Here is a 71,500-nt window from a genome sequence, read left to right as displayed (position 1 = left end):
AAGATTTACACCCCCTCCAGCAGTGTATCAGAGCATTAGGGTCCCCATCTTTCCATTCCTTCACCAATAGTTGAGAGCATCAAAGTTTAGCATTTTTTAGAAATCTACAACTAAAAAATGGTATATTGCTGTTGGTTAGAGCCTCTAACTTGGAGATAGTGGGAAGAGCTCTCTGCTGTCTGGCCCGGTCCTGCGAGCTGTGGATGAACCAACACCTAGGAGGGAAGGGTGAGTCCCCCAGCTGTGCCCTTTCTGCTGTGTCCACAGTCAGCTCCTGTGAGCCAGTCACTCATGAGAGGTGTGAGTGACTGGGCTGAAGACACATCGCCTTCGGGGCTCAAGCTAATTAGAGTGGTGTTTCTATTCCTTTCAGCCAAACGGTTGAACTCCTAATGGACACGTGTAAATGACCATTGTCTCTGTCATCCTTGTCCCTGAGTTCACAAAGTTTACACTGATTCTGTAGTCTCTCTCACTGCCACTGCTCCTCTTTCCTTTTTTCCGCTTTCCTTCTTTTCCTTCTGCCTTGCTTCTCTCTGGCCCAGGCACCCTATTCAGAGCTCCAGATCGCACAGAGGTCCTTTTGAGGAGGGCAGGGCAGAGCAGTGAGAAAGGCCCCCCCAAGAAAGTAGCATTTGCCTGCCTCCCGAATAAGAGTCTTCACGGAGATAACAGACACACTGAGGGCCCAGTTTCTCTACGTGGCCACGTCAGAGGTGGCCAAGGTCAACCTTACAGACAGATCAGCCTTTAAAGAAAAAGAAAAAAGGAAGAGACAGAGCAAGAGTGAAAAGACACAGAAGGAGCGGCTCTCCCTTTTTGTTTTTAATGATCATACCCCCAGCACTGAGTGAAAGCTCATTTTGTCAAAAAGGAAAATCCACATAGCAGTTGCAGCGTCTTAGAGACAGACACAACATAAACACATAAACACAGGCTGTCACCGTCCTTCTGATGGCAGGGTGTGTTTGTTTCATTTTATTAACAAAAGAGTGAGAACAAGGTGCTAAATGACATCCAATCCAAAATAAAAGAGGAGCAGCTCAACCTTGACTCTGAGTGGGAAAAACACTGGAGCGGGCCTGCCCCTGGCGGGTCTAACCCTGAGAGCAGGGCTGTCAGTGTGTCGCTGGCTGACAGGACCTGTGCCGCGAGTGAGTTCTGAGGACAACTCCTTCCAGGTGTAAGCTCATGTCACCCAGGAATAATTCTGAGAATTAGAAATGGGATAGGGCCCGGCTGGCGTGGCTCAGTGGATGAGCATTGATCTATGAACCAGGGGGTCATGGTTCCATTCCAGGTCAGGGCACATTCCCGGTTGAGGGTTTGACCCCCAATGTGGGGCATGCAGGAGGCAGCCAATCAATGATTCTCCCTCATCACTGATGTTTCTCTCTCTCCCTCTTCCTTCCTCTCTGAAATCAATAAAAGTATTAAGTAAAGGAAGAAAGAAAGAAAGAAAGAAAGAAAGAAAGAAAGGAAGGAAGGAAGGAAGGAAGGAAGGAAGGAAGGAAGGAAGGAAGAAAGAAAGAAAGAAAGAAAGAAAGAAAGAAAGAAAGAAAGAAAGAAAGAAAGAAAGAAAGAAAGAAAAGAAAGAGATGGGGACTGCATCCCCATGTCAGAAAGAGAATGTCCTTCAAGGCCAAACAGTGAGAGAAGAAGGAGACAAAAGCCTTCCGTCCCAAGATTGAATGTCTGTGAAAAAATTGCTGTAGAAAGTCTGGCCAGGCTAGGAGTTTGGGGTGCAAGGAGGAAGGAGGGAGGTGCGCCCCCAGGTTGGCTGCAGGGACACAGGGAGACTCGGCAGAAGGGTCATGTACAGGAAAGATTCACAGAGTGAGAGGCTGGGAGAGGAGCGATCTGGCCTCTCCCCCTGACCCAGGAAATCCTCAGTAAAATTAATGCCCTCCACCCACCCACCTTCACCCCAGCCTCCACTCCATGTTTGATGGGAAAGGTTTTGTTTTGTTGTTGTTTTTCTGGAAGCTGGTAAAGGGGCTGAAGTTTACATTATATTTGCTGGGATCAAAACAGTCCACTCGCAAGCAAGAGAGGGCAAGCTGGGAGGCATCTGTGTGTGCACATTTGTTCTATCCCGTGGTATCCCCCGTGTCTAGAATGGTGTCTGGCATATAATGGACATTCAGAAAATATGTGTGGAATAAATATACACAACTCTTCACATATATGATTTTGGCCACACACACTGCTGTGTTGTCCCCATTCAAAGTCTGGTTCAACATTCAACAGACTCTGCTGTGACCGGTCCAGATCCCCACTCACCACACCCAGCACCCCAGAAGTCTTGCTTCCCCAGAATCTACCCAAGATCTCCACTGCCCGCTCCAAGTCTGGGCAGGGGAGGAGATAAGATGTGTCCTGAGGAAGCTCTTCAAGTACCACTGGTGAGAACGGCCAGCCTATCTTTTGGCCTATATCCAGGGCAGGACAATGGACTCCTCTACCTAGTTCTTAAAGCAAAGCCTCAGGTCTGCCCCCTACTGTGTAAATGTGGGAATTTCATCCAGAGCATCATACCCCAGGCTCCTTGGAGTTGCAGAATTTTTATCACTTTCCTCTATGCTGGTGTTAGGATATATGAGTCTGGGCAAAGACTTAACCTCTCTCAACCCCAATTTACTCCTCCATAAAGGAGAGGGCAGCTGAAAATACCCTCCCTGTTCATCTGGCAAAGAAATGGTGAGGGTCAAATGAGGTCAGACATGAAACAGTGCCTTGAACTCTGTAAACCCAGGACAGGTGTGGCACTGCTTCATTCTAACAGTAGGTCTCTGAAAACACACACACAAACACACACACACACATCCACACACACACACATCCACACACACACATCCACACACACACATACACACACACACATACACACACATCCACACACACACATCCACACATACACACACACACACACATCCACACACACACATCCACACACATCCACACACACACACATCCACACACACACACACACACACACACACACACACACACACCCTTCGGTCCCTAGTCCCAGGGCAGAGCTTACATTTTCCTTTTCCTCTCGTCCTTAGCCTGAGCCCCTCAGTGCAAGCTGTCAGCTGGCTGAGGGCTACCGGCTCCTGGGCCACCACCAGGCCTGGATGTGACACCCTGGCCAATGCAGGAGAGCCCTGGTCGCCTCATTGGTTAGGCCTCATGACCGGAGACAGCAGGCTGTCTACCCAGATGGGGAGCCATTGGCACGGGGAAGGCCACAGTAGCTTGGGCCTGAGCCAGAAGCGGCCAGGCCATCAGAAACAGGGCTGTCTCCCCAGAGACCCACGGGAGGCCCCGGGGCAGGCTGAAGGATCAGAGGCTGGGTCTTACCATGGCCTCAGACACAGGAAAACCCCAAGGCCCTGGGATGCAGGGCCAGCGAGGCGCTCCCCAATAGGTTGCAACATTTAGCAAATAAAAATACAGACAGATACCCAGTTAGACTTGAATTTCCAGATAATCATCCAATACTTTTTAAATACAAGTATGTCTTATGGAATGTTTGGAATATGCTCCTACTAAAAATTATTTCCTATTGACCTGAAATTCGCATTTAACTGGCTATTCCATCCTTTATCTGGAAACCATACCCCTCCACTGCCCTCCCAGGGCTAAAGGGCTCAGGGGGCCCCCGTCCCTCCCAGAGCCTGCAGGCACAGCCGCTGGAGGTTCCAGGACTCTCCTAAGAGACCACTTCCTGGCTGCCTGCCCAGGCTGTGGCTTCAGTTCCTGGTTGGTGACCCATGCCACCAGCACTGGGCGAACGGAGAGGAACCACAACACAGGGGAGAACCAGAGGTCCCCTCAGGTCATTTCCCCCCCGAGCCTCTGTGTCTCCTTTGCAGGGCCTGGGCACACGGCTGGGGTCACGCTGGGCGGCGCTTTAACGTTGTGGCAGGCCCCTCCTCTCATGCCACACCTGCCTTCGCTCAGCTCTTAAGTGTGGGTGTGCCTAGTGTCTCTCCCGCTTCCCTGAGCCATCTCACCCACTGCCTGGCTCCAGGCACCACCTATAGGAAGCTCTGCCCCTTCCAGTGGAATACTCGAGGCTGACACATCCCAGGAGCCATTGCACAGGCAGACCATCCACTCTCATCTGCACCGCGGAGACAGCTTCCCGCTTGCCCTGCCACACCACACCCAGGCCCCCGCTGAAACCCTCAGTGGGTTCCACTGGTCTTGGGATGGAGTCCAAACACCTTGTCTGCCTTCTGCCCCCACGCAGCCACATTTCTTGTCATGTCACCGCCAGCTCAGCCCCTTCCCCCAGCCCACTGCCCAACCAACAGCTCTGTCCCGCCCAGCCCTCAGTGCCTCTCATCCGTCCCTTGACTGGTTCCCTCGCTTCTTTGACCTCCCTCGACCTTCCCTATAGGATGGTGATAGTCTGCTCTGCCAGGCCTCCTAAGGTCTCAGAGAGAACCAACCGAGAAAAGGGATGGAAAACGAATTTGCAAACTGGAAAGTTTTGTGAGAAGTGAAGAACAGAAGGAAAGGCGGTTCAGGAGTTTCATAAGCCTCCTTATAAGCTGACCTCAGATGCCCACAGGAAGCAGAGGGAACAACCAAGCGAAGGAACCAAGGAAATTATAGCAGTTTGGGCAGGGAGTGTGGGAGGGTGGGAAGGGCCTGGGTGGGGGCCTTTAGAGCAGCCCTGCCCTCCGCCTGAGGTCTGGGACTGCAGGGAGCCTCTGGGGAGGCAGGGGTGGTGATGGGGGGTGGGGGAGGGTGCAAGATAGAATCGCTTTGGCCTCTTCCTTCCAGCTCAGCAGGGTGAGTCATCCAGAGGTGCTGGCCCAAATTTCTCCCTCCTCCACTGGAGGCTGAGCTGAAATAATCCCGAAGATGTACCCAGAGCACGGAGATGCAACACAGAGTGAGTCATGGAGCTGAGTCAGAGCCCACTCAGCCCTTCTCAGAGTTCTGACGAAGGCTGCGCCAGCAGAGTGGCATTCTTCCAGCCTTGCCCCTGCACACACACACACACACACACACACACACACACACACGTCTTCAGATAATAAATCACAACATGATTCCCCTGACCGGTATCTAGCCTCACTTATTTCACATGCAAAGCATAGCCTGAGCTAATGATGACAAAGCAGGTTCTAGTCTGACCTGTCCACGTTCAGTGTGAAGACCGAAGCTTGGCTTTAGGTCTGTAACAGAAAGAATCAGGTGCTTGTATCAGAGAACATACAATATCAGAACGGGGATGACTTAGAAGTCATCTACTTCTAGTCTGACTGCTTCAATTATAGGGGTGAAAACTCAATCCAGAGCGGGGAAAGGAAGCAGAGTCCTTTGCTAATTGCAATCTATGTTGCAGTATTTAAACCACATTACAGGAAGAATGAAAAAGAAAAAACACAATGATCCCAACACTAACATAACCATTGATATAACTTTACTACCATTTCTTTACAGTTTCTTCTTATGCAATTGTAATTATACGTGCATATGGCTTTGTATATTACTTTTTTTCATTCGATTTTACCTTCTAAGCATTTCCATCATGTTACCAGGGTCTTCATAACCATTATTTTTAATGACAGTATAGTCGTCCAGCCCTGAAATGGTCATAATTTTTGCATGACTTATTTAACCATTCCCTCATTAAAGGACATTTCAGGTATGCCCCAATTTTTACTATTATAACACTAAATACTACTTTTTCATTTACTTATTTCCTTGGGTTAGACAGACTCCCATAAGTGGAGTGGCTCAAAGGTAAAAAGTAGGAACATTTTTAAGTCTCTCGATACCTGTTAACAAATAGCTTCCTTTAAGATTGTACTAATTGAACTGTTGGCAGCAATACAAGGGCTACGGCATTCTTACCTTTCATTATATACCATGGCTCAAAATAATAACTTGAAAAATAAATAAATAAATAATAACTTGTCTATTTCAACAAGTGACCAAAATATAAATGTTTATTCCTTCTGACCACCCACCCATTCCCCTGTGAGAATCAAGGACATAACCATCAAGTATGTACTGACACAGGCAAAGATGTTCCCAAAGATGATACCGTGATACCAAGGATCTTAAAATGCAGAAGTGTGTTCAAGTCCATGGAGAGGGGCATTATGGGAGAGGACTTAAATACTTTTACTTTACACCCTTCTATATCGTTTTAATTCTTCATAGTAAGCGTGTGTTACCTTTATATAACTAGCAAAATGAAGATCTTTCCATATCGAGGGAAAAACTTGCAGAAACCAGCACCCCCTTTCCATTTGCAGTTAGGGTGCTGGTTCGGTCCCTGAGAACCCCAGCTCTAAGCCTCCCATGACCTTGAGTTTTCTATCAAAGGGCGACGCTACTACTAATGTCATAGGGTTATTGTCACTTAAATGAATTCATCCCTGTAAAATGCTTAGCACAAAGTCTTGTGATTCGTAACGATTGAAAATATTAACTCTATTATTATTTTATTCTGATAATTCTTTTAGTCCCTTACTCGCAGCCTTGGCCACTATTTCTTGTTGTTGTTAATCCTCACCCTAGGATATTTCCCCATTGATTTTTGGGGAGAGGGGAAGAGAAAGGGAAAGACAGGGAGAAACCAAAGGCCTCGGGGAAGGTGGGAGGGTGGGAGGGGAGGGGAGGCAGCTTGTGGGGAGCTGGAGGGAGGAGGGCAGGAGGTGCGGGCCGGAAGGGGGGCCGGCAGGGCCGGGCCGGGCCGGAACCGCAGCCCCTCCCGCCCGGGGTGGACTGAGACCCTCCTCCCCAGCAGCGCCGCCGGCTTCCCGGCCTCTCCCGGCCGCTGCCTCCCCGCCTCTGACGCGCTTGTCAGGCCGCCGCTGGGGAGGACTCCGCAGGAGCCTCAAATGCCACCTACTCCCGGCCTCTCTCCCAGGCGAGGCTTCTATTTCAGGCACCACATTATTTCCTGCTGTGATTTTTTCAGCCTTCTAATTCGGGCTCTGAGGTAAGCCGTGACATCCGCTGCCTCCCCCTCCCGCGGGGCCCAGCGCTGCTCTGGGGGCTTCAGGGACCCATCAGCCACAGCCCCCCCTCCCACCCCCTCAGGTTTTCAGGAGGAGGGACCCTGCGCCCTGTGCAGGGTGAGAGTCTAGCTACAATATATTTCTAGGCAGATTTAGAAAAAGTGGCAGGGACCACTGTGTCCACATCCACTGAGGGAACTGCTTGCAAATCAGTGGTTTTCCCCTGTTGTTAGACAAGGCCCCTCTGAGAGGCTGATGAAAGATCTGCACCCGGAAAGCACCCATGTGCACCCCTTCCCCCCTAAGTGCACACAGAGAGACAGCAATCCTGCTTATAATGTCAGGGCTGTGCTTGGGACCCCAGAGGGAGAGGACCCCGTGTTAAAAGCCCAGCGCAAAGGCCCCTGGAATCCCACAGATGCGCCTCCTCCAGCCAGTTTCCTCTCCATCAGATGCAGTGCTCCCCTCCCCTCCCCTCCCCTGGGATCAGCCTCCTTCTATCTAATCCATGCGTCTTTGTCTGTGCAAGGATTTCACCCCCAAGTGGGTAAAATGGTAAGCGCTTACTTGGTGTAGTTGGGCGTGCCCCTGAGTCCTGCGTGACTGACTTGGTTGGGGAGGACGGAGACTCCAATTCAACACTTAGCAGCTGCAGCTCCTTGACCTCCGGAGCCTCCGTTTCACTTGCACAATGGCACTCGGTTAGGAAGCTGGGATGCAGCTTCCCTCCCGGACTAGAGCAGCCGGCCCCAGCTGAGGCACCTTTCGCAGGTGTTTCTGTGTCAAGGGAAAGGACCAGCTCATTTCTTGTGAATCACTCACACCTGGTCTGTTCCCCCTCAGAGTGGGCAGCACTCAATAGTTCTTTGTTTTTAATCCAGATAGGTAAAATAGGGCATAGTCCAAAATAAGAAAGCGGTGTCAGGTGACAAATCTCTAGAATGATAAGTCAAGCCCCCCCCCCCCCCCCAACACACACACACACACACACACACACACACACATACACATACACATACACATACACAGAGCAGCTAACGCGGGAATCAAGCCTTGGAAAGCTGGCTGATGTTGACTCAGGATCTGCCTCCCTCCCCCCCCCCCCACACACACACACCAGATGGAGGATTAAAAGGGGATCCTCCATCTCTTCCTCTGTTGACCCCTCCCTCTGTTGACCCCCCCTAACACCTACAGATACGCCTCCCACCTTCCATGTCTCTAGGGCCCTGTGCTTATTATCTTAGTTCTTTCTCCTTCCCTGTGAGATGCCTCTAGAGTGCAGTATGCATGCTCAGTGTGATGGCCCCACGCTCTTGACTCTGGGACCTAATTTCTGATGCTCTCTGACACTGTCAGGGGCTCTTCTCAAGCTCTTCTGAGCTTCTCCAGGGACACCCAGTTTGGTTCTCTTCGTCCCTGACTGTGCTTTCCCTGCGCTCGGCTCCTCTGCCTCCTCCGCGCCTTGTTAAGGATGGCCATTACGCAGGGTTCATCACGGTGCCTTCAGTTCGCTGACCTCTGCTCTTGGGAGAGGGAGCTCACGGACTGGATAGTTTCGCTAGCCCCTCTAGGCTACCAGCTCTGACCTCTCGCGTTCCAGCCCCAATTTCAGCTGTCCACTGGGCAACCGTAAGCCCTTTGTCATCTCAAACCACACATCTTCCCCCAAGCCAGCTTTCCCTTTTCTGTTTGGGGCTTGGCCATTTCCCTGGTCACCAGGCACAAAGGTTCCGTCAACGTTGACTCTTCCCTCTCCTCTCTGTCCACCTCCGTGCAGACTCCAAATCCTGTCCAGTCCCCCTCTGGGATCTCTCTCTGGCATCCACCTCTTCCTTCCTTTCTCGCCTCCAGTCACCTGACCCTAGCTCTCAGTTCTGATGGCCACAGTAGCTTCCTGGCTGGTGTTTCTGCCTCTGGTCTCTCCATTATTTACTACAGGTTAACTTCTGGGTCAAGACCCATCTCCATCATAACTTTCTCAACCACCTGAACTGCGTTAACTCACCTCACCTGGTCCATTCACGTTGCCAGTGCATCTTATCTTGCCAAGTGGTATCTCTCCTGTTGCTGTTTAGCTTTTCACGTTTTTCACCTGACTGGGAGCTCCGAGAGCCCTTTCTACGTCCTGGATCTGAGCTGACCCAGGGCCAGCCGGGATCCATCCCTGGTGCTGCACCCTGGCACTTCACACAAGTGCTTCTGATTCCTCACTGTCTCCTGGCTCACGTCAGCCCTCTTTTTAAAAAAAAATATATTTTATTGATTTTTTACAGAGAGGAAGGGAGAGAGACAGAGAGTCAGAAACATCGATGAGAGAGAAACATCGATCAGCTGCCTTCTGCACACCCCCCACTGGGGATGTGCCCACAACCAAGGCACATGCCCTTGACCGGAATCGAACCTGGGACCTCTCAGTCCGCAGGCCGACGTTCTATCCACAGAGCCAAACCGGTTTCGGCACTTCAGCCCTCTTTTTTATTAACCAAGGAGTGTGCCCTTCACCAGAAAGCAGAGTCCCAGTCCCAATGCCTAGAGGGACCAGCAGGTGGTGAAATGGGTGAGGAGGGCCGGCTGTGCCATGCCCGGAGTGGTGGGGTGTGGCATCTAGATCCCACGTCCCCAGTCCACAGGGGTTGCTGCAACTCAGCCCTCTTTCATTGCCATTAGGCCTCGTGTGGCCAGGTTATCCAGTTGTTGTTTTTTTCAAAAAACACACCAAATTTGGATTTTTACAGGAAACTTCCCAATTTTTAAAAACATGGTGCAGACCAAACAAAACACCACTGCAAGCTAAATTCAGCAGGTAGCCCTGGACACAAAGGTTCCCTGCCTTGTAAGTATTTGTGATGTAGCACAGAGCACTTCGGACTAGGAGTTTCTCACCTTGGTTATGTCAGTCAGGAGCTGTGTAACCTTGGGTAAGTTGCATCCCCTCTCTGGGCCTCAGTTTCCTCATCTGTACAATGAAGGATCCTATTAAATGATCCCCAACGCCTTTCAACTTGGTAATTCTGTGGCTCTATGACTTATCCTAAGTGGTGGGGGAAATCCTATTTAATTGCATCGTCTGATTATTGAGATTTACCATAAATACACACTGAACATAGATTACCACATTTCAAAGAACTAGAACACAATAAGGCATTGGTTAACTGAAACTCTCCAGGGTTAATTGGAAAATCCCCTTTTAATCAAGCTTATTGTTGAAAGACTTTCTAAAATACCGGAGTTCAATTTCCTGCCTTTCTAGGCACAGGAGATGCGGCGATGCCGGGCGGGCGAGGGGAACGGATGAGTCAATGTCTGGGGATGGTCCCGCCACCTGGGCTGAAAGGGCAGCCGCAAAGGCCCCGAGGTCCACCGTCCGGGACACGCCCAGCCCGCGGGCTGCTCAGAGCAAGGACCACCTGCCTGGGGCCCCACCAGACTCCCGGGCTTAACATCCACTTTGGAAGAATACTCACTTGTAAGCTGGGGATTAGCTGGAAACTGGCACTGCCTGGGACCTGTGTCAAGGCTGAATGTCGTGACACAACCTAGAGCTCCTTCCCACCCAAGAGCCTTGGAGCCCAGCAGGCCTTGGTCGGAATCCGGACTCTTCCGGACTCTAGTTGTACGAGTGAACAAACGGCCAGTGTCCTTTGGCTTCAGTATTTGCCACGAGATCTCCCCTATCCTGGCCCTCAGCCACACTACCTAGTGGAAAGGAAGGAGGCTTCTGAACCAGTAGCTCTGGAGTTCCCCCCTCTATGGGCAACTTGCTTAGATCATCACAGAGCTGGAAGGGACCCCAAAACTCCCATCTCCCACCTCTCACATTCCAAGGAATAAGCAGAGGCCCAGGCTCGGGGCAGACTTGCCGGAACCCGTGGACCTGGTTGGGGGCCCCATCTGGTGCTTTCCCTGGCCGGCAGCCTGCCTTGTTTATTTGTTCAGCATGTTTGTTTCGGCCATGGCACAGCCTGTTCTGACTCTGGGACATTTAAGAGGTGAGCCAAGAAAATCACAGAAAAATGGTTTGTTCTTAAGGTGCAGGCAGCCAGGGTGGGAGACAGGTTTCAGGCCGGGTCTCTTTCCTTCTGCTCTTGGGAACCAAAGGGACTCCGGTGGGGCTTCCTGAGCCTTGGTTTTCCCAGGCCCATGGTATGGAAAGATTGGAAAGTGCAACCATAAGATAACTGGTTCTCATTTTCTCCACCGTTGGCTCCATTCCAAACCCCAGCTTCCACCCACTGAGTTCAAGCCACAGCCTGATCCACTTGATCAGCCAGGAGTGGAGGTGTTGGGCTCAGCACCTGTCCTGCCCCTCTGCCTGCAGCAACCTCCTTCTCTCTGCTTGTGACCTCTTGCTTATTCTTCAAAACGCAGCTGTTATGTCACTACCTCCAAAACCTTGAACTCACCCTCCAGATAGTCTGCCGGCAGCTTTGCTTTTGTCCGATGGATACTCAGTGTAGCAATGCCACTTATTAGCTCATGTTCACAGAAGCACTTGTTTGCAGTTATATAAATATTTGACTACCAAAAACTTGGAAATAAGTGCACTTTTGGGGGGTTGTTTTGTTTTGTTTTAATTGATTTCATAGAGGAAGGAAGAGGGAGAGATAGAAACATCAACGATGAGAATCATTGATCGGCTGCTTCTTGCACGCCTCACACTGGGGATCAAGCCCAAAACCCTGGCATGTGCCCTGACTGGGAATCAAACTGTGACCTCCTGGTTCATAGGTTGACGCTCACCCACTGAGTCATGCCAGCACTTTTTGGCTGACAGGATAATTTATATCAATCTAAGTCCAGAGTGGTAGAGGGGAGAAAGGATGACAAAAGGAATTCTGGTGGCAAAAAAGGTCTTATGCAGCCCTAGCTGGTTTGGCTCAATGGATAGAGTGTTAGCCTGTGGACTGAAAGGTCCCAGGTTTGATTCTGGTCAAGGGCACATGCCTGGGTTGCAGGCTCGATCCCCAGTAGGGGGCGTGCAGGAGGCAGCCAATCAATGATTCTCTCATATCATTGATGTTTCTATCTCTCTCTCCTCCTCTCCCTTCCTCTCTGAAACCAATAAAAATATGTTTTTTTAAAAAGTCTTATGCAGCTTTTTGACACACATGGCTGCCTCGTTTTCCCAAAAGCCCTGGCACACAGTAGGTGCTAGAAATACTCTCTGAATACCAGGAGCATGTAACGAGGATGACACCCCTTGGCCCCGGGGGTCATTGAAGCCTCTGTCAACCCTAGTTGGCTGTCCCCAGGGGACCAGGCTAAGAACCAATTCAAGAACTGTCCTAGCCTCAGGCTCCTTTCTCCTCACTGGTGCCGTGCCGATCCTTAGCCTTCATCCAAGCAGCGCTAACACTGGTGAGAACCTGGGGACAGCACCGTGTGTTCTGGAGCCCCGCCAAGGCGCAGGGGCCGCGGCCTGGATTCCGCTGCCCGCGGCAGGCCCTTAGCTCCTCCGCTCGGCCGAGTCCGGCCAGCTGTGGGAGGTGCTGTTCTCCTTCACTTCCACGATTAGCTCAGACCTTAAAAATCACAGCCTGGCGCCTGTGCCTCTCATGCCAAGGAAAACAGTAGATGTCAGAAACCTCCTTAGGTATCTGGAAGTGAACAGCTCCTTCTGCTCCCTCCCTTCCTGGTATGAGGTCATTAAATCAGGATGACAAAGCAAACAGTGACATGTACTGTTGGGACTTGTTCCCACATTGGTTCCAGGCCTTCTCCAACACCTCTCCTCCCCATGCTCAGAGTGGCAGGCCCAGGTGTGGACAACCAATTGAGCTGGATGCTAGGGATCCTGGGAAATGGAAGGCATCCACTGTAGCAATACCAGTGAAGAGCAGGTCCTGGATGGACCTGGGGAACAGAGGGAATCGGATATTAGCACCACCAGACATTTGCACAGAGGCTCCCAGGCATCGGCATGCTCTCATTTATTCTCATTTGAGGTGAGGAGCGTGAGAATTCTTTTGACTTCAGAGATGAGAAAACAGGTCAGCAACTTATTCAGGGCTATATGGCTTAAGGGTCAGAGCCAAACTTGAAATCAATTTTACGACTCTAGTCACATCTTCCCACCTTACCACAGTTCCTCAAACTTCAGTCACTGGTATACCTGCCTCATACTTTTTTGCCTTGTTGCATAGCAGCCTCCTATTATTTCCTTAATGTTTTTCTTTAAATAAATTCACTTTGAAAATTGACCTCGTTCTAAGCAACAACACATGTGTGTATGTGTGTAAATAATAATGTATGTATATGTATCATTGCTAAAACTGAACATTTTCATCCTCCTCCCCTAAGTCAACTCTCGTAACACCAGGGAGACTGGTGCCCACTTTGAGAAACTGTCCATTGCCCTGCACCCACCTGCATGACTAAGAATGCCCCTTCACAGGCTGGCAGTCACTAAGTGGCCGCCGTGTGGAAATGCGCAGCCAGCAGGATCGCTCGGGGCCACCACTGTTGTTGTTAGGGCTATGCCTCCAAGTCACAGAATCACGGAATCCTGGGGGATAAGAGAGACATCGCAGAATACAACTCCTAAGGGGCAAGGCCTCATTCAACATGCCCAGTCACAACCCTAAAGATTAAGGAGGCACCATTCAAAGGTATAAAGATGAATCAGATGAGTCCTTGCTCTTAAAAACAAAGATTACAGCCCTAGCTGGTTTGGCTCAGTGGATAGAGCGTCGGCCTGTGGACTGAAGGGTCCCAGGTTCGATTCCGGTCAAGGGCATGTACCTTGGTTGCGGGCACATCCCCAGTGGCGAGTGTGCAAGAGGCAGCTGAATCGATGTTTTCAACTCTCTATCCCTCTCCTTTCCTCTCTGTAAAAAAATCAATTAAAAAAAATGTATATATATATATATATAACAAAGATTACAAACATAAGCAACTGAAAACTAGAGGAATAAGCAAAGGGTCTGGAATCAGAGAAACTAGACTTGAACAAGCCCCTTCATGTTTTTGAGCCCCAGTGTCCTTAAACAGAGATGACAGTATTTCTTCTTTTTACCTTTTAAGACAACAGGAGATTCAGATTTTCTAAATGGGTGTGATATATCAAAACATCAAGTTTTGCACCTTAATTCAGTACAATTTTTGTTACTTATACCTCAATAAAGGGGGAAATGGGAGTGAAAAATGCTCCATAAAAGACCATAAAGCTATAATAAAGTGTGTAAGTACTAGATAGGCAATGCCCAAACTCCTGAATAGAGTATTTGCATTATGACTGCAGAATGACTCCAGTGAAAACTACCAGAAACAGTTTGGGGATCACCACATGGGCCTGACCAGTGTCCCCAACTTGCTGCTTCCAGGTCTTGGGCCTAGGAAGACGATGGTGAGCTGCACCAGCTTGCTGCCTTTCACTCCTTCAGAATCCTGCGTTTATTCTCTGATTCTCATTCTTTCTGCTTTGAAACCAGTCTTCCAGCTTCCCACCCCATGGCCAAGTTTTTACATAGTAATGCAACTTTGCTGCCCTCTGGTGGTCACTCGGTGCAATAGCTGCAGTGACTTTTCAAGGGGTGTGCGTGACAGCCGGAGGAAACCAGAGCCAACCCTCAAGATCAAGATTTTCCAGGGCTGGCAGAGGACTTAAAACCCAATTAAAGGCAGCTGCTGGAGTCCAGAGCTCCTTGATGGGAAGGGGCAGTTCCACAGGGTTTTGCCCAAGTAGGACAAGAATCCAGGCCTCTGTCTGCATTAACTCCGCTAACATGTTCAGTTCCTTGACTGGAACTGAAGCTTGTCTGGAAATGAAGATGGCCCTTCTTCCCTCTCTGCCTAGAAAACCTCAGGGTAAGAGGGCCAGGACTAGAACATGCCCTCCAACCCATTTAAAGCAACAGTTAACTGAGCACTTGTTTTGTGAACTGGTTGATGCCATAGGATGCAATGCTGGTGGGTACAAAATAAGATATACTAGTATAGTTCCTGTCCCCAACTCATAAATTCTGAGCTCACATATCATTTGAGAAACTGTCCATTGCCTCAGGCCTAAGGGCTATCATAGAAATAGAAATAGCATGCTACAGGGCTGGTGGGGAAGGAGAGGTAACCACCACGGGAATCGGGGTTTCCCAAAAGTAGAGTCACTCAAGTTGGACTTGGAAAATGAGTAGAGCCTTACCTAGCTGACAGGATACTAATAATAACTACATGTTGGGGGAGCTATTTATGTGCCCAGCATGGTTAAGGATTGTATAGCTACATCTCCAGCTCCATGTTATGAGGTAGGTATTATTTTCTCTAGTCAATAGACAAGGAAACCAAGGCTCAAGGCCATGTATACAGCAAGGATTAATAGAAAACATAGAAAGTAAAGGCAAAAGTGCTTGGGGCAAATAATCTATTAGCACTACAATATCAGGTACACCTGGTCAGGTGGCAGAAAGGAAGGGACAAGGGCATATGGAGGGGGTGGTTATGGTAATCAACAAGTACAGGAACCATCCTAGCCAGTTTGGCTCAATGGATAGAGCGTCCGCCTGCAGACCAAAGGGTCCTGGGTTCGAGTCCAGTCAAGGGCACGTACCTTGGTTGCAGGCTCCTCCCTAGCCCAGGCCCTGGTCAGGGCTCATGCAAGAGGCAACCAATCAATATTTCTCTCACATCGATGTTTCTCTCTGTCTTTCCCTCTCTCCCACTCTCCCTAAAAATCAATGGAAAAATATCCTTGGGTGAGGATTAACAAACAAACACAAAAAAATGTACAGAAACCCAAAAGGTGAAGGGATTAAGTACAGATTGGTAGTTACAGAATAGTCATGGGGATGGGGATGTACAGTACAGCATAGGGAATATAATCAGTAATATTATAATAACTGTATGGTATCAGATAGGCACTAGTTTTATGGGGTGACCACTTAGTAAGTTATGTCTAATCACTGGGTTACATACCTGAAACTAATATAATACTGTATGTCAACTGTAATTGAAAAATAAAAAATTATTTTAAAAAGGTACAGAAACCCTATGATAAGGGGTTTGAAAGCCTCAAGTGAATTTAGACCTCACTCTCTGGATAATGAAACCCTTTGAGCTTTCAGATCAAAGGATTCTGCTCAGAGATGCACTTTAGGCCCCTTCAGGGAGGAGGCAGATAAGAGGAAGCGATATCTGTGCGCAGTCAGAGTTGCGCAGAGCGTGGGTCAGGCCAGTGGGCAATGCACAGGGATAAATCCTAAAATCTCTACACAGAGAACCTGTTCAGATTGACTTGGGGGATGAAGAAGGTGCAGCTACCTTCAGTGGGAACCACTGTCTCCTCACACACTGAGCCCACCAACCTGCATCATCAAAGCCAGATCCAATGGGGAGAGAAAGATTTCTGCTCTCCCATGGACTGGAAGTCTCATTCTCACCCTACTATCGCTGTGCCAAACCTCTAAAACCAAAGCAAGGCAGTCTGTTCAGACTGCAGAGAAGAAATCTTGGAAACTGTTCTCGATGCCCACATCAAGTGAGGAATCTCAAGATCAAAAAGCCTGTCACAAGAAGACACCATACCCGTTTGATGCTGTGACCTGCCTCCCAAAGGTCAAGGAGAGTTTTATGTCATTTCCCAGCAGTCCATCAAACCTGCTTGGGTCCAAACCCTGCATGGGAAGTCAGCCACCAGGGGCTTGGATTCCTGCTTCTGACTGCCACAGGACTGGCAGGCTTCCCTCTGGCTCCCCCTCGCAGGAACCAGCCACAGCTGCTGGTCACTTGTCACACCCTATCCGGGAGGTGGCAGAATGTCAATGGTACAGCAACAGATCCCCAGCCTGTGACTAACGGCTTCATAAGCTGTTAGGAATTGTGTCACATTTCCCAAAAGAGCTACTCCAATGAAGTTAGTAATGAGCAAAGGCTTGGGCTACCAGGACATGGTGCAGCTTCATACTTCCTATCCTAGATTAGGACAATTCCAGAGAAAATATTTATAGCAGCACTCAGCAAGCATTCCTTTTTTTTTCTTTTTTGGTTGATCGTCAACCGAGGATATTTTTCCGTTGATTTTTAGAGAGAATGGAAGGGAGGGGGAAAGTCAGAGATAAACATTGATGTGAGAGAGATACATCAATTGGTTTCCCCCCTCTTCCCCCCGAACAGAGGTAGGAATTGAGCCCACAACCTAGGCATGTGCCCTGACCAGAAGTCAAACCGTGACCTCCTGGTTCATAGGTTGATGCTCAACCACTGAGCAACACTGGCCAGGTGATATTGTTTTTTGAGAAATGAAAGACTTATCACTCTTAGCAGACCAGACTTCTCACATCTGTCTGGGTAACTAAAGTTTCTTATTACTGCGCCTTGCCTACCTCATGTACACGGTCTGATCCATGAGGAAAGCATCGTCCTTGCCCACTCTCCTGCTGAGCCACAGCTTTTCTCCTGCCTGCTCAGTGAATCTGCCTCCAGCCCAGGCCACAGGCTCTCTACCTGCTTCCACGCTTAGGCTTCCCTTTCCTGTAGAAGTGAGGCATTAATGATGGGGGTGGCGGTGGGGTGAGATAAGGCATCCTCTTGCATTTCTTCATGCTTCCAGAGAGAAAGGAATTTCTATTCCTCTCTCCACAGAGGTGAGAAGCCCCACACTGGGCAAGACACATCCAGCTTTTCATTCTGTGACCTTATTTGCACTTTTCCACTGGAGGAGTAACTAATCTCATTGGTCAAAGTCCAGGACATTCAGAGGGCTGAGTTTTTATCAGGACTGTGCATGAGGTATGCTATGGTCCTGAACCAGGTCCTGGTAAGTCCGGGTCTGTTCTCAAACCTGGCAGGAGGATTACAGTGGGAGGGAGTAAGAAACCCCCATGTGCACCTATTTTTTAGTTCCCTGAATGACAGGGACCCCCAGGGTCACATCTATGCGTGACCTCATATTTCAACACTCTTTGAGGAGGCAACATCAGTGAATCCTGGGGTCTAATGGCCAGAAGCACCCTACCGCTCGGGAAAAGCACAGTCCCTAAAGCTTAATGAAAGACATGTGGCCTTAAACAAACATGAGCCATCTTCACCTTCTCACTTTAACATAGTCATGTCTCTTACTTTACTAAGTCTCAAAATATATGGTTCCTTTTTACATACATACACAAACACTTTTAAACATAAATATCAAATTCAAGAAAATCAGATGGGTACATAAATTTAGGAAGCCAACAGTATAGGAGAGAAGGACAATCACCACATTTCACAAATGATCATCTGAACGCCTTCTCTGGATATTCAACTTGATATGTTATCCTAAATATCCCATATCACATGGTCCACAAGGTCTTCCTTTAGGATTCTGAGGCAATTAATAGCCATACTTGTCATTAAGATGGGTCCTGCCATCTCCACTTTGACCTACATCAGAGTATAAAAAAAGAAAGAAAGACATTCAATTTTCCAAGGTCTGGAGGGAAAAGAAAAGACATCAGTGGACCAAAAAGTAAAACACAAAACACATAAAGGTTTCCTTTGCCATAGACATTTGACTTTTTGCATACAATTTCAAAATATGGTCCTCTTTTCACTTTTACCCTAACATTAGCAGACAAAAGAGCAAAGATGAATTTCTATTAATTACTAATATATTAGAAACCCAATCCACAGAAAAAGCAACCTGTGATGAGCATATGGGGAAACAAGAATCTTCTATATTGCCTTAAGGATATATGTCTGAATGTAAATGGCCACAATGTCCATAGAATGTGATTTATAATATCTTTAGCCCTAGCTGGATAGAGCGTCAGCCTGCAGACTGAAGGATCCTGGGTTCGATTCGGGTCAAGGGCACATGTCAGGGTTGCAGGCTCGATCCTCAGTAGGGGGTGTGCAGAGGCAGCCGATCAATGATTCTCTCTTATCATTGACGCTTCTATCTCTCTCTCCCTCTCCCTTCTCTCTGAAATCAATAAAAAAATAAATAAAATAAAATGTTCATAGCCTCTGATCCAGCATGTAATTTTTATGAATATTTTCCTACACATGTAACTCTGCACTTGTAAAATTACATATGTTAGAGGTTACTTATTGCAGAGTTGTTTGTAATGGCAAAAGAATGGAAACACAACAAACATTCATTAAATAAATAAAGATATATCCATACCATAAAAGAGAATTATGCAACTATACATACACACACACCCCTATCAATAACTATGGGAGGGTCTCTACATAGTGATAAGTGCAAAAGAGCAAGGCACAGAATATGCTTCCAATTTTGTAAATTACATTGTTTGACTTATCTGGAATAAGAAAAACATTTATATGAATAAGCATTCAAAGTGACGTAATCAAAAAATATTTTATTGTAGGAAACCCCAGATAACACCCCTTTCTGCCTTATTTGGAAAACATCTCAACAACGTTTTCTAATAAAAATTTTGTATAGTGTGAAAAGAAAGGGTTGATTAAAAGGATAAACTTATTTCTATGATATCCTACTTGAGAAAAAAGCGAATATTCTTATTTTATTCTTGTGTTATTATTTATTAAATATTGTATTATTTATTTGTATTACAATTATAACCTACTTTTGCCCAGCCCTATCCTATATAATAAAAGGGTAATATGCAAATCATCCGAATGGCAGAACAACTGGTTGCTATGACATGCACTGACCACTAGGGGGCAGACGCTCAATGCAGGAGCTTCCCCCTGGTGGTCAGTTTGCTCCCAAAGGGGAGCGACGCTCAGCCAGAAGCCGGGCTCATGGATGGCGAGTGCAGTGGTGGTGGCGGGAGCCTCTGCTGCCTCCACGGCAGCACTGAGGACATCCCCTGACTGGGAGAGGGTGCAGGCCGGGATGAGGGACCCCTGAGTGCATGAATTTTATGCACAGGGCCTCTAGTATATTACATATTCATAAATATACTAACTAAATCTTAGAGGAAAAGAAAAGTAAAAACAATCTACCTTCAGGTGGGACCCAGACACAATAGTCTGGGTCATCTTCTGGATATTTGGAGGAAAGTGTTGGTGGAAGCTGGAAAGAAAAGATAGGTTATTTTATTTAAAAAAATTTTAACTCTTTAAAAATAATTTTTTTTAACTCTAAGAATTATTGTCCCATGCCTGTCAGAACGTGCCCATGTTGTGTGTTAGGTTTCTCTCTCGCTCTCCCGTTCTAAAATCAATAAAAACATTTTTTTATTTTTTTTTAAGAGAGAACAGCCAGCTGGAGTGGCTCAGTGGTTGAGCATCGATCTATGAACCAGGAGATCACTGTTCAATTCCAGGTCAGGGCACACGTCCAGGTTGCGGGCTCAATCCCCACATAGGATATGCAGGAGGCAGCTGATCAATGATTCTCTCTCTTCCTTGAAGTTTCTATCTATCTCTCCCTCTCCCTTCCTCTCTCAATAAAAATCTATTTAAAAAACAACAACAACAAAGAGAGAACAGTTCCCATTAATGATCTTGACGTGATAAAAAAATGGGGAGCATTCTCTCTCTGAACCTTGATTATTTTTTTCCCTATAAAGCCTCAACGAGCTGATTTCAGCCAGAGAGAGTGAAGTGATGTTTTTAAAAGGGGCAGTTAACACAGGTCTGAGCTCTTTCCCGTAGAGGAAAATTCGGCATTTGCCTTTTGATCTAAGTGCAGGAACAAATTAGCATAGCTGACTTGATGGTTATCCTTTGAAAAAGTCCTGTTTGCAAGTTGGTCTTAGCTGGCATCTGGGAACTTGGATATCAGGAAGTTCCTACTATCCTAACTGTAAGAGTGGCTCACTGTGCCTAAACTGTAAGTAAAGACAATGTGATTGATGCTGAACACTTGCTTTTCTTCTGGGAGAATGGAATTTGGGCACATGCCAGTCATGGGGTGAGCCTATGTGATCTCAGTCCTTAATAAAAACCCTGGATACTGAGTCTCTAATGAGGTTTCCTGGTTAGCAACATTTCCCAAATTGTCACAACTCGTTGTCAGGGGACTTAAACACAGCCTGTGTGACTCCACTGGAAAAGGACCTTAGGAATTTTGTGCCCCAGACTTCACCCCATGTGCCTTTCCCTTTGCTGACTGTGCTTGGTATATACTTTTGCTGCAGTAAATCACAGCTGTGAGTACAACCACATGCTGAGTCCTGTGAGGCCTCTTGTGAATTACCTAGCCTGAGGGTGGTCTTAAGGACCTCCCCACACAACCTAGCAATCTCATTTCTGAGAACTTACTGTATCCATGCAAAATTATGTCTATACAAGGTTATTTATAGCTCTGTTGTAATAAAAGACTGGAAACAACACAAGTGCCTGTCTACTGGGGGCTGGCTAAATAGAGTAGATTCATACAGTAGGAAGCTCTTGGTGTATTCATAAACAATGATTTCCATAATAGGTTAAAAAATAAACAAACAAGATGTAGCCCTGGCCGGTGTTCTCAATGGTTAGAGTGTTGGCCCACGCACCAAAGGGTTGCAGGTTCGATTCCCGGTCAAAGGCACATACTTGGATTGCAGGTTCGATCCCCAGTTGGGGTGCGTGCAAGAGGCAACCAAGTAATGGGTCTCTCTCACATCAATGTTTCTCTCTCCTCTGTCTCTCTCTCCATCCCGCCCTCCTTTTCACTCTCTCTGAAAAGCAATGGAAACAATATCCTCGGGTGAGGATTAACAACAAAGAAAAAAAAAAACAAGATGTAGAATGCAGTACATTACATCCTACCTTCTGTGTAATAAAAGGAGGAAAATAAGAATATACCACTCAAGTGACTTTGTATGGCATACTAGGATATGAAGATTCACAAATTAATAAAAGAAGTATGTGAGCAGTTCTAAGGAGCACGGTAGATGGAGATAAGAATAGAGAATTCAAAAAGTAAATGCTCAAAAATAAAAATAGAGCCCAGGCTTCTAGAAGAGGGGATAGAAGGCAGTTGGGAACTCTGCTAGGACAGTCCCTAAAGATTCATTCGTCTGGATGTGGTCCAGGACAAGGGGATTCGTTTTTACTTCCAGAGAAGTGAAGATTAGACTAAAGTACTTACTTTGCCTGGATCAGGAGCTTTCTTTTTCTTCAATTCATCTCTGTTTTTCCCATATTCATTCTTTGATACTAATTTAAGGAAAAGAAAAAAAGAGGCAATAGCTAGTTCAAAATAAATAAAATAGAAAAAACATTCTTTCCAAGAGAGCATTATATTTATTGAAGAAAACATAACAATCGAACTCTCAAAAAGCCCTTCTACTATTGTAAAGACTATATATTAAGATAATTTTCCCTTCACTAATAACCCTAGTTTTCAAATCCTAAAGCTATTCTACAAACTTGAATATAATCACTCCATGTGAATAGGTGAAGGAAAATGGAGCTGACTTTACTTACCACAGTTTAACCATTACAGTTAGAAGCAGTAGAAAACCAGAAAAAAGTCCTTTGACTAGGCCAAACACTCAACCAATTTCTTTTAATAGTTTTGGAATCACCCCCATGGTAGGCACCCATTCAGTTCAGGGAAATGTAAAATTGTGGAGGGCTTTGCATGGCCAGAGGAAGAAAGAAAGGCAAATGGGATGGCCTCAAACATAAACCTCTCATATATTCCAGTTCTCTCCAGGGCCCGGCAGCAGCACCCACCCAGTGTCTTAAAGGCCATTCTCTGTGCTGCCTCAGGTCAGCTGCCACCCCTCTCTGGGACATCCATCGGCTGCCTGTGTGAAGAGCAGCAATGGAGTCGGCTGTGCTACTTGCCTGAGGGTTCCTCACGTGATGCAGCTGTTTCACTAATGTCTTGATCATCTTTATTCTGTTCCACTTGGCTGAGTTGAGACCTGTTTTCTATAAAACGCAGAACCAAAGCATATTGTTATTATTTAATTCCTGGTGAGGAACCAGGAAAACAAAAACAGAAGCAAGGAAAGCTAAATAAATACACAATCATCCAGTTTTACTATCATTAGCTTCAACTAAAATTAAGTTTTCAATAAATGTGCCTCCAGATGTCTAACATAGAATCACCAATTCTCCACTTTAAAAACTGGCCACTTCTAAGATAAAACTTTTAGCAATACTTAACAAAGCCTTAAAAATTTATATATTCCTTGAAATGTACACATCCTAGAAATTCTACTTCCAGGAACATATTCAAAGAAAATAATCAGAGATGAGCACTAAGATTTTATTATATACAAATATGTTTAAAATAGCCAAAATTAACAGATAACTTACCTGTCTAACAACAGGGAGTTGATTAAGTAAGTTACGGCACATGCATGTAATGGACCACTATGTCCCTTATTAAACCACATTTTTAAAGAATATTTTAAAACATAGGTTATAAAATAGCATGTAAAATATGATCCCAATTTTGTTAAACAAACAAATAAACAAAAAGGCCTAAAGTAATTCTAATCAGGTACAGATTTACTAATTAATGTATCTTATAAACCAAATTTAAAGTTTGCTATTTTTACACAAATATTTGCTTTGGTCCCTTAAATAAAACAAAACAAAAAAAAGAAAAGTACCATACTAACTTCTCCCCTTCCTGCTGGATAGCTCAAAGACCAGAGTTATAAAAAGTAAATATAGCCCTAGCTGGTTTGGTTCAATGGACAGAACATCAGCCTGTGGACTGAAGGGTCCCAGGTTTGATTCCGGCCAAGGGCACATACCTGGGTGCAGGCTCGGTACCCAGTAGGGGGCGTGCAGAAGGCAGCCAATCAATGGTTCTCTCTTATCATTGATGTTTCTATCTCTCTCTCCCTATGCCTTCTTCTCTAAAATCAATAAAATAGGAAACCAAGATGGCGGCATAGGTAAACACCTGAACTTGCTGCCTCGCACAACCACTTCAAAACTACAACTAAAAGACAAAACGGACATCATCCAGAACCACAGGAAGGCTGGCTGAGTGGAAATTCTACAACTAGAAGGGAAGAGAAAAGCACACTGAGACTCAGAGGAGGTGCGGAAATGAAGTGCGGAGGTACAAAGGTGTGTGCGCGGAAAGGGCTGGCAACTGAGTACGCGGCTGGCTTTTTCAATCTGGAGGGAGACACAAGCTCCCGACTGCTCTGAACTCCAGTTCCGGGCGAGACTCTGGGGACCTAGACTCATATAGGGAGAAACTGGACTGTCTAGCATCGGGCGGAATTCGAGGGCGGCTTTCTCTCAGAGGTGCTTGCAGCGATTACTGAGGAACACTGAGACCCAGGGGCCTCTTAGGGCAGGGCCGACTGTCAGCCATTGCTGTATGCTCCGCCCTGAGACCCTGCCCCACCCAAGCTGTGCTCAGAGGTTTTTGCATATTAATGGCCTGGTCCTTTGAAATCTAAAATTACTAACAAACTGCAGCTGAGTCAGAGAGACCCAGAACATCCAAAAAAAGGCCCAAGGCCCCAGAGCAGCTTGCATTGCTTCACAGCTGGGCCTCATCTGGGCACCTCCAAAACCCAAACAAAGAAGAAGAATCTGCAGATCTCTCCATAGCTCCTGCTGGGAGGCCTCAGGCAGAGGCTAAATTAGCACCTCCTTGGAAATCCAAGAGCCAGTGTACCCAGTGGTCAGAGTGGGACCATCCAGATTGCAACTCCTCAGATCCATAAGGGACACACTCAGGGGGCAGACTCAGCGAGCACCAAAGCTCCACTGAAGCAAGTCTTGCCTCATAAGGGTGTCTCCAGCACAGAAGTTCTCCCATCATAGACATAGCTGATCCTCACAGCCAATTGGCTTGGAAGTCAATTCCTCCCAGTGATACCAACAACAATCAAGGCTTAACTACAACAAAACTGTGCACACAGCCCACAAAGGGGTGCACCAAGAGTGTCCACCTCAGGTAACTGGGTGCACTGGGCCCTATAGGACACCTAGCACACAAATCCACTCTATCAACACAGGGAAGCAGCCAAAATGCGGAGACTAAGAAACAGGTCACAAATGATAGAAATGGAGGAAAGCAAACTACTGGATATAGAGTTCAAAACCACGGTTATAAGGTTTTTCAAGAAATTTCTAGAGACCGCCGATAAATTTAGTGAGTCTCTCGAGGATATGAAAAAGGATGAACTAGAAATTAAGCATACACTGACTGAAATAAAGAATAATATACAGAGATCCAACAGCAGACTAGAGGATCGCAAGAATCAAGTCAAAGATTTGAAATACAAAGAAGCAAAAAACACTCAACTGGAAAAGAAAAAAGAAAAAAGGATCCAAAAATATGAAGATAGTATTAGGAGCCTCTGGGACAACTTCAAGCGTACCAACATCCGAATTATGGGGGTACCAGAAGAAGAGAGAGAGCAAGATACTGAAAATCTATTTGAAGAAATAATGACAGAAAACTTCCCCCACCTGGTGAAAGAAATAGACTTACAAGTCCAGGAAGCGCACAGAACCCCAAATAAAAGGAATCGAAAGAGGACCACACCAAGACACATCATAATTAAAATGCCAAGAGCAAAAGACAAGGAGAGAATATTAAAAGCAGCAAGAGAAAAACAGTTACCTACAAGGGAGCACCCATACGATTGTCAGCTGATTTCTCAACAGAAACTATGCAGGCCAGACGGGAGTGGCAAGAAATATTTAAAGTGATAAATAGCAAGAACCTACAACCAAGATTACTCTACCCAGCAAAGCTATCATTCAGAATTGAAGGTCAGATAAAGAGCTTCACAGATAAGAAAAGCTAAAGGAGTTCATCACCGCCAAACCAGTATTATATGAAATGCTGAAAGGTATTCTTTAAGAAGAGGAAGAAGAAGAAAAAGGTGAAGATAAAAATTATGAACAACAAATACATATCTATCAACAAGTGAATCTAAAAATCAAGTGAATAAAAAATCTGATGAACAGAATAAACTGGTGAATATAATAGAATCAGGGGCATAGAAAGGGAGTGGACTGACAATTCTCGGGGGGAAAGGGGTGTGGGGGGTGCGGGAAGAGACTGGACACAAATCGTACACCGATGGATGAGGACGGGGGGGGGGGGCGGTGGTAAGGGAGCAATGAGGTAAAAAAGAGGAACAACTGTAATAATCTGAACAATAAAGATTTATTTAAAAATAAATAAATTAATTAAATAAATAAAATATTAAAAAAGAAAAATAAATAAAATAAATAAAATATATATATTTAAAACGAAAGTAAATATAAGAACCATTTTTGAAAAGGCTAAGCATTTTGCCAATAACTAAATAAAGGAGAATTTAAAAAAAAGATTTACCCCTTTCAGAGAAGGAAATGGTAATTTTTTAAACAACTGAAGGTGTTTCAAGAGAAGGTCTACATACCAGGTCTGGTGTTTTATGCAGACAAGACATGCACACACACTCTCACACACATTTAATGCCAGTTCTTGTTTTTTTTCCCTCTTGCTTTCTATTTTCTGTGCAGACTTAATCTTGCTAAGCAGTTTGGCCAACCTGTAGGAAAATAACCCCTGCAGTTGACCAGGAATAAGAAGATACTAAAAAGATAAACAATCATCTTTCAGGATGGGATCATGGGCAATTTCTATTTTCTTCTTTGGCCTTTTATGTATGATTCAGTTTCTAAATAAGCATAAATGCCTTTTATAACTGAAGAAAATACTTTTAAAAACCAATCAATTCCCTTTTTCATCAAATCTTTGCTGTGGTGGGTAAATACTATACGCCAGGTTCTCTACTAGGCACCATGGACAAAAAAATGAATGTCATGATGCTTCCTGAGAAGTATGTCCAGTGGGTATAATTATGCTTAGCATCTGCTTTAGGATGCGTGACAAATGAGTAAGGGGAGGTTTATCTTGAGACCACCTCACCAGGACTCACCATCTACCATATTCCACTGCTCTCCCATCATATAGTGGCAATAGCTCAGGACAGACCACAGTAGCCGGAGTTTCAGATTCTTCAGCTTTCAATTTTCCATAATGGAACGGACTGAAAATACCTGCCCTTATTTTGCAATGAGGATAAAAAATGACTGGCAGTTCAAGAAAGCATGTTTACAGAATCAGTTGTATCACATATCACAAAGTATTTCAAAGTCAAAAAGTGCACAGGCAAGAACTAGCTCTGCTTTTTCAAAGCTACCCACAATTAATGCAAATGCTTTATATAAAGAAAGACCTTACCATGCTGCTTTGTTTCTTTAGAACATGTGAGGTCAATGGGAGGACTCATCTCCTGCACTGCTTCTTCTGGCCCTCTCCCCTGCTGTAGCCTACTGCTTCCAGCCTCCACTTTGTTCTTTTCCTGATCGTCCTTTTCTTTCTCTTCTTCCTCGTCCTCTTCCTCCTCCTCCTCTTCCTCTTCAGGCTCATCCTTCATTCTCATTAGAGCTGGAGGGAGTTCAGGACGCTTCGGGGGTAACTTCTGTAAGGGAAACAAAACCCTGAGCAAGTTGTTCTACATAATGAGAAAGAAACAAATCTCTTCAGAGAGTTAAGCTAAATGTGTAGAATGTCTAATCTCAATATGCTGATAAGCCCTGCAGAAGTTTGCTGGAAGTAGGACTTTCACCTGAAATTTTATCCATCTATGGACCCTTAACGAGTATTTTTGTTAGTTTCTAGGTCAAAACATATTAAGTACGAATATTAAGAATATTAAGTACTCAGACTACAGGGGGTGGGGGCATGAATTGGAGGTGGAGGGTAATGGGGGAATAAGGACACATATGTAATACCTTAATCAATAAAGAAATTTTTTTAAAGAGAAAATTATGCTTAAAATAAAAAATAAAATAAAAAGAATATTAAGTACTGGAAACAGCATGTAAGGAACTAAAGCATTTATTCCAGGTGAGTATCAGCTATAGGAATTCTGTCCTGTTACCCACTTACGATGTTAAAGGATCTTAATTCATTACAAAACCTTCTAGGGAGTAAATCAAACACACATTTCTAAGAAATAAATCATTTGCACAATCTTTTCATCTTAGATCTAACACAATTTCAAGGAAATAAGACATGTAAGTAAGTAAAATAGGTCCTGAGGAAGGCATTTCTTGAAGAATAAGGCCAACTATTCATATATATATATATATTGTTTTGTGTTGTTGTTTGAGAAAGAGAGAGAGAGAAACACTGATGTGAGAGAAAAACATCAATCAATTGCCTCCTGTATGTGCCCTGACCAGGGATCAAAACCACAAACTAGGTATGTGTCCTGACCAGGAATTGAACCCCTACAACCTTTTGGTGTATGGGACAACACTCCAACCAACTGAGCCACCAGGTCAGGGAAAGAACTTCAAATAAAATTATTAGAAAAAGTAGATCACAGCTTAAGGAATAGAGAGAAGGTACCAAAGTATATGTTGGGTATATTATGTTTTAAACATAGGATTTATTTCAGTAATCATCTAAGGAGAGCTTTTTAGTCAAGAGTTTTTCTTCTAACTACAGCATAAGTATCCTCCCCCCAACCCCCTCCCACCCCACCCCACCCCTCATACACACAAGACAGAAAAGCTTCCATCTCAGATTGGGAAACCACATACTCACTGAGAACATATGGGTAGGACTTCAGACCTCTGCCACCAGAGGGCAGTTTTCCCTGATTGTTGGCTGAATTAGGTACCCCCAAGATTCATATGTTGAAGTCCCAATCCCTAGTACCTCAGAATGTACCTATATTTGGAGATGAGATCTTTAAAGAGGTGACTAAGTAAAAATAAGGATGGAGCCCTAATCCAATATAAGAAGAGGTGCAAATGCACAGAGGGATGAACATGTAAAGAGGCAGCAAGAAGGCAGCCTTCTTTAAGCCAAGGAAAGAGGCCTCAGAGGAAACCAACCCTGCTGGCACCTTGATCTTAGGCTCCTGGCCTCCAGAATTGTGATAAAATAAACGTCTGTTGTTTAACCACCCAGGCTGTGGTATTTTGTTATGGCAGCCCTAGCACGCTAATACACAAGGTGTAGCTCTTTGGGTTGATGAAAACCTTTTAAAAGCTGAAACTACAAACAAGGATGGATGTAACTAAAGCAAAAATATACATGAGTGAACTATTAGAGAATTGTAGAAAGATCACAAACTCAACAGACAAAAGACCTGAATTTGACTGCCAGTCCAATTACATACTGATGATGTAATGTTATATGTAATCTCTTTGACCCCGTTTCCTCACCTGTGAGAGGTAATAATTCCCACACATCACAAGGTTTTGGAGGGATTAAATAAAGGAAAAACCACATGACAGGGAGCCAGGTGCATAGACTATGCTACTAACAAGTGTTAGTTGAGCCTGGAGTGAAGCATTTAATGCAGGAGACCCTTTCTTAAATGTAACAGTCATCACAAATTAGCCCACTGGTATTCTAATTTATAAATCAATTACATGCAAATTGATTGGCATAAATCAATTCATTCTTTTTGTTTGTTTTTCTTTTTTTAGATTCCTTTTTTATTCTTTTTATCTTTTGTTTTTTGTTTTTTTTTCTCTTTCTTTTGTTTTTTTTCATTAATCCTTGATAACCCTAAACTGAAGAGAAAAATCCAAGAACCAAGACCTGGGAAAGATGTGATCATTCCAAGTTCACAGCCCTTTTCCACATTACTATGAAGAAAAAAAAAATGACTCGTTCTATGAAATGAGTCATTTGAGCTTTGAAAAGAGAAAAGTTAGCTCAGATAACTCAAAAGCTAGAAGCTTAACACCTTGACGCACAACTTACCCCTACTGTCCCAGTTTTTAATTTGAATTTGCTTCCTCCTTTCATGGCACCAAAGAGAGGCAATGTAAGCTTTTTAGCTTTGTTTTCAGCATCTAAAGTGTGACTTTCAGTCCTAGAAAGAAAGAATAATTATACACATCTATTCCAGTGAGGCCAAGAATTTATCTAAAACACAGTGACACTGTCGAAGAAACTACTTAGCAAATCAAAAATGTCCGCATATGAAAGGACTTCAGGGCAGCAGAGTTTGAATGGACAATGACACAGATAGTCAAATACAGAGCTATTCAGGACAAGAAGAGGCTCAGGCTCCTACCTTAGTCTAGTAGTTTACACCGTGCTACATGATTTCATATTCATAAAATGATACTTGCAGTACAAAGGTCACTGGCAATGTGTAAGATGATCCCACCCCGACTAAGTGGCAGGAGATGGATCCATGGTGTAAAGCCCTATTTCACCAACATCTGAACAGGACTCAAAGTACCCTACTTACTTGGAGTCCACACTTATAACCACACAACTCTGAGCACAGTTGTTTAAAAGCAAAAAAGAGTGTGTGTGTGTGTGTGTGTGTGTGTGTGTGTGTGTGTGTGTGTGGCAGGGTATCTTACGTAGTGAGTAATGACAAAAACATAATAAGAGACCCTACAATGATGAGTTTGTCAATGTTCTCATTGGCTTAACAACTAGGGTAAGCCCACTAGGGTAAAGTTGAGGAAGGGCAAAATGAAGATATTGTAGAAAGTAGAAGAATCAAAAAATAGAGCGCCCCCCCCAAAAATAAAAAATAAAAAAAGAATAGCAGCCCAGCCAGCATGGCTCAGTGGTTGAGCATGGACCTATGAACCAGGAGGTCACGGTTTGATTCCTGGTTGGGGCTCATGCCAGGGCAGCAGGCTCGAACCCCAATGTGGGGCATGCAGGAAGCAGCCGATCAATGATTCTCTCTCATCATTGATGTTTCTATCTCTCTCTCCTTCCCGCTCCTTTCCTCTCTAAAATCAATAAATATTTTTTTAAAAAGAGGTGCCTCTCAATATGTAGATACTCATCTATGCAACGCACCCAGCATCAAGTGCACGTTTTGTACTCAGTGGTGAGGGCCTGAATAAACGCTGACAATCTAAAGCAGCACTGTTCAATACAGAATTTTCTGCATTGATGGGAATGTTCTATCTCTGTGCTGTCCAATACAGTAGCTACTAGTCACATGTGCCTTTTGAGCACATGAAATTGCCTAGTGTGACTGAGAAACTGAAATTTAAATCTTATATAATTTAAGTATCACATGTGATTATTGGGTGCTGACTGGACAACAGTGACCTAAAGGGGAAAAAAACTTTCTATAGCTAACTACCTTTGTAAGTGAATGAACCCATCTAGGCAATACCACTTTTGGGATGCCCACCTGGTTTCTGTTCACTACGAGTTGCTTATTTCTAAAACAACCTACTCAACATTTTCAATATTTGTTGAGATCACACAGAATCAATCTTTTAAAAATATTGTCAAGTTGAAAGACTGGGATGGAGACTTGACTTGGAGTGGTGAACACATGATTTAGTGTACAGATTATGTGTTGTAAAAGTGTACACCTGAAATCAGTGTCACCCCCAATCAATTCTATAAAAGGAAAAAAAAAAGATTGGATCTCTCTCTCCTCTCTCTCTCTCTCTCTCTCTCTCTCTCTCTCTCTCTCTCTCACACACACACACACACACACACACACACACACACACACACTAGCCAACTCTGGGAAAAATTAGTCTCGAAATCTTATTTACAAATTATTCAAAAATCTCCTGGATGTCTGCAAATGGATTTGGGTTAATGTCTTCTAATAATCTCCCCAAAACCAGTTCACAATAGAATCAACTTCAGGGAATTATGCTTTCTCCCCTTTTAAAGGAAGAAATTACCCATTTTTAAAAAGTATTTTTATTAAACTGTTGTCAGCTGGTTCATAGGAATAAGAGATACAGGCATTAAAATGACTACCTGTGTGAGCACACTATGCAATAAACAAATCATGTGTAATAGAATTGTACACTTGAAACTTATGTAATGTTATTAACCAATATCACCCCAATAAATTTAATTTAGAAAAAAATTTAAATAGTCTGTATTCACCTGTGGTTTTAAAATCATAGAATGGTATTGCATTATAGTATTTGTATTTCTCTTATGAGGGAGGTTGAGCATCTTTTTATGTAATTAAGAGCTATTTGTATTTCTTTTTCAGTGGCTGTCAGTTGACAACCTTTGCCCATTTTTCTCTTGGGTGGATGGTTGTCTCCTTATCATTCATTAGTCTTTACACATTAGGGAAATGGGCCTTTTGCACATGTTGCTCTTTAAAAAGTATACTCTGCACTAAAAGATGAAGTATAAAATTCAGAGCCTTCCAATGAAACAGGTGGGACAGGAGACAGGGAGGCTCTCAGGGTCTGTGTGTGTGTGTGTGCGCACGCGCATTTACACGTGTATAAGTGTGTGTGTTTGTGGGTACGCGTGTGAGCTTCCAGCGGGAGGATAAAAATCTGTAGGAGTCTATAGTTCACAAATGAAACGAGTTTTTAGTTACTCTATGAAATGACTGCCTTCTGTGCTTTAAAGTGTTTCTTATATTCTATGTCTATTCAAAAATAATTATCTAAAAAGATAAAAAGATAATTCAGTGTTATCTATGCAAACATGCTTATTTAAAATTCCAAGTATATATCACAGTGATCACTTTGTAAATTAGATGAATGTCTAATCACTATGTTGTACATCTGAAACTAATATTGCATGTCAACTGCAATTGAAAAATAATTTTAAAAATTTTAAACACAAATAAATAAATAATGATTACAAAGAAAATAAAATTTTTAATAAAACTTCAAGTATAACTAAGACTTACTTTTTTAGTTCTGGAATTTCTGCTGGCTTTACAATTTTTATCAACCCTTTAAGTCTCTGTTGTTCTTTCCTCAGTTCAAAAGTTCTCAGGTGAAGTTTCTTCCGGGACACACCATCTAATGCACTCCCTGATTTCATTTCCGACATAAATGCATCTAAAGAGTCCTGAGATGCTGACTCTGAAAGAGCTGTCAGGAAAGGGATAATGCATGTTAGAAAGATGGTTGCAAATGTTTTAAAATGCAGCCAAAGTCACTAGCATAGAGTTGGACAAAGGACATTACTGATATTAGGAATAAGGAAACAGGTTATAGCTGAGAGGCTGTGGGACATCACCTTGCTTCATTCCCTTCATCTATTAAATAGAGAATTTATACCAAATACTGTATAATGTCCTTCCCAGCTCCTTAGAAAGGCTCCATATTCTATATATCTTATTAACCAATGTAGCCCAGTGCCTAGCATAGTGCACTACATATGGTCGATACTCAATAAGTATTTGTTTGAGTCATTGCCTTACCTTTGCTTGAGGCTTTCAGTCTCTCAGAAATGTCAGAGAGTTCTCTTTCAGCATCATTCAACTTTGCAACCTGTGACGCCCAAAGTAACAGGGTTAGCAAATGTTTTTCTTCTTTCAAAATAGGGTAGCTTCCTCCTCTTATTTTCATTATTATAAGTTTTAAGAAGATTAATTCGAAGTCTGGTTAAATCTGTTCTTTATATAGTTTTCATTTGTTTATTTAATTCTAACTGAATTAATTTCTGAATTAAAGAACTCAGAATTAAACAGAATAAATGTATAGAAAACAGACTTTATTTTATGCAAAAGAAAAAGCTCAAGCTATTTGTTTTCAATAATAAATCAAAAGGATAGATGCTGGTAATGTTTTAAACTCTGAATACCACTTAATATAGTGAAAACACCTTATGATAATTTAATGAAGGATACACTGCTTAAAACTATTAAACATCAACAACAACAAATAAAAGACTATTAATCAAACTATACTCCTCAAAATTCCTTTCATGATTTTTGACTGCCAGAAACCTAAAGTCAATTTCACCTCAGAATGTCCCAATTTGGAACTTTTTCCTTTCTTTTTTTTTTTTCTTTGTGGGGGATAAAGGTGGAATGTAACATCATATCCAAAGAATGTTCACTAACGGACCAATATTCACCTAGAGGTGGATAGAGACTCTAGCAGCAAGCCAAACTTTTTCCCAACTTGCATAAGACTAGTTGTTTGTTGCCATCAAATTTGCAGATCACAAAAGTTATACTTCAGTACTAGATTTCAATGCTACTGCTTTAAAAATTATACTTATAAAAAAATCTTAAATACATTATTTTATTTAAAATATTAAACTTCCATAGCTACTTCTGTTAGTAAAACTTGCCAAGGATTCAAAGGTCTCTGGCTTCTCATCAATCTTCCCAGCCTTCTTCATTCGGTTCAGCCGTTTCTTCTCAACCAGGCCAGTCCTATCAAGAAATGTGTCATCATCACTGTCATAAAAGTCTTCATCTTCCCAGTTCTTTGCTTTCCTTTTCCGAGATACTAGAGGTGGATAAAATAAATGGTAATAAAATAAGTTTTGAAAAAGAAAGAAGGCAAGTAGGTAAGCAGCTTAAAATATCACCACCTGCCCTAACTGGTTTGGTTCAGTGGATAGAGTGTTGGCCTGTTGACTGAAGGGTCCCAGGTTTGATTCTGGTCAAGGGGACATGCCCGGGTTGTGGGCTCGATCCCCAGTGGGGGCCATGCAGGAGGCAGCCGATCAATGATTCTCTCTCATCATTGATGTTTCTATCTCTCTCTCTCCCCTCTCCCTTCCTCTCTGAAATTAATAAAAATATATAGATTTTTAAAAGAATGTAATAAAAAAAATCACCATCAATTATTAAAAGACAGGATTCAACAAGATGGCAAACTATTTATGAAAACAAAGGACTACACCTAGGAGACATTATGCTAAGTGAAATAAAACCAGACACAAAAGACACATATTGCATGATTCCACTTATAGCAGGTACCTAGAATAGTCAAATTCATAGAGACAGGAAGTAGAACAGTGATTACCAGAGGCCAAGAGGGAAGTTAGTGTTTAATGGATACAAAGGTTCAATATGGGATGATGACAAAGTTCTGGAGATGGACAGTAGTGATGGTTGTACAACAATGTGAATATATTTAATGCCACTGAACTTTACACTTAAAAATGCTTAAAATGGTCAATTTTATGTTATGTATATCTTACCACAATAAAAAATTAAAACAAAGGGCTAATTTATTTGATAAGCAAAAGGCTCTTAAAAATCAGTGAGTAAAAAAGGAAAGCGATAAATGAGGAAAAGGCCAATAATCCAAAAGAATATTTGAAAAAGAATAAAAGCAGTTCATATTAAAAGAAATACAAATGATCAACAAACATTTAAAAAATGTTAAACTTTTTAAAATTAACTTAATACAAATTAAAACAATGAAATACCACTTCTCACCTATTACACTAGAAAAAAGCATTAAAAAGTTAATAACAATCTAATGAACAAAATAAACTGATGAACAAAATAGATACAGAGACATAGAAGCATGGAACAGACTGACCAATTTCAGAGGGAAAGCAAGGGTGGGGCTGTGGGGAGGGGGGGGGGGAGATTAACCAAGGAATTTATATGCATACTAGAAGCCCGATGCACAAAACCTGTGCAAGAGCAGGCCTTGCTTCCCCAGGCTGCCGGCACCCGGGCTTCCCTCGCAGCCCCAGCTTCATCCAGGATGTCCGATCTAATTAGCATATTATGCTTTTATTATTATCGACTAGAAGCCCAGTGCACAAATTCATGTACAGGTGGGGTCCGGCCGGCCCACCCCAATGGGGGCCCATCGGGCCAGGCCAGCAGGGGGGAGGTGCCATGGGCGGTTGGCTGGCCAGCCCCACCCCCGATTGGGGTGTTGGGGGCCGATTGGGGGCCGGGCTGGCCAGGGGGTGAGGGAGCCGATCAGGGCCCAGATCAGGCTGGTTGGCTGCCGTCATAACCACCGGTGGTTCCAGTTGTTGCGCCATTCCGGTCTCTGGGCTTTTATATATATAGATAGATATGCATAGCCCAGGGACACAGACAATAGTGTGGCGAAGGCCTGGGAGAGGAGGGTGGAAGGGGATCAATGGGAAAAAAAGCAAAGGGGACATCTGTAATACTTTCAACAATAAAGATACATTTTTAAGAAAAGAGCCCCTCCCCCAAAAAATTTTAAGGTGTAAAATTGTTTTATGGGGTGAAAAATGTTCACCATTACAGTACATTTAAAAGGATTAAAGAAAAAGTATAATTCTATTACACAGAAAAAGTTTGAAGAAACAGTTTTGTATGTAATACAGCAGGCCTGTGAATAAAGTAATTTTGTTTTAATGTTGATGAAAAAAAAAGGTTAATAACAAAACAAACAACAAAAAAGGTTAATAAGCAATTTGGCAAGAGTATGAGGAGATGGACTCTCAAACAGTATGCTGGGAATGTATACTGATATATCCTTTTTTATGTTCAATCTTATAACATCTCTCAACATTAAAAATATATTGATCCAGCCCTAGCCAGTTTTGCTCAGTAGATAGAGCATTGGCCTTCAGACTGAAGGGTCCCACGTTTGATTCCAGTCAAGGGCACATGCTCGTGTTGCAGGCTTGATCCCCAGTATCGGGCATGCAGGAGGCAGCCAATCAACAATTCTCTCTCATCATTGATGTTTCTATCTCTCTCCCTCTCTGAAATCAATAAATATATAGATCCAACAATTCTACTTCTAGGAATTTATACTATAGAAATCAAGCATCAGTATTTCTAACTGAAAATCTATAAAGCCCATCAACAGGGGACTATGGTACTATTAGTTTTTTGTCTACTCTATACCATCTTACTCCCCTTATGTTAAAATTTAAAAGTACCCCCTTTCCTTAGAAAACTCTTTCACCAAACTATTAACTAAGAGTAAAGCTAGAATAATTATATTTTCAGAATGAAGGGTTTGATACTTTACTTGCTACGTATCTTTTTTCAGGAATCCACTAGGGCATGTCCACCAAAACAAGAGAGCAAGCCAAGAAAAATGAAAAGATGTGAAATCCATTGAAGACTCCATGCCCTCGACTGTGGTACCAGCTTTTTAACCTGCCAAAACCACAGAAGGATGTGTCCCACTAAAACAAAGGAGTAAGCCAAGAAATCTGAGCATATGAAAATCAAGAAACAGAAATTCCAACCCCAGAGAGCGAGGAAGGGAGAGATAGAGACAGAGAGAAACATCGATCAGTTGCCTCTATGCATCCCAACTGGGGATCAAACCCGCAACCTTTTTGGTGCCCAGGATGATGCTCCAACCAACTGAGCCACTTGGCCAGGTGCCAGTTTTTAAAATGAGATAAGCAATGTAATGATGTGGATAACTTCCACGACACATTCTTAAGTTAAAAAAATAAATCACAAAAGAGTATAAATATTTAACTGCATTTGTGTACAGGTGTTTGTTTTTGTTAAAGGATCTAGTTCAAAATACACATCTGTATGCAGAGAAAATGTCTGAAAGAACATAAACAATCGCTACCTTAGGGTTTTGAGATAGGGAATTTTTTCTTCTCACTTCCACAGAAGTCTGTACAATTTACATTTTCCCCCTAAAAAAAGGTTTTATTATCTTTTATGTTAAATTCCCTTCCCTCTTTTTTTTCTTTCTTTTAACCATTTGCACGCCATAAGCATCTATAGACGCAAGCAGCGGACCTTTTTATAATTAAATTCAAAATATCATGGCAGTTAACTGGTTAAGAAAAAAGTGTTCCTACTCACCTGCCTCCTGCCGCAGCAATCCCAAAGTATCAAGGATTCGACAAGCTTCCAGTGAGCACTGGATCATTGCTTCCTTTTTCTTTCCTAAGTGGATGGCCTCAGCCACCAGCTGTTTTCCAGTTGAATCATCCACTGGTAATCTGCATTAGTTTAGAGGAAATTATAGCACAGCACTAAGCTCCAATCCTCACACAAAAGAATTAATATTTTATGGTAATAATCATGTTTTTTAAGATGGCTTTTCAAACTCTTGGTTCATTTTGTTCTGTCTCGCCAAGGTTAGATTTCAAATCTTTTCTTTCCACCTCTTACCATTCCACCCCACCCCTCAATAATATAAGTGTTACTGAACTATCAAGACCCCAAATCAGGAATAGCCTAAAATTAAAACTAAAGTTACTCTTTGAATTGTTATCTATAACCATAAATTAAACCTGAAATTGGCCACTTTTCAGAAATGGACATTAATGAGAAGAGAACATACCTCACCCTGCAGAGCCAGGTGCTATGTCCCTGCTCATCAAATTCATATTCTAATTCTTCTCCTTTGGAGAAAGAAAGACAAGACAATTTTAACAGGACCTGAAAATTACTAGTTGATACAAAGGGAAAAGAGAACAAAAGTTAAGTAAGAATATCAAGTTCTCCTACTATACTGAAAACTAAATTTCAAAGCATTTCAGTCCTCATTCCTAGGGACTATTATCTGATAATAAAGTTAGGATGAGCTTGAGGCAGAAAAAAAGCAAACTCAAATCAAAACAATCAACTCTCCATACATAGCTTTGTCCGCAACATAGATTTCACTTTTTTATATAAGTTGGAGACTTAGTTGTTAAATTGTCACAATTGCCTGGTTTTTAGAAGTATAAATAGTAAGCACAGAATGCAACCAATTCATATACACACATATACATCTATGCATACATACACTTAGATGTTCTTCAACAAATCCCTAATGAAACAATCCTCTGTGGAATTATTTTTTAAATCCTATAAAATCAAAATCCATGCCAAGAATTACAAAGAAAAAAATTACAAGTTGGCTCAATCTCCTGCCATCAAAATGTAGGATCTTTTGAGAAGAATGAGGCAAGTCAGAAAAAAAGAACTTCCATTTTTCCAAGCTGAGAAAGACTAAGATCTTTACTATTTTCAAAATAAATGTAACACAACTGACCACAAGGGCAAGTACTGAACAAAGAAGACAGATAAAATATGGCATTTCTAAATACCTGAAGATCCAGAAACGACACTGCTGTGGACATATTCTACCAGGAGGGTCAGAATCTGTTTACATACCTTCTCGGTCAAAAAAACCTTGGAGAGCCTTTTTTGGATCCTTTATATAAAAGGCCTCCCTTTCCTGCTGAAACTCTAAAACAATGGGATTCTCTTCAGCCTCATCCTCCACAGCATCTTCTCCTACAGAACATGGGAGAGAAAGAACAATCAGATATAAAAAGAGACCATCTGAATGACACCCACTATCCTTTCTTCATAAAGATACAGTTATCAGGGATGAAAAGAAGAGGCGGGGGTCAAAAAAACAAAAAAACACACCAGTGTTGACATCTTCCGATTTTCTAAATTGTGTAACAAATTACAACTTGTTTTTGTGGCCCTCTCCCCTGCCCGCCCCCCATCACTATGTTTTAAAAGCAAATTACCTACCACATTTTCTATGAAAAAAAAAAAAAAATCTAAGCTCCAGGTCTCATACTTGCCTCCAATATAATTTCCTAATACTTCTCATATCTGTCAAATAGACTGGTCTCTTCATTATTCCCTTAAAATCATCAAACCCTGCCCTGAACACCATTCTCAATGCTCAGCTTCCTAAGGGCTACTTTTTCTTTCCTTCAAGTCACAGCTCAAAACCCTTCTGCTTATAAACCTTCCCAACGATCTAAGTCAGTGCTGCCCAACAGAAATATAATAAAAGCCATGTGTGTAAATCTAACATTTCTAGTAGCCATATTAAAAAAGAGACATAGCCCGGCTGGCATGGCTCAGTGGTTGAGCATAGACCTAGGAACCAGGAGGTCTCGGGTTCGATTCCCGGTCAGGGCACATGCCTGGCCTGTGGGCTCAATCCCCAGTAGGGTGCATGCAGGAGGCAGCCAATCAATGATTCTGTCTCATCATTGATGTTCCTATCTCTCTCTCCCTCTCCCTCTCCCTTCCTCTCTGAAATCAATAAAAGTATATTTTAAAAAATAGAAACAATCAATGTAAAAATATTATCAATGAGATAGTTTACATTCTTTTTTCATACTAAGTCTTTGATATCCAGTGCGTTTTTTACATTTGCAGCACATGCTGATTTGGACTAGCCACACTGAGTGTCCATAACCACATGTGGCTAGTGGCTACCACGGACAGTGCAGGGCTAAGTCCCCAGCGATTGCTCTCTTCTCTGAACCCTTACTCCAGCATGGTTTCTAGATTTTGTTTGGCATTTACCACAGTTTATCCTGTCCTCCCGACAACATATTGAGGCCTTTTCTATCTTTTCATATTCCTAGCTCCTGAATACCCATTCCTAGCTTCTCTGGCAAAGGGACCAGCTCTCTCTGATTAGATATTTCACATTTCTGGATATTTGCACAACGCACAAAATATTCAAGGTAATATCCTATTTTGAATAATATTTCGTTTATTTGCTTAAATGTAGTTCCAGCCTTTTCAGTGATAATCAAAGTCAATAATGAAAAAATACTTTCAATGGTAAAAATACCAAACTAATTGTATGCTAAGGAAGAGTTTCCAACAAGGGAGTGAACTTGTAAAACAAATTAAAAGGAATCCATAGTGTCCATAATTCAATTGTTTTGGTAACCTCATGTGAAAATTGTATTTCTCCTATCTATCTCCAGAGTCATGAAAACTTGCTTGATAAAAAAGGTTTAAGGCCCTAACCGGTTTGGCTCAGTGGATAGAGCGCCGGCCTGCGGACTGAAGGTTCCCAGGTTCGATTCAAGTCAAGGGCAGGTACCTGGGTTGCGGCACATCCCCAGTAGGGGGTGTGCAGGAGGCAGCTGATCGATGTTTCTCTCTCATCATTGTTTCTAACTCTCTATCCCTCTCCCTTCCTCTCTGTAAAAAATCAATAAAATATTTAAAATTTTAAAAAAAGGTTTGAGAGTAGTAATGACTTTTAAATATTAACCTCAGTAGCAAGTTTAATTTCTTACCCATTCCCCAGGTGCAGCCCATTTCATCATCTTGACCAGCAGTATTTCTCTTCCTTTCAGTGGTATCCATTTCCTCATCTTCATCGGAGTCTTCTCCTAGCATCTTTTTCTCCAACATCATTTGCTGCTTCTTGCGCAATTCCTTCAATTGCGTGACTGTCAACTCGGACTCTGCCTCTCGGTCTTCCTCTGGTCCCTGAGGAACCAAGCGAAGGAATGCTTTTAGAGTTCAGGATCGCTGACGTCCCTTTCAGGTTTGGAGGAGAGGGGCCAGCTTCCTCCACTTTTGCAATCACTGACTAGGCTACAGATAGGGGAATCTCCTTCCTCCGCGAAGGCTTCAGGAGCTCAGGAGCCAGCCCGCTGCGCTCCAGAGATTTCCCGTCTAGGTTTTCCTACTCACCTGGAGGAGAAAGAGCCGGGTGCTGCAGCCGAAGCGAAGAACGTGCCCGACGTGGACCCGACAGTAGGTGCGGGGTGGGATGCGGGCTTTGTTAAGAAAGGTGCCGTGAGTGCTTCCCAGGTCGTAGAGGTAGAAGCCGGGCCCGTGGCCGTCCGACGGCCCGTCGGGGCCGCCCCCGTGCTGCAGCACGGCGTGGAACCGGGACACGGACGGGTGCTCCAGGCACACGTCGCAGCTAGGCAGCCTCCCGAAAAGGCAGCGACGGGTCCCTTTCAGGCTGCGGGTGCCAAGGATCGTGCCGCCCTTCAGGGTCTCGAGGCTGTAGGGGCCCGTGACGGGGCCGCCCCACGGCGGCTCTCGGTAAGGGGGGGCCCGGCCCGGGCCGTCGGGAGCAGGAGCCGCTGTAGGGGGCCGCGGCTTCTCCTCCGGTGGACCCCCCGTCTCCGCGCGTTCCGGCCCAGCCGGAGGGACGTCGGGCTCCCCGGAATCTGGGTCCGGCAGGGCCGGGGACCCCTCCTTCACCTCCTCAGGGTTTGAAGGATTGGCGGCCGGGAACTTGCCCCGCACCGCCGGGGGCACCGGCAGGGCTGGCTTTTTGAAGTCGCCATTGAGTTCTTGTGAAGCCGTAGGCTCGGCCAAAGGGCTGTCAGCCATCCTTAACCGGACGCAGCCTCGAAAGCTGCCCCCGGGAAACCTCACCCCTCGGTCCCTACGTTCCTCCCCACGCCCCTCTCTCCCCGGCTCCCTGCGCCCGCTCCTGGCAGCGAAGGTGCGGGGGCGTGAAGAGAGCGCGGTGAAGAGGTGCCTTCGACAGGAAGGTCATAAGCAGGAGGAAAGCAAAAAGCGGTCGGGAAGCGGTCAGACGGGGACGCTTTAGAGGTTGCACACCGGGTTCTAAAGACTTCCTAGGTCCCGGTTACGAGAAGCGCTTCCGGCAGCCTCGGACCACTGATCCACACACCAGCCTTCGGGGCCTGAAGGCATCCTAGCCGAGGGCCCCCGGAGGCGATCCGCAGCCCCGCCGCGCTCCCACGACGCGCCAGGGAACAGTGGCGCCTTCTGGCCTCCGTCCGGGACCAGACCTCCTTGTCTCCCAGCTGCCCCGGCCATCCGGCGACTGACTCCAGGACCCTGCGGTCTGTGCCTGCGCCGGCCGAGGAGCTCCCGAGGCTTCGGGGCATTCATTCCTTGGGCTTGGTGCCTGTTCTTCGTACTTCTTTCGGTGAAGTTAGGGGAAAGGGCGGCTTTGTATTCACTTCTTTCATTCATTAATTCGTTCATCCTTTTATTCTTTGCAAAACCAGTTATTGAGGCGGCATAGTGAAGCGGTTCCGAGTGCAGCCTCAGAAGCCTGGCTTGATTTTTTGTCCCTTGGCCATTTGTGACAGTGGGCAAGACGGTGGGCCTCAGCTTCCACATATGAAAAATGGGATAATAGTAGTATCTACTTCATTGGGTAGTCGGGGAAATGGAATTAAACACTCAAGGCAAAGTCTGGCACATAGTAAGCACTCAGTAAATTCCAGATATTACTGTGAGCCTGACACTGTACTAAGATGATGGTTTTGAGAGATAGATGGGAAATAAAATCAGTTGAGGTAAGTGCCAGTTTAAATCCAGGGATAAATGCTGTGATCAAACCTGCAAAGTGCTGTGAGAATATAATGGAGGGAGATGTACAGGGGAGGTGATGGAGGGTGGTGACTTAAGCTATACAAGAACGAGTACAAGTCTACCAGGGATGTCACGGAATTTCTGGCAGAGAAATGCCTTAAAAAGTCAAATGTGGGAATTCGTGGCATTCCCAGGAAACTGAGTAGTATGATATTGCTAGAACTGAGAGGGCCCTTTCCTCCAGGAAGCTCCTATGGACTTCCACTGCACCTTGTCTGTGCCTCCAGAACAGCACTTGTCACATATTTTCATATTGAAATGTTCTTTTTATGATTCTCTCCCTCACCTCAGGTCAGGGATTTTGCATTGGTCTTTGTCTCCTCCCATAATGCCTGGCATTTGATAAATGTTTGTTGAACTTGAAGAAACATGTGAGCAATGAATCTGGAAAGCTGGGTTGCAGACAGGTTTTGAATTCTGTTGAATGGTAGGCTGAAGAATTCTGACTGGCTTTTCCCAATAGGCAATGGGAAGCCATTAATCTGCGTTTTTAAAGAGTAAGTTTAGCAGCACTGAAGGATAAATTAGACACAAGGAGAGACTGGAGGAAGGGAGAACCAGTTAGGAGTCAACAGAAATGTCTCAGATTCTTCCAGAAATTGAACATGTTAAGATTACCGTTAATACATTTTCCACCAGGACCAGTTAAAAGTTCCCATACCTGACGTAAAGAATGAGAACCACCTCTTCTTGTTTTTAACTTTACTCCCTTTTCTCCTGCTGATCCAGGACATATGTGTCAAGATACTCTGAGAGATATTTCAGGTCTCATTTAAGTAACTGGGTTTGCAGATTGTTCAGGATTGGGAATGATGGTAATTCTGGTAGTAAGTTAGTGGAGTGAGATGGAAAATAGAGTCGCAGGTGCTATAATCCAAATTCCACCTTGTGGTTCATTCAGTCCAGTAGGTATTATCATCATGTGTGATTTGATGATTGTCATGTAACAGTTGTATTTCTCTTAATTTCTGCAGGGAGAACATCTTTATTCCTACAGTTGCTGACACTGACATTTTTCTAAGTGGTCTTGAACAGCCTACTTTTTATGTAAATAACAACTAGACTTCATATCTTTCACTTCAGAAACCTATAAGCTATAGCTGCCAGAGAGTTAAAAACACTACTTTTAGGATATCATCTACATTTAACTTGAAAGCTTTTCTTATTTAAAAATGTTGAGATACTGGGGAGAGATACCAATCTCATCAAGCCAGACCAACAGAAGTTCCTTTGATTTGCTGCCACGGGAGTTCCGTCTGGTGGAAGTCCACGACCCACCCCTGCACCAACCCTCAGCCAACAAGCCCAAGCCCCCTACGATGCTGGATATCCCCTCAGAGCCGTGCAGCCTCACCATCCATACCATTCAGCTAATCCAGCACAACCGACGTCTGCGCAACCTCATTGCTACAGCTCAGGCCCAGAATCAGCAACAGACAGAGGGTGTAAAGACTGAAGAGAGCGAACCTCTTCCCTCTTGCCCTGGGTCACCTCCTCTTCCTGATGACCTCCTGCCTTTAGATTGTAAGAATCCCAATGCACCATTCCAGATTCGGCACAGTGACCCGGAAAGTGACTTTTATCGGTAAGTTAAGGGTTTACTACACTGAGTGGCCAGATTATTATGATCGCTGAACGCCTAATAATCTGGCCACTCAGTGTGTGTGTGTGCGTGTGTGTGTGTGTGTGTGTATGTGTGTGTGTGTATATTTATATATATATATATATATATATATATATATATATATATATATATATATATATATATATTAGAAGCCCAGTGCATGAATTTGTGCATGGGTGGGGCTCAGTGTGTGTGTGTGTGTGTGTGTGTGTGTGTATATATATATATATATATATATATATATGTATATATATATTAGAAGCCCAGTGCATGAATTCGTGCATGGGTGGGGTCCGGCCAGCCTGGCCTGGGGGAGGGGACATGGGCGGTTGGCCCGCCGGCCTGCTGGTCGAACTCCTGGTCGAGGGGACAATTTGCATATTAGCCTTTTATTATATAGGATATACACTGAGTGGCCAGATTATTATGCATTCAGAGATCATAATAATCTAGCCACTCAGTGTATATCTACTTTTCTCAAAAAATCTTTCCAACAACCGTGTTGAACATGCAATAACATTTCCATGAGGAAACTAAGAGTCACTGACTTGGCCAAAGTTGCTCAGGTAATTAATGGGAAGTCTAAGACTTTAATCCTGATCTCCAAAATCCAGTCTGTATTTTTTTTTTTCCGATGCAACCAATATTTATTGAGTGCAAACTATGTACCATGCACTTTACTAGGAGCAAGGTACTACACTGTGTAAAACAGGCCAGTGTGGATTTAGCTCAGTGTCCTCAAATTGAGATTCATAGAGTTATTCTGGCATTATTATTCTGGGATTTTTAAATTATTTATTTTCATTTTGATAACATAGTTTAAGGAATAATAATGTAAAAACATCCTTGATCCTTGCTACTCAATATCTGGTTGAAGACCAGCAGCATCTGCATCACCTGGGAGCTTGTTAGAAATTCAGTGTCAGCCCTAACTGGTTTGGCTCGGTGGATAGAGCGTCGGCCTGCGGACTGAGGGGTCTCAGGTCCAATTCCGGTCAAGGGCATGTACCTTGGTTGCTGGCACATCCCCAGTAGGGGGTGTGCAGGAGGCAGCTGATGGATGTTTCTCTCTCATCGATGTTTCTAACTCTCTATCCCTCTCCCTTCCTCTCTGTAAAAATCAATAAAATATATATTTTTTTAAAAAAGAAATGCAATGTTAGGCCCCACCTAGACTCACTGAATTAGAATCATCATTTTAACAAATCTCCAGGAGATTCATGCGTGTATTTAAGTTTGAGAAGTCCTGCTCCAGATGCTCTAAATGACTGACTTATAACCTCGTACTACTACTAGATGTCAGTGTGTATGTTTACATTTGGTGCCAAATTACTACTTTTTTTTCTCATTTTGAAATTTGCCAGACCTTCAGAAAAGTTTAAATAACAGTACAATGAACACCCAAGTACCCTTAACCTGTATTCACCAGTTGTTAACATTATGGCATATTTACTTTCTCCCATATGTGTGTGTACACACAAACACACTTTTTTATGCCAAATATTTTAAAGTTGCAAGCATCACAGTTTTTCATGCCTAAATTCTTCATTTTATCCTAAGAATAAGGAAATTTTCCTACATAATCCCAATCTTATTATTATACCAAAGTAAATGGATGCTAATTAAATATTATATAATAAGTCCATATTCAGATTCCACCAGTTGTTCCCAAAATATCTTTTGTAGATAATTTTCCACAATCCAGGACCTAATAAAAGATTCATGTATTGCATTTTATTTTTTTAAGAGTTCAGGTCATTTGTTTTGTAGAATCTGCCACTTACTGGATTTGCTGATATTTCCTCAAGTTTAGATTCAGGTTAAAATTTGTTTGGCAAAAGTCTACGTAAGTAATATATCACTTATTGCATCTGCCTACTGATGATAATAGTACTATTGTAATTGTTGCAAACTAATGAGGAAAGAACAGGAATAAATATAATATGTAAAAGTTGCAGTGGGCCAAATGAAGGCCAGATGATGTCACTGTGAAGTCTTTGGAATAGTGAATGTGGGAGGAATAACTATGTAATAACATGTGAGGTACATATTCTTTATAGAAATGCCCAACTTAAAAACACTTGCTCTGTAGCCATCAGTGCCATTTTGAGGGCAATTTAGTGGTAACAAAATAATAACGTCCATCATAGTAAATTGATGGTGTTATTTAGAATTTTGCAGCTTGTGTCAAATTTCTAACTTTGTTAAGAAGAGCTATAACATCCAACGTTCATTCCTAGTTTGTTTTATACATATTTAAGAAGCTAACAAAAATAATTTGCATCAGGTATGGGAGTGCCAAAAGAATTATTTTCCTTTGAAAATATATAGGTCCATATATTACTCAAGAGAAGCTATCTGTTTTTTAGGCATTTCTGAGGCCTAAAGCATTTGGCATCGATACTGGCCTGGGAAATGATGATGGAAATAGTAAATGAAAAGTTATTTGGCAGTTGGTGTTCTTATAATCCAACTATTGTGTGAACTGCAGTAGTTGCTACTGAGCAGATAACAGTACAGTGGGCGGATAGCTCCTCCAGCACTCTTTGTACAGCAAATGGTGACACATGCCAAGTGTGGGGCAGGGAAGAATCATTCTCTCTTTCCTACTTTTTATATTTTAACTACTTACTTACTTCCTTTGTCAAGGGGAGACAGGATAGATAGGAAATTTCAGGAAACAGGTACATTATTACAGGATTGTTAGAAATTATTTTTGGAGATCAGACAGCTTTTTGAAGTTTTTTCTTGGAAAGATTAAGATTTCTGCAATAGTGATTAAGTGCAATTTGTTGTATTATGAAGAGCATGGGATCTGGAGTCAGAAGCTCCACGTGACACTTTTTTTTAAATATATTTTATTGATTTTTTACGGAGAGGAAGGGAGAGGGATAGAAAGTTAGAAACATCGATGAGAGAGAAATATCGATCAGCTGCCTCCTGCACACCTCCCACTGGGGATGTGCGGGCAACCAAGGTACATGCCCTTGACCGGAATCGAACCCAGGACCCCTCAGTCCGCAGGCCGACGCTCTATCCACTGAGCCAAACCGGTTTCGGCTCCACGTGACACTTTTTAATACCCAAACAACTTTTGGCAAGTGAGCCCCTCTGAACCTGTTTCCTCGCCTGCCAAATAGGGGTAATAATATGGCTGCTACCCATTTCACAGCAGGAGAGGATAAAAATGCTGTGTAAGCGGTATATGTTTTAAGTTGCTTTTATAAAATTGAGTTGCCTTCCCAGTTTTACAAATGGGCTGTTGCAGTTATAGAAGAATCTCCTGATTGTGACTGTAAATTTCTGAAAGGCCGTATGTTGCCCAGCATGTGAGGAAACTATGTTCTAGTGAAATAACCTGAGCACCACTGAGCAGTGTCTGAGCTCTACTGTTAAAGTCCATCAGATCCTAACAGTAATCAAAATGGAGCAATTGGTATAAGAAGGAAACTTCCTTTTTATTAGACACCCTTTTACACTGTTTCTTATAGGCATGTATTGCCTATTCAAGCTTTATGTAATTGGAGGAGCTCAGGGATAAGGCTGTGGGTTGCTTAGCCATGCCCCATCAAGCAGTAAAGAAAACTGGGCTGTGTAACTGCATAGAATTTCCCTGGAAAGCTGGGCCAGTGGTTTGATTGGAATTGTAAAACTTCTAGGGAGACAGGACAGGTCACCCTTTTGCAGGAGCACTAGTAACACTACTCCCGTCTCTGCTTTCAGTGGGAAAGGGGAACCTGTGACTGAACTCAGCTGGCACTCCTGCCGGCAGCTCCTCTACCAGGCAGTGGCCACCATCCTGGCCCACGCCGGCTTTGAGTGTGCAAATGAAAGCGTCCTGGAGACCCTGACTGATGTGGCACATGAGTACTGCCTTAAGTTCACCAAGTTGCTACGCTTTGCTGTGGATCGGGAGGCCCGACTGGGGCAGACCCCTTTTCCTGACGTCATGGAGCAGGTATTCCATGAAGTGGGCATTGGCAGTGTGCTCTCCCTCCAGAAGTTCTGGCAGCACCGCATCAAGGACTATCACAGCTACATGCTACAGGTGAGGTGGCGCTGTGGAGAACGCAGTCTAGGGTGGTCAGCAGGGTCCCACAATTGCTGTAGAATGCGGAGCACAGGATCTTGGAACAGAGGACATAACCTACTTTCCTCATGGCCCTAGATGAGATTCACTGGCCTCATCAATGACCTGGCCAGACAAAACAGAGTGAAGTGATACTGCCCACGGGTGGGAAGGCAGGGAGAGACACCATTTTGGGTTAGACCCAGAAATATCTCATCTCTTAACCACTGTGGCCTTATGCAAGCAATTGGCTCCCTGTTTGGGTTTCCCTGAATCTAAAGTATCATAAGGAATTTTTAACACCCAACAAAAAGTCTTTGCTAAGTGATCCAGTCTCTATACTATTCATTACCCACCTGGGGTACATATGTTAACTGTTACTTTTATATCCAAAAATGTGATCTTTTGTCCCATTTCTGATTTAGCTCTATTTTTTACCTTTATGTAACTTTTAATTACACACACGCACTCTCTACAAACAAATTTTCTTTACATGTTTATCGTTTACAAATGCAAACTCAACCTCTTAAGCAGATTCCTTCCATTGGCAGTGGGTGCTTTATTCATATTCTGTTGGCTTTTCCATACTCTCTAACTTGTTTCTAACATTTCCTTGGAAAATTGTCTCTTGCTTGCCAACAGATTAGTAAGCAACTTTCTGAAGAGTATGAAAGGATTGTCAACCCTGAGAAGGCCACGGAGGACACGAAACCTGTAAAGATCAAGGAGGAACCTGTGAGTGACATCACCTTCCCCATCAGTGAGGAGCTGGAGGCTGACCTTGCTTCTGGAGACCAGGCCCTGCCCATGGGAGTCCTCGGGGCTCAGAGTGAGCGCTTCCCATCTAACCTGGAGGTTGAGGCTTCACCGCAGGCTTCAAGTAAGAGAAATCAACTTACACTTGATTCTGGGATATCCACCAATCTCAGTACTATTTACCTTGTGGAATTATACTCTGCAGAACAAAAGTGGGAGAGGGCAGGAGAATGAACAGTCTAAAGACAAGTACAGCTTCACTGATCTAGAGATACCAACATTCTTCTCTTTGTAATTAGAGGACAAGCGTTTTTTAAATAATTCCCAGTTAGGATATGGATGTAATAGATGTTGTCCTACTGATTACGAGTTAATTCAGCTGACCCAGCTAGGTAGGCAGATGTCCCCTCCCTCCCTTAGTATCTGTGTTGGTCCTTCCTGGTGCTTGTACTCAGTTAACTTCCAGATAAATGAGGAGTGTTAATTGCTCAAGAATATTTGAATAGTTGGGCTTCCTTGCTAGAGTAACGCAACAAATTGGAACTAAAAGCGCTTGCCAGTGGCTGCACAGGCAGCTGGCCCCTTCTTCCAGATGGACTCTGCGATGACCTTACAAACCAGGATGACTTGATCCTTAAGTCAGTTAGATTGCAGTTAGTCTAGACACTTGGTTCTTGACAAATATAAATTGTCATTTCATCAATGCTCAAAGGAAGCAAGCAGCAAATCCTCCAGTGTGGCATAAACAGGATTAAGCCACATTTCTTACAACTGTCTGGCAGAGCCTTTCACCATGGAGGAATAACCACAGAACAGTATTGCTAGAACACACAGAGGGCCTTGTTGCAGACTTAGGGGCCATGTCTCTTTTCAGCAGTCCATGAACTGCTAGCATTTTGGAGTGATCATTAACTTTCCATAATGAGATAGGACCAGGGACCCAAACAAAAGGCAGGAAAACAAGGCAGTCCCATTGAAGGAAGGAAGGACAAGCAAACATAACTGAACAGGAGCCTGTGGTTGCGCCTGCCTTTGGGCCATGAGACAGGGAATCTTACCGCATGCATGCAGCTTTACTTCCCTGGTTCAGAAAAATGGGGGTGGGTGAGGGAGGGTAAAGGAGGGTGGAGGAGGAAGTGGAAAGAGAATTATAACCATATTCTCCAGCCAAGTAGTCAGAATGTAGGCTGAGCTCAAAGGCCATCAGTCTTCCCTGGATAGGATATTCATTCTACTTTGCTCCAGCCTTGGCTTACCAGTACAGTAGGTCCTTGGGTTACTACGGCGCGATGTAAAGCAATTTTCGCCGTAAGTCGGAACCCACCTACATAAGCACCTACATCACTCACATGGAGCACATATACAGCAGCAATGAAGTGAAACAGTAAAAAAAATTTAAAAGAAAGATAACAATTCCTGACCTTTACTTGTGGTAAATATAAATAATAAAAAACATAAAGCACATATGTACATACATCGAAATAACGAAACTTCCTTTTTTTTATAATTAAATGGGAGATAGCAACGTAACCACGAAACGACGTACGTCAAGTCCAACGTAACCCGAGGACTGCCTGTAGTTATATGTTCTTCCATTTTTAGGTACAGAGGTAAATGCTTCCCCACTTTGGAATCTGGCCCACGTGAAAATGGAACCTCAAGAGAGCGAAGAAGGCAATGTCTCCGGGCACGGTGTGCTGGGCAGCGATGTCTTCGAGGAGCCCATGTCAGGCATGAGTGAAGCTGGAATCCCCCAGAGCCCCGATGACTCAGACAGCAGCTACGGCTCCCACTCCACGGATAGCCTCATGGGGTCCTCCCCTGTTTTCAACCAGCGCTGCAAGAAGAGGATTAGGAAAATATAAAAGGAAAAGAGATTTTCTGTCCAAACCTGCAAACCCAATAGAAAACCTGATATATTCAAATTTGTTTCCATAGTGATTTGACTCTTAAACACAGTGGATTTTCCTGATTTCAGTGAAACTGGACTTAACCAAACAAGTTTGCATATTACTTTTGCATTCAGTTTTTGTAATTTTCCACAAAACCAAGTCACATTTTACAGGTATGTCATGATGCTGGGGTGGTAATCAGATCAAAGCACTGTCTTTGACGGCTGTCCTTGTCACTAGACTAATTGCTTAGCTTCTCTAAGGCCATTTCTCTTGCACAACTGAGAAGTGTACCACTTTGACCCATGTTGCAGGGCTGCTGTGAAGACTAAGATGCTATTAAACCTCAAAGTTGTGCTTGAATAAGACTCACAAGTAAATGTATGCTGGTATCAGGTGTCAGTTTTTTTAATTTAATTTACTTCATTTTTGGTTGTCATTGGGAATCCAGTACTAACACCTAGCAAGAAATCGCTAATCTCTGCACAACTTATCCATCAGTCTTTTTAAAACTTTTGTTGCCCATGGAAGTCTCATAAAATCAGGTCTGTGTAACACAGCCTTTTTGCTTATTCAGACAGCCCTCTCCTATCTCATCCATAGATTTTCTTCTTGCTTCTTTAGATTTGTTCCATCTATTCTCATCCTAGTCTTTATTTCCACTAAGATTTTTAAAATATTTTCTCTATGTACATTTATTCAGTTGCCTCTTTCATTTTCTCCTTTGTGAATAAAACAATCAGGAACTGTCCAAAGACAGGTTTGTGCTTATTTTATTTGTTGCATCTGCTTGGCCATCAGAGGCCAGCAGTCCCATTGCTTTGCCAGAATTCTGCATCTGCAAACTGTGCCTCTACTAGATGGGTTTCTACTCTACATCATATCCTGAACAACTTTACTATTGTCACTCATCCATTCCAGTACTGCCCTACTTAGCATCTGATAGTCTCAATCAGTATTTATTATGTAAACGATGCAGCATTGGAATAATTAGGGGTAATTAGCAAACATGTGCTTTATGCCTTGGTAACAGGTGCCGGCATGTTAAATTCTGCTGAAGTTTATGGATGCAGATTACAAATCTTGTGCAATTTAGAGCACTCCTTTAATCAAGACCAAAATTAAGACATTGTGCCTGCCCTTATGGAGCATATAGTGTAGGCCAGTGGTCGGCAAACTGCGGCTCGCGAGCCGCGTTTCGCCGCTCTGTTGACTAATGAGTTTGCCGACCACTGGGATAGGGGCTTAATCACAAGGAACAACAGCCTGTAATTATTGGAATCGAGAGTCTAGGTCAGTGGTCGGCAAACTCATTAGTCAACAGAGTGGCAAACCGCAGCTCGCGAGCCGCAGTTTGCCGACCACTGGTGTAGGCCATACAAGTTATTCTTTTTTTTTTTTAATATATTTTATTGATTTTTTTTACAGAGAGGAAGGGAGAGGGAAAGAGAGTTAGAAACATCAATCAGCTGCCTCTTGCACACCTCCTACTGGGGATGTGCCCACAACCAAGGTACATGCCCTTGACCGGAATCAAACCTGGGACCCGTCAGTCTGCAGGCCAACGCTCTATCCACTGGGCCAAACCGGTTAGGGCAATACAAGTTATTCTTTAAGGAAAAAGTATTCAGAGGTACTAAGGGGAAAACCAGGTATGTTCAGAGTTTTGCTGTGCAAATGGTTTCCTCTTATAGATCCAAAATTTTAGACCAGTGGTTCCCACTAGGTACAGAATATTGAAATTAATACTTCATAGTAAAATAAAATACTTTTATTGTTAGAATGTTTAAATTGGAGAAGAGGCACCAGATGGTCAAAGTTAGGGTACTCTGATAAAGCAGGTCATATGACTGATACCTGAGATTCACCTGGCCTACAACTGCCCCAGGCTGTTTGGGTGGTTAGAGCAGTGGTTCAGATTGCTGGGCCCCACCCCGTTTCTGACTCAGGTCTTCAGTGTTCCGTTTCTAACAATTTCCCTGGTGATGCTTACGCTTCTGGCCCAGAGACCACACTTCCAGAACTACTGGAGGACAGATTAGGCAGAGACAAAATTCCTTAGGAGAAATGTACTACATTATGAGATACTGTGAAGAACGGAGGCAGGGTAAACCATGATTGTTATATATGGAATGTACACCTGACCCAAGTCCATGGCCTTTGAAAAATCACCAAGCATATTTTGCATTTAAGTTCAAAGTAAAATGCAAACAGGGCCTGGCTCTATACCTGGTTACTACGTGTGTGTAACCAGGGAAACTTTAGTAAACATCACCTTAATGAGACAGGTTTGGACATGTGTCTTTAAACCTCTCAGATCAACAGAAGTGAAATTATTTATAATTATATAATTTTCTTATTTTAAATTCTGCAGGCAGGCTTATACCAAAGTTAAAATTAAAAACTCTAAGTCACCATCAAAAACAGGATTCTTATTAATTATGTTTTGTCCACTTTCTTCAACAAACCTATAATGAGCTACCAAGCATTTCATATCAACATTACTAGATGCCAAGGAGACTCTACTGCCACTCTGTACAAGCTCATGTTTCTTTTTTTTTTTTTTTTAAGCTCATGTTTCTTGTCTCCCGTTCTGCTGAAAGGAGGGGAACTCATGGGTCAAGGGCAAGATGCTTGGGAAATAGAGGCTATAAATACAGCCTAATAATAGAGATCTGAAGTGAACAATATGTTCTCTCTCTATTCCATCCGTTAGCAGCAAAAGTACTTGAGTTCAAATGATACAACGTGAAGGTTTACAGGCAGAATACCAGCATCCAAGAATAGTCAGAAAATCCTTCCTTGCAAAATCCAAGGGAAAGGCCACGGGGAATCAACATCTACCTGCCAGGTCCAAATTTCTTCTGTCCTTGGCTTCACTGGAGTCAGGAACGCTCCCTAATACGAGAACCTCTGCTATTCTGTGTAAAATTGTTCTTTATAGTAACCCCAATCAGAGGTAAGGACAGTTTCTTCACAGAGTTCCAAACTCTTGGACTTCCAGGAACTATTTGTTTCTCTTCCAGTACTGTGCCATTGACTCTTGCATAAAATTCTGGAACGCTGGCTCTTCATGACTTTCCTCCGTAACTGCAAGGAAAGAAAGGTCAATTCTTGTTAAACCCTCCCACTAGACAGGTAGATGAGACCTGCTGCCACCGTCCCTCAGACACAGTACCCTGGTTCTAAGTGTTCACTTCTCCCAGTCAGGAAAAATCTCCCAGAGCATGCTTACCAGATGGCCCAAAATGTAGTTTCTTTTATCTGTAAGTGGGGGAAAAAAACCTCCTTCATAAAGTAACTAAAATGAGGTCCCACTCCTAAGTATTTTTATCCAAGGGAAATGAAAACATATGTCCACACAAAGATCTGTTAATGAATGTTAATAGCAGCTTTAGTTATCAGAGCTAAAATCTGGGAATAACCCAAATGTCAACCAGGTGGTGAATGCATAAACAAATTGTGGTAGATCCATATAATGGAGTATTACTCAACTGTAAAAAAAACACTACTAATGCATGCAACAAATCACAAAAACATTATACTGAGTGAAAAAAGTTGAATTCAAGTTAAATACTGTCATTCCAATTATATGACATTGTCGAAAAGGCAAAATTATAGGAACAGAAATTAGAACAGTGATTGCCAGGAACTAGGTATGCAGGAAGGGACTGAATAAAAACGGGCATGAGAGAACTCTGGGGGTAATGAAGTGTTCTGTATCTTGATTATGATGGTGGTTACAAGACTATATGTGTTAAGACTCCTCAAGAGGCACCACCTCCCTCCCTCCTTCCCTCTCACCCTCCCTCCCTCTCTCTCTCTCTCTCTCTCTCTCTCACATGCCTGAGCTTTTCCCATCCTTCTCTTCTTCCCCCAGGCACCTTACCTTTGCCTTTCTCTCTCCTAAACTCCAAGGGCCCTCTTGGAGGACCTCGCTGAGCCTCACTTCTACTACCTCTGTAACTTTCTAAATAAACTTTCTCTTATAATTTGGAAAAAAAAAAAAAAAAGCACAACTCATCAAACTAGAAACTTTTAAAAGGTGGGTTTTACTCTATAAATTACACTTCAATAAATCTGATTACATGAGGCACTTTACATGTTAGCATCCAGTGCGTTGGAATAAAGAGAAGTTTGCTCTTGGTCATAGCGAGGATCTAAAAGGGCTGTTTCAAGAAACAGATTCTGTTCACAGTCCATAAAACTATGCCAAGTTAACCCTTTTGGTTTCCAGAGCCATTGTAACCTCAAAGTGTTACAGTCCCTTCGGATCTGCTGAGGCCTCCTTATGTATTCTTAAAACAATTACAATAAACCAAATCCTAGATTCCTCAAACTGAATCAGGACCTAACTTGAGAAGACAGACTAATAAAAGGCCTGTCATCAGCTCAATATTGACCATTCAGCAGTAAGGCCAGAACTCCCAATGCATGGGATTCTCACTGGTGCTATACCTTAACCATCCCCTCTCTCCCCAATATTTTTCCTTTTTTGATAATCCTCACCCAAGAATATTTTTTCCATTGATTTTTTTTTAAGACAGTGAAAGGGAGGGGGAGAGAGACACAAAGATTGGTTGCCTCCCATACACACCCAGGGGATCAAGCCTGCAACCGAGGCACATGCTCCTGACCAGAATCGAACTTGCGACCCTTCAATCTGCATATTCAAGACCTTCTCTTAACAAGAAGGTCCTGACCAAACTATGTGAGGATAAGCAGCTAGTGTGTTTTCATGAGCCGCCTCAGCCACCTCTCACCTCTGTGGTCAATATCATCAGTGTCGCTGTCTGCTTCTTCATCCTCTTCATCCAAGGTTCCCCGAGTCAGGATCAAGTCAGAAGGGTCCCGCCCAGAAGATAAGCCGTCTACAAAGAAAACACCAGCAGCACGTCATGAACACATGCCTCCTCCAAAAGGTGATTCTGAATCAGTAAATAACTACAATTTTGAATTTGGCTGGATGAAAGTAGTCGTGATAAGATGCAGGATACTACTTCTTCCAAATGTATTGTTAATACCACATAACATTTCAACAGTCTAATGCACAAAGTGTTTTCACTATTCTAGTAAGTCAAGAGGTCTTTTTTTTAAGTTTTGTTTTTCTTTAATATATATTTTAATTGATTTCAGAAAGGAAGGGAGAGGGAGAGATAGAAACATCGATGATGAGAATCATTGATTGGCTGCCTCCTGTACACTCCCTTTTGGGGATCGAGCCCACAACCCGGGCATGTGCCCCTGACCGGAATCAAACCCAAGACCCTTCAGTCTGCAGCCTGACGCTCTAACCACTGAGCAAACCAGCTAGGGCTGAAGATCTTAAACTAAGGAAAATAGTTCTCAAGTAGCTTGTCTTAGTAGGAATGTCATTCTTTTTAAAATGTATATATATATATATATATATTTTGTTGTTGTTGTTGTTGTTGTTTGTTTGTTTTTTGTTGTTATTAATTGATTTCAGAGAGGAAGGGAGAGGGAGAGAGACAGAAACATCAATGAGAGATCCCCACACTGGGAATCGAGCCCACAACCCAAACATATGTCCTGGCGGGGAATCGAACTGTGACCCCCAGGCTCATAGGTCGATGCTCAACCACTAAGTCATGCTGGCCAGGCTCATTCATTTTTAATAGCTGACAGCTTGGAATAGACTGTGGATTTTCTTATGAAGACCTTTGAGCAGATCCCTCAGTGTGGAGCACCGAGGATGCTTCCTGGTGGGAATTAAGTTCAGAAAGGGTCAGAAGAGAACACAGTGTAAAACGATCCAGAGTAGAGGAACCAGGGTATTCTTCAGAAATAAGAGGGTTGGGGGAGTTAAGGAAAACTGAACATAATAATAGAGGCAATGCCCTAACCGGTTTGGCTCAGTGGATAGAGCATCGGCCTGTGGACTGAAGGGTCCCAGGTTCAATTCTGGTCAAGGGCAAGTACCTTGGTTGCGGGCACATCCCCAGTGGGGAGTGTGCAGGAGGCAGCTGATCGATGTTTCTAACTCTCTATCCCTCTCCCTTCCTCTGTAAAAAATCAATAAAATACATATTTTTAAAAATAATAATAATAGAGGCAAATTCCCTACTTAGGGAAGGAAACTCAATAGGGCTGGGCTCCAATAATCAGGAAAAAGTATAATCAGGTCATTCCTAGGCATGGGATTCAGCCTATAGGGGTCGGTTTCTATAAGAAGCTGAAACCATGCCAAGTAACCTAAAGCCATGGGAGGACATGACCACTCTCTCTTCAGGTGCCTAAGAGGTCAAGCAAGATGAGCTGAGGAATAGGGTGTCAAAAAGCAGCAACACCAAGGGGCACAAAGCTCAAGTGGCCCTGGCCCTGGGAAAGGATGCTGGCATGCTGTGTCAACACTCAATGCTTCATTCCATGCCCAACTCGGAATTACTCAACTGTACTTGTGATTCCCCCAAGTAATTTACTGAAACTCCTCCAACTTTAACAGGTTATCTAAGTACAGCAGACCCTTTGCAACAGATTTAACAGCTGCCACTTCATGTGTTCATGAGTGACTCCAAAGACCATAGCACATAGAAATTGATGTTGCTGAGGTGTGCAACAGGACGGCATAGGCAAGTTCACGTAACTGGTCAACCCAGCCCATTTCTAGCAGCTCCTCCAAGCAGCTTTGCATGTTCTCTACTAGGAGTATAGCAACAGCTTTCCTGAATAGAACTTCACTCCTTTAAAGGCCAGCCCATCAATAAGTGTGGATGGGTGGGAGTATATACATTTAACTATAAATCCCTGGAGAATCAATGACAAAACTCAAAAGTCAGTAAAGTAGCAGAATAAAAAGGCTAATGCACAAAAATTAAAAGTTTTGTACACACAACCATAACCAGTTAGAAGATATAATTGTTCAAAAAAACTATTTTCAACACTAACAAAAGAAGAAAAAAATCCAATAAGAAATATGCAAACCCTACATAAGGAAAACATCCTCCTCTTCCCTTTCTGCTCTTAAATATAAGTATCTTCCTGCTGAGTAGAAATAACATATCCACTTTCAGTCCCTAACACCAAGAGACCCTCCATACCTGTAGCAGTTCCTGTGTCCAGGGCAACAGAGCCCATATCTTTCTGAAGGCGTTCTAGTTGTTCTTTCTGCTGCTGGCTCTGTGCACTGGCCTGTATATGTAGAGAAAACTATCATCAGACTCAACAAAGAGCCCCAAGTTAGATGTACCTTCTGACTGGAGATGACCAATTATACAAATGCCAGAGACTACCTAAACATTGAGGCAGATAAGGGATGGCTGATATGGAGATAGACACACTGAGCAGTATGGGCCCAGATTAGCAGTTCAGGCTGGAGGGCTCTGGAGACTGAATCAGAAGTTTCAGAAACTGGACACAAAAGACCCCTCAGGTAGATACAGCAGGACGGCTCGGTGATATGGAGCCCAGTGGGGCCAATGGGGACAGGACACCTGATCTGCTGAAATAAGAGTTGTGAAGCACCTCTCTGTTCCTAAACAGAACTCTACAACTAGCCTTTAAATCGACCTCGGAGTAGGGGCGGGGGTAGGGTGCAATAAGGGCTTAGCACATATAACAAGAAAATCTGATTTAAAAACATTTTTTTTTATAATATATTGATTTTAGAGGGAGAGGAATGGGGGGGGGGAAACACATCAATTTGTTGGCATATCAGAACAACACTCTAACCAACTGAGCTTCCTCACAGGGCAGAAAAATCTGGTTTTTAAAACTTCAAATAAAGAAAAGAAAAATAATTTAAGGGGCCTTTCTACATCCAGACAGCACACATAGACATTTACAAATTTAAATTAATGAGTATCTAAAAGACACACTGATGGCCGAAACAAAAGTATGAATGACAGGAAGATAAGCGTATGGTTTGAGGTTGTTTTTTTAGTGGCCCTAAAATACACAAACAGCCTCCTCTCTTACCAGTGACTTCTTCAGACGTTCATATTCAGGACGATACTCCCTGAAAGAGAAACAATTTCTAAATTGCTGTGTTTAAATATGTCCTGCCTGCCCCACATCACTTCTGTTTTCCTAGGGCTCTGGAAATAAAAAAGGTCTTACTTAACTGAATGTCAGGCATAACAAAAGTGTAACTCACTGAAATCCTATCCCTATGGAATTAAAAGCCAAGGTACCTGTCCTCACCCCTGAAACTAGAAAAAAGAAAAATGTCTGACTGTTGAGCTGGAAAGATGAACTCTAGAGACATTGACTAAGGAGCTTATTAGCATTCATATGGATAAACACTTGAGATGAGTAAAAGAAGTGAGGCCTGTTGGGTTCAGGAAGCCCAATACATATTAGCTTGTAATTATGTGGTTTTAACAGGGCAACTATGAAAGGATACAAAAGTCTTTTCCTAAGGCTTTGATCACACACACACACACACACACACACACACACACACACACCCCTTATCTAATCAATCAAACTCAAAATAATGTGTCTGAAAACCACAATGTGTTTGTTAGGATCTTGCTAATTATGGGACCAAAGGAGCATGTGGGGATGCAGCAACTAACAGGCTAAGGGAAGTATCTACATGCTCCGACTCCACTTTCCTTTAGGTGATTGGAATTCCAATATTAATTATGACAAGTGATAACAATCATTTATTATGAAACGTGCTGTGTGTCAGCAATTGCACTGGGTGCTCCAGATGTTTTCTCAAATAATTCTCACGACGACCTTAGCAATACATGCTATTATCCTGAAGCATAGGCACTCCATCATGTTCCCGTAACCTCTATTCTGTAAAAACTGCCGTTTGAAATTTCCCACTAAGCATAGGTAGTCTTTTGTTCTGTAAATTAACTCTGCTATTCTTGGCTTCTGGAAACATGCTTGCTCGAATAATGGGGAAAATAAGCTCAATTATCTGGCCTTGCAAGTCACTCTGCTGCCGTCCCTGGTTACTCCCATGCCTTTTAGTTATCTAAATTGTACTGTGCTCAAGGCTACTGAGTGGGGCTGTGCTCAGGTTACAAGCTTCCCGCAAAATATCTACATAGGGTTCTTTTTCTTTTTTTAAAATAAATTTTTATTGATTTTTTACAGAGAGGAAGAGAGAGTGATAGAGAGCCAGAAACATCGATGGGAGAGAAACATCGATCAGCTGCCTCCTGCACACCCCCTACTGGGGATGCACCCGCAACCAAGGTACATGCCCCTGACCGGAATCGAACCCGGGACCTCTGCAGGCCGACGCTCTATCCACTGAGCCACACCGGTTTCGGCTACATAGGGTTCTTTATGAAGCCTGCACAAGGTCCGGAAACCCCATATTTAGGAGACAAAGGGACTGGGTGATATAAAGGGAAAGTTTCCTCCATGTTGCTTTGCTCAGACTCTGGAGGCTACTCCTCTGAGACCGCTAGAGCAATAAAGACTCCAAATTTGGCTTACTAAGTCGTCTTCTGTTCAGCTCGCTGATTTCCAATATAACAATCCCTGAACTACAACTGAGGAAAACTTGCAGAAGTTATTTATTAAGTGGAGGAAACAGAAATCCAACTCTTAACTGTCTGACTCCAAAGCATTAATGCTAATGGGGTCAAGCCAATGTGGAAAACGGGTCAAATCAAGTCCGTTGCCTATTTTTATAAATAATGTTTTACTGGAACACAGCCATGTTCATTCATTTATAAACTGTCTATGGATGCTTTTTTGCTACAATGACAGAGTTGAACAGTTGCAACAGAGATCACGAAGTCTAAAATAATTATTACCTGGCTTTTCACAAAGTCTTATGACTCCTGCCTGCTCTTACTCATTAAATACAATGAAGATTTTACACTCCTATTTTTTTTTTTTTAATTAATGGGGATTAGTTACCCCTAAGTGTGGTCAGTACACATACACATGGCAAATGTAATATATATACTATGAAAACCAAAAAGCTTTGCCTGGCAAAATTGCTATCATATCAGAATTGCGGGTCATTAAGAATGTCATCAATAGAATTTTCCTTTGTTCTCACCTTTCATATTCTTCCGCAGCACTGGTGACTTGTACAAAGAGTTCATCTAAGCCTGTACCCAGAACAGCAGACACACCTACCACCTGACAAAAGCAACATTAATGCCACTGAGCAAACAGATGTGTATTTTTTAATGGTATACATTATTCTGTTCAAATTTCATAAAAATCTTCATAAAGAAGTTTAGATACTTAAAGAAGTCTCTGGCAAAGAATAAAGCTAAACCAAAAAGCAGCATGTCTACTAAAAAGTCATGGAAATAAGTCTAAGGAAAAGAGAGAATTGAACAAGAAAGATAATTAGGACAAACAAGTAGCGGGGCTTTTTATCTTTTCTCTATCAAATCAAACCACCGTCTGTTCTCTATGAAAATCAGTATCTCAGTGCCTTTACTTGGGCAATTAACATACGCTCTGCCACCCATACCCACTTTTGCTTATACAAATCTTACCCTTCCTTCAAAGCATACCTCTGAAGCTTTATCCTCCAAAACTTCTCATTCCCTCTCACCACCATCAGCGCCAAATTCCAATCTTTCTTAATTCTGTTTTAATTCTGTGTATAGCCTCCTCTTCTAACTAGACCATAAACTCTCTGAGGGTAGGGTCTCTATCTATTCATCTATAAGCCTCCAGTATTTAATAAGTTAATGCTTTAAAATTTACTTTTCAAAAAGTAATGAAATTCCTTCCTAAGATGGTTCAAAGCCAGCCCTATGGGTTAAGAGGTTATCTGGGGAGACTGTCGGTGTGAGCATAAGAGAAAGTTTACCCTGAGTGAGCTGTAAAATTCATCTAACACCAAGCTCATTGAACGAGTCAGGTTGCTGACATATGTAGTCTCTTGATTCAAGGCATCTTGAAAAGCCTCAAAATCCTGCATCCATTCCACTGCAAAGCTGTGATCAATGATGTCAGTCTGCAACAGATAGAAGCCAACTATGAGAAACCAGAGATGGGTTTAGACACCAAATAATGCCCCCCCCCCATTTTTTTTAATTAAGTAGTGATAATAACAAGCAATTATTCAGGGGAGGTAGAAGAGGGTATAGGGGGGACAAATAGTGATGGAAGGAAACTTGACTTGGGGTGATGAACACACAATACAGTGTACAGATGACGTATTATAGAATTGTACATCTGAAATGTATATAGTGTTATTAACCAATGTCACCCAATAAATTCAATAAAAATAAAGAAAGAAAGCAGTCATTCATCTATTTTTTCTCTGCTTTCCCCAGTTCCTCTTCCACTACAACAAGCCATAAAGAACCAAGACTGTTGTATAGTGTTAATTAAATGAAGGTATATGTTCTCTTCACTATCCACTGCCAAGTGACCATGACCACAGTGGATGCCAGCTCATTCCAGGTTCTAAAGTCAACTAGTCTGCTGTATCCTAGCTACCAACCAACAGGGAAGTTTTGTCTTTTTGTTTTAGTTGCCACTTCCAATACACTAGCAGTCCCATCTCTGCCCACATTCTAGATTCTGAGGGATAATCCACACCCTACAAGTGAGAGGCTGCTCTATCTAGGCTGAAATAACTTTGGATGAAAGTCAGTGATAAATACTCAATCTGACTGAATCTTCTCCCTAGAAGTGCCCATGACTGTTTCAGTTAAGCTTGAATCTGCTCTCCGGCATCTCAATAGCGTTTCCCACCTATTGCAAATCTTCCAATAACACAAAGTTCTGATGAAAAACAAATACAGTACTGAATCACAAAAGTAAGGATCCACTTACTTTATTCATGACCACAATGAAAGGAAGCTTGGTTTTGTACAAGATGCTGAAAAATCAAACATCAAGACATTATTAGGAAAAACACTTCAGCTCTTGTTTACTATGTCAGTCAGTTGGAATTGAGAAAAGGGGAATGAGTTCAGACTCTAAGTATAAGGTATCCATTCTTACAAGGCACATGTCCTCCTCTCCCAAGAGAAAAACCACCCCCACCATCACACAAACATAACTCTCTTTCTTTGAGTGTGTGTGTATGTGTGTGTGTGTGTGTTTGGTTGCTTGTTTTTACCAAATAATTGTCTTTTAAACAACTAATATAAAAATGAACAAATGGCCCTAGCTGGTTTTGCTCAGTGGATAGAGCGTCAGCCTGTGGACTGAAGGGTCCCAGGTTCAATTCTGGTCAAGGGCACATGCCTGGGTTGCGGGCTTGATCCCCAGTAGGGGACGTGCAGGAGGCAGCCAATCAATGATTCTCTCTCATCATTGATGTTTCTATCTCTCTTTCCCTCTCCCTTCCTCTCTGAAATCAATAAAGATATATATATATATATTTTAATGAGCAAGTGCCGTCAGTCATCAGATTTCTATTTGGACTAGGATTTCTTGCATCAAATAAGAGACATCCCTAATCATACTAGAAGGGGCAAATGTTGGTGATGGCTTTTCTGTACCCCCAAAAACCAAATTCTCTCAGCTTCAGTAACAGCATGCCTTGCTCCTAGATCTAATGTACTGACATAACCTAGTGAGGTATGTCCTCCCTCTCCTAATCGTACCACACTTGGGGCAAACCTGTGTATTTTAGAATTATGGATAAACCTTTTTACTCATAATCTCTCCCCATGTTATAATTTCTGTATCGTAATACAGAAAAGGAACTCTCTTTTATTTAGACTTGGACTTCATTGAACTGGGAGCCACTACCAAAAGATTCATATTCACACTCTACCTCTTTCTATAGCAAGCAAGGAGGAAGATGAGAAGTTGCTGATCAAGAATGCCAAGGGCACATGTGCCTCTTTTCTCTTCTGACCCCTCCCCAACTCACAACCACTAAACTGAGTGGCAAACCTGAATGCGTACAAATCTGGGGATAAGCACTCAGGACTCAAAGAGGAGGAGGCCTCATACCTTGATGTAATGTCATGCCCAGCAATAATCAGTTACCTGCAGGCATAGAGCATGTTGGACATGAAGGTCACTGGGTTGGTACTTCTTGATGTGTCCATTACATAAATGACAATCGTTGGAAAGGAGGATGCCTAAAGCCAAAAAATAATCAAAGCCTTAGCCAGAGGGCTCATGATCTGTCCCCAAATTTTTCCTATCTTCTTTAGCAAGAGGGAACCACTTTACAGAGCTTCTATAACTCCCTTCCACATAAGGTCCCAGGCAATAAAAAAAGACTTATCCAGTGTAGCTCTCAGTAATACCTACAATACTCACCAGAGCCTCTGTGATGATTGTCCCAGAAGCTGACCAGGTGAACACTTCAATCTGCCCAGGTGTGTCAATCAAGACATATCTGTGTTGAGAAAGACCATTAAAGAAGTATTACACTTGTACAATGCTGAAAATATCCATTACACAAAACACCAAACTACTGGTTATCCAAGATTGGAATGCCCTCTTCACACTGCCAAGTCTATCTTCCTCCCGTCATCTTTGAAATGCATTCCACATTCCCCCAGGCTTTGTTCAATGTCCAATATTCATGCTAATGGATAAGAGCAGCAGTCCATAAATTACTGCAAATGACCACAGGGGACTCTGTGATAGTTATAGAAACACACTGCATTAAAAATGAGATAAGAAAAACCAGAATATGAATCTCTTGGGAAACTATCCAGTTGCTTAGGGGAAGGGGTAGGACAGGGAAGTGATAGCTAAAGAATACAGGGTTTCTTGTTGAGGTGATAAAAATGATCTAAAATTGATGATGGTTGCATAATTCTGTGACCATAGTAAAAGTCAGTGAATTGTATACTAAATGGGAGAATTGCATGGAATGTGACTTATATCTCAATAAAGCTGTTTTAAAAATGAGCCAAGAATTTAAATAGACACTTCTACAAATATATACCAATGTCCAATAAATAGATGAAAGGATGCTCAATATCATTAATCCTTGAGGGAATACAAATCAAAACCACAATTCGGGGTCAATCAGGGAAAAAGGAAACATATGTAAAACTTTAGACAATAAATTTTTTTTAAAAAAAAGAACAAAATCAGAAGTTGGAGAAAAAAACTCACAATGCGATACAACCTCACACCCACACACCCACTAAGACAGTTATAATAAAAAACAAAGATATAACAAATATTGACAAGGACGTGAAGAAACTGGAACCCTCATGCACTGCTAGTGGAAAGTAAAATGGTGCAGCCAATAGGAGCTGGGGGAAAAGAAAGATTGCTAATGTGTATGACATTTCTTTTGGGATAATAAAAATGTTCTGAAATTAGATAGTAGGAATCAATACACAATTTTATGAGTTTACTAAACACCACTAAATTGTATAAATTAAAGGAGTGAACTTTATGGTATGTGAGTTTATATCTTAAGAAAGATTTTTTTAAAATATATTTTTATTGATTTCAGAGAGGAAGGGAGAGGGAGAGAGATAGAAACCAATGAGAAAGAATCATTGATCGGCTATCTCCTGCATGCCCCCTACTAGAGATCGAGCCCGCAACCTGGGCATGTGCCCTTGACCAGACTCTTTAGTCCCAGTGTGCCCAGGACACTTTAGTCCACAGGCCGACACTCTATCCACTGAGCCAAACCAGCTAGGGCTCAAAAAAGATATTTTTTAAAACTACCTCTTTTATGATGCTATTTTTGCAAAACACCTTATCCCTCCATTCTTCTACTTATGTATATATGCATAGAAACATATGAAATGATAGTCATTGATAGTAATGACAGTTATTTCTAGTGGATGATAAATGCGCCTTTTAAATTATGTATGGTTGAATTGTTTTTTTAATATATTTTTATTGATTTCAGAGAGAAAGTAAAAGGGAGAGACAGAAACATCAATGATGAGAGAGAATCATCGATCAGCTGCCTCCTGCATGCTCCCTACTGGGGATCAAGCCCACAACCTGGGCATGTGCCCTGATGGGGAATCGAACCATGACCTCCTGGTGCATGACCTCTGAACCACACAAACCAGGTTGAATTCTTTATAAGGGTCATGTATCCTTTTTTATAAAAATAATTATCTTTCTTTTTTAAAACAGAAAACCTATTAAAAACCTATTAACCGTTAATTAATTATTAACAGTGGGTATTAATAAAATGAACAAATATTTTATTTTATATTTTGATACTTTTAAAATTAAAAAACAATTATTCTCTCTAATTTATGTAAATTATATTCATTTAAATAAGGGTTAGAAAGATGTTTCAGAGATTTTAATGCCAACAAATATGGTTTCCCAAGAGAAAACAGAGATAGTTTCAAAATATCTCCTAAGTAGCCATGGGCATATACCAAAATGGTTGGGGATAGAATACTATTAAATTTAGCTCTACACTATATAGCATCTTAAGGATTTTCTTGACTATCTTTTTTTCACTTCTAATAGTTTCATCTTAATCTAAACTCTTTCAAAACTTAATGCCAACCCAAAATTTTTCAAAAAAGCCTAGAAACATGTTAACTATAGAGTAATAAAAAGGCGCTAAACTGAAATCACTTACTTAGACATGTTCTGGGCCTTCTCAATAAATTTCATCACCTAAAAGAAAAAGGTGCCAATTACAACAGGAGCTGATTTCAGCATAAAATCACAGGGCCCTCTCCATTGTCCCGCTTCATAGGTACCATCAACTATTGAATCTCTGTGTTCTCAATCTTAGGACACCAACTAATAAACTCACCGAGCCACAGAAACAGCCACATCAGCAGCCCTGCAGCACCCTGGAGCACAGGGCAAGGGTCTGACAAGCTGAAGACTTGATCTGTCACTGTCAAGTCACTTCTCTTGATGCTTCCCAAAATGTTAATAGCCTGTCTCATGGAGTGACTCAGGGCAAAAAAACTGATTACAAAGCACTCTTAAAACACAGAAGGTGACAGAGAAAACCTAAATGATGATAACTATTTGCCACAAGTTTAAAAAGCCCCATTTTTCCTGTTCCATATCTGCTAGCCCATCTCATCCCTTCTTACCCCCATCCCTTTACTCAATCCTCAGGGTAACACTATAAGCCAATAACAGATCAAGAAACAAACACAGTCTCCTGTATTTCTGTTTTACTTGCTGTCCCAAATATTAAATGAAGTGTTCATAAAACTGATCATCCTCCCATAGCCTACTTCTCTGTCTACCAAAATGCCTACTTATTTTCTATATTTATATCCCAGGTTAATTGCTCTTCTTTCCCAACGTTATCAAACTAAGGTATTTAAGAGCCACAGGTTTTTATAGTCATGCCTATATGAGTGAAAACAGACAGACATACCTGATCAAATCTAGTAGCAAAGAGATTGAGTGAGGTCACTATGCCACCGTTGGGTCCAAGTCCATATCTAGACACTAAGTTGAGGATTTAAATTGCTTATAGATGAATTCAGATGATAAAGTTCATACACAAGATATCATTCACACAAACATTATAATATTAGTGGTCCATTAATGAATATTGGCAAGCTAATCCTTGACTTAGTATGTACCACACAGCTGTAACTTCATAGGAAACATTCATCATCAAGGTCTTCTTCATTTATTTATTGTTTTACTGATGGCCAGGCAAAATGAACAAACTAAAGGGACCAAAACATAATAGACAGATGCATCAGGCAGTGACAGCCTGCTAGCATTAGCTATTAAGATCATCCATATAACACTCCTTGCTCTGATCCTCACTAACCAAGCAAACTTGCTGATTATACTTAGTTTTCCTACATAGACTTACCTAGAGGAAAAGTACACATTTCACACAGCAATGTACCAAGAGGTGATCCTACTCATTTCTGGGTTTCCCAGTTTGAAGAGGTGATGACCAATGAATGTAGCTTCCAAGGCAATACTACTTTCTGGGTCCCAGGCACACTACCAGCTAGCCTCTCATTATCTATGCTCTCTAATTACAACAGCCCGCAGTCTGGGAATTTGGTAAAAAAACTAAACTCGCAAGCTCAAAGAATATTTCTAATCACCTACAAAACTTATTTCCAGATTCATCTTTCATTCTCCTAATTAATGACTTTAAAGTAATCAAAATGATTCTGCTAGTATATTTCACAAGGAAACCCAAAAACATTCCTTCAAAGCTGCAAAATACACAGAGGGTAACTAGCCATAGATGAGTCAACACCGAAGAAGATGTAAAAAGGATACTGTTTCATGACTTCTTTATACTTCACAGTGTCACGAATATCTGAGGAAAGAGGGGGAAGAAATAATTAGAATTTAACACATACTAGGTAAGAAACAATATAGCCTGAGGCTCTCCACCAATAATATCCTAAGCCAAGAGGTCTCTCAAGTCATCTGTGCTTCCTCTGAGGAAAAAAAATAAGTTTCCCTCTATGCATGCGTTATTTTCAAATTTGTTTTGTAATTTTTAAGCCAAGATCATTGAACTGTGATAGAAAAAGAAGCAAAATTGTGAGGAAAAGAATAGAAGGGCAGAAGGTGTTCTGTACTTTATCAGCAAGAAACTAAAACTAGCCTTTTAGTATTCTCTTGTCAGCATTCTCTTCTACCAGCTTCACAATGGTTTCTGTCCTTACAAAGGAGAACTGTCAAGTCACCCATGAAGAATGTTAGGTTACAAGTTCCAAAGCTACGGTTGAGATGTTCTGAGAGAGGGAGAAAAGTTTTATGCACTTAAATACCTTGTCAGTAACCATATGCATAGAAAAAGGGAGCTAAATCAAGAAAAAAATGTTAATTTCTTTTTTTTAAATATATTTTATTGATTTTTTACTGAGAGGAAGGGAGAGGGATAGAGAGCTAGAAACATTGATGAGAGAGAAACATTGACCAGCTGCCTCCTGCACACCCCGCACCGGGGATGTGCCCGCAACCAATGTACATGCCCTTGACCGGAATCGAACCTGGGACCCTTCAGTCTATCCACTGAGCCAAACCAGTCTCGGCAAAAAATGTTAATTTCTTATTAACTGCTACTGATAACAAAGATAATACAGACATGATTTTTAAAAAGGAGTTAATTTATCCAGTAATATCTAACTAAACCTATCTACCAGTCTATAAACCTACCCCATCAACTATTAGAATCCCATCCTTTAAGTGAGATGATGAGTGATTTTCTTCCCCAAATTCTTTGCCATATAATGCTCAGTTACTTGATCATTATCCTCTGCACCGAAGGTTCCTACAAATCATTAAGTGAACTACCACACAAGAACCCTTATACTCTAACTAAACTTCGGGAAAAGAAACTAAATAGAAAGGTATATATATCAGAGCCTGCTGAAGGGTTTAGGGCCTAGAAGTGAGAAGCCACTTCATTTTCCCAAACAACAATAGCCTGATACCTCAGGGTCAGAAAGGAGAAAAAACGCTGAGTAGAAAGGAAACAAAGGGAAAGGAGTAAACAAAGAGAAAATGTGAATAAGGCAGAAGCCTGTTCAGGGATTCTAGCAAATCCAAGAGAAATGAAAGTAGGTAGAAAAAAATGAAAGCATTGAAAACTTGGCAGGCTGGAGGGTTTCCATTCCAAGAAACTTTATATAAAATGGTAGTTTACTCACCAATATTGGCAGGAAAGGGAACTTCATGCACAGCGGGGTCGAGATTGATCACATAAGGCGGAGAGCCTTGGCTATGCAGATGTCCTGTGAGCCTCTGCAGACATGTGAGGTGCCGGATAGAGACAGACAAAGAGGGCATGATAAGAGGACAAAGGACATTTCCCTCTATCTGAAATATTCACCTCCAACATTCAACTCTCAGTTGAAATGCAACCTTTCTTTATTACCCATTTATCAGAGCTTCCTCTTCCCTCCATCACTTATTTATTTGCTTTGTGTGGGGTTTTTATCCTATCACCTCCAATAAACCAGTAGTTCCATGAAAGCAGAACCTTGTCAACCTCATTTTCACTGCATCCCCATTAATGGCCTGTGTTTGACTCAAAATGGTGACAATAACCATGCAGCAAGATCTCAAATGCTCCGAAGAATGAAAGTTTTACAGTTTCTTTTACTTATCCATTTGGAATTAAGGAGGTAACTAAGGAAGATTCCATAAAGCGGGAGAGAGAAAGGCAGAAAGTGGATAATTAATAAGATTACGTGCTCTCTTGAAAAAGAGGCATTTCAAAGGTGAGTTAACCTAGATGCACACCACAAAAAAAAAAAAAAAAAAATTAAAAAAAATGAACAGGGCTTGCTTAGAGCAAATATAAACCTTTTACCAAAGAAGTTATATGCCTGGGCTGTGACTGCCCACCAAGACCTGCCCAGTTAAGAACTTATGATCCATATTATCTCACTCATATGTGGAATCTAATGAACAAAATAAACAAAATAGAAACAGGCTCATAGATAGAGAACAGACTGACAACTGTCAGAGGAGAGGTGGGGTTGCAGTGCTGGGTGAAAAAGCTGAAGAGGTTAAGCAAAAAACAAAACTCACAGGCACAGACACAGCATGGTGATTGCCCGAGGGGAAGAAGGGTAGGGGTTGGTCGAAGAGGGTAAAGGGGGGATAAACGGTGAAGGAAGGAGACTTGACTTGGGGTGGAGAACACAATACAACATACAGATGATGTACTATAGAACTGTACACCTGAAACCTATGTAATTTTATTAACCAATTGCACCCCAATAAATTCAATTAAAAACGAATTTATGATCCAATCACCCTGTGAGGTTACTTTCGGTTACACTTATTACAGCACCCCTTTTTTTTGTTCACACATGCAATATGATAGGCGCACAAGAAATACGTAATTCTTGAGCCATCTATACCAAAGTATAGTGGGGTAGCACTCTATCCTCTATCAGTCGCTAGTTACTTGTAAGCCTCTGCCTTCAAGTCAGCAATTTTGTCGGCAGGACAACAGCAGGACCACGTGGTAAGCGGTACCAGGTATGCACTCAAGGAGCCTGAAGGAACCCAGCCTACGGTGCAAGAAGGTCTCGCCAAGGCACCCCGAAAGCCACGCGCCGGTCCGCTCCCGCTCCTCGGAAAGACCTCCCCTCCCTTTTCCTGGCCTTCCACCCTCTCGCGCACACCTACTCCGCCCGCGCCATGTACCTCACCTGTACGAAGGTGGTTTTCCCAGACCCCGCCATTCCCAACACCAACAGACACACAGGGGGCCGAGGGCCCCCGGCAGCCTGAGGCTCCGCTGCAGCCGCGGGCGCCGCCATCTTCCTCCCGGCTCCGCCCACTCGACCATCGAGACGTCACGTGGCTAGAGAGACTTCCGCCACAGCGGCCGTGCCAGAGAATGGGACTGGCTCCCACCGGCTCCGAAGAGCATCCTCCTCTGCCGCCCGGGCTCGGGCGCCCACTAGGGACCATGCCGGGGGAGTGGAGGCGCTGGGAGGACGGGAGCGAGCCGAAGAAAGGCTCACGGTCACAGGGCCTGGGACGGTAAAGTCGGGTTCGCAGGAGAAGCAGACGAGAGGAGATCCCGAGAGCAGGGCAGGGCTCCCACGATACACAGAAGAGAGTGCGTTTCACTTTCGGCCCCCAAAGGAGCCAGGACTAGAGCCTCCGGAGACCCGGCTGCTAGGGCTGAACCGGGCGAGGGGTTAAGCCGCTCGGGGGAGGGGCCGGCCTGGACTGGAGTGGGA

The 71,500-nt window shown here is 42.8% G+C and overlaps 3 protein-coding genes across 6 annotated transcripts; 1 reads left to right on the top strand and 2 right to left on the bottom strand.

Moving 5' to 3' along the window:
- Positions 1–12,905: 12,905 nt before the first annotated feature.
- Positions 12,906–41,651, bottom strand: SLC4A1AP (solute carrier family 4 member 1 adaptor protein). The gene is made up of 14 exons (XM_079791853.1): positions 40,952–41,651; positions 40,549–40,744; positions 38,654–38,776; positions 37,836–37,896; positions 37,352–37,491; positions 33,907–34,067; positions 33,029–33,098; positions 32,510–32,696; positions 29,605–29,716; positions 27,058–27,298; positions 22,680–22,766; positions 21,976–22,043; positions 19,902–19,971; positions 12,906–18,347 (listed from the first exon to the last, which is right to left on the bottom strand). Exons 1-14 carry the CDS (start codon positions 41,603–41,605, stop codon positions 18,298–18,300), a joined length of 2,220 nt encoding a protein of 739 aa, XP_079647979.1. The 5' UTR covers positions 41,606–41,651; the 3' UTR covers positions 12,906–18,297.
- Positions 41,652–41,830: 179 nt separating this feature from the next.
- On the top strand, positions 41,831–51,826 carry SUPT7L (SPT7 like, STAGA complex subunit gamma). Of its 4 annotated transcripts, none has more exons than XM_079792623.1 (5): positions 41,831–42,087; positions 43,600–44,210; positions 47,973–48,297; positions 48,961–49,198; positions 50,677–51,826. In XM_079792623.1, the coding sequence occupies exons 2-5, from the start codon at positions 43,798–43,800 to the stop codon at positions 50,937–50,939; spliced, it is 1,239 nt and encodes a 412-aa protein (XP_079648749.1). In that variant the 5' UTR covers positions 41,831–42,087; positions 43,600–43,797; the 3' UTR covers positions 50,940–51,826. The 4 variants fall into 4 exon arrangements, with proteins under 4 accessions (XP_079648749.1, XP_079648748.1, XP_079648747.1 ...); XM_079792622.1 differs by having other exon boundaries at positions 41,831–42,148; XM_079792621.1 differs by having other exon boundaries at positions 41,831–42,173.
- Positions 51,827–52,232: 406 nt separating this feature from the next.
- On the bottom strand, positions 52,233–71,101 carry GPN1 (GPN-loop GTPase 1). Its single transcript, XM_079792624.1, has 14 exons — positions 70,961–71,101; positions 69,446–69,539; positions 68,064–68,103; positions 67,186–67,252; positions 66,421–66,458; positions 64,155–64,233; positions 63,876–63,970; positions 62,706–62,751; positions 61,732–61,878; positions 60,961–61,043; positions 58,902–58,941; positions 58,025–58,115; positions 55,730–55,837; positions 52,233–54,056 (listed from the first exon to the last, which is right to left on the bottom strand). Exons 1-14 carry the CDS (start codon positions 71,069–71,071, stop codon positions 53,974–53,976), a joined length of 1,122 nt encoding a protein of 373 aa, XP_079648750.1. The 5' UTR covers positions 71,072–71,101; the 3' UTR covers positions 52,233–53,973.
- Between the last annotated feature and the right edge of the window lie 399 nt (positions 71,102–71,500).

The sequence above is a fragment of the Cnephaeus nilssonii genome (assembly GCF_951640355.1).
Source record: "Cnephaeus nilssonii genome assembly, chromosome: 15".
Classification (NCBI taxonomy): domain Eukaryota; kingdom Metazoa; phylum Chordata; class Mammalia; order Chiroptera; family Vespertilionidae; genus Cnephaeus; species Cnephaeus nilssonii.
This window is presented reverse-complemented; position numbering and strand designations above follow the sequence as displayed.

Coding starts and splice junctions, on each gene's coding strand:
- GPN1 (XM_079792624.1), bottom strand. CDS start 71,071: ATGGCGGCGCCCGCGGCTGCAGCGGAGCCTCAGGCTGCCGGGGGCCCT. Junction 61,044..61,731: donor AATTTTACAGCTCACTCAGG/GTAAACTTTCTC, acceptor TGCTTTTGTCAG/GTGGTAGGTGTGTCTGCTGT. Junction 58,942..60,960: donor GCTGCGGAAGAATATGAAAG/GTGAGAACAAAG, acceptor TTTCTCTTTCAG/GGAGTATCGTCCTGAATATG.
- SLC4A1AP (XM_079791853.1), bottom strand. CDS start 41,605: ATGGCTGACAGCCCTTTGGCCGAGCCTACGGCTTCACAAGAACTCAAT. Junction 29,717..32,509: donor GAAATTCCAGAACTAAAAAA/GTAAGTCTTAGT, acceptor CTTTCTTTCTAG/GACTGAAAGTCACACTTTAG. Junction 22,044..22,679: donor ATCACGTGAGGAACCCTCAG/GCAAGTAGCACA, acceptor TCCTTAAATTAG/TATCAAAGAATGAATATGGG.
- SUPT7L (XM_079792623.1), top strand. CDS start 43,798: ATGTTGAGATACTGGGGAGAGATACCAATCTCATCAAGCCAGACCAAC. Junction 44,211..47,972: donor CCGGAAAGTGACTTTTATCG/GTAAGTTAAGGG, acceptor CTCTGCTTTCAG/TGGGAAAGGGGAACCTGTGA. Junction 49,199..50,676: donor GGCTTCACCGCAGGCTTCAA/GTAAGAGAAATC, acceptor TTCCATTTTTAG/GTACAGAGGTAAATGCTTCC.